This window comes from Zeus faber, assembly GCF_960531495.2.
Source record: "Zeus faber genome assembly, chromosome: 2".
Taxonomy (NCBI): domain Eukaryota; kingdom Metazoa; phylum Chordata; class Actinopteri; order Zeiformes; family Zeidae; genus Zeus; species Zeus faber.
In genome coordinates this window covers 5,350,930-5,411,877 of record NC_137189.1, presented here as the reverse complement: position 1 = coordinate 5,411,877, position 60,948 = coordinate 5,350,930, and the positions used below count along the sequence as shown (strand labels likewise).

The 60,948-nt window shown below is 42.4% G+C and overlaps 3 protein-coding genes across 3 annotated transcripts; 1 reads left to right on the top strand and 2 right to left on the bottom strand.

The window, feature by feature from the left end:
- Positions 1-1,631: 1,631 nt before the first annotated feature.
- Positions 1,632-19,202, bottom strand: LOC307248199 (breast cancer metastasis-suppressor 1-like protein-A). The gene is given in 11 exon segments (XM_080024484.1): positions 1,632-2,719; positions 9,337-9,472; positions 10,011-10,050; positions 10,395-10,458; positions 10,460-10,464; positions 10,585-10,667; positions 11,008-11,104; positions 12,402-12,481; positions 13,174-13,301; positions 13,430-13,520; positions 18,966-19,202. Coding segments are annotated over 11 exon segments (978 nt in total). The 5' UTR covers positions 19,102-19,202; the 3' UTR covers positions 1,632-2,601.
- A 9,273-nt stretch (positions 19,203-28,475) lies between these two features.
- Positions 28,476-31,019, top strand: nfkbiaa (nuclear factor of kappa light polypeptide gene enhancer in B-cells inhibitor, alpha a). The gene is made up of 6 exons (XM_079996962.1): positions 28,476-28,752; positions 29,492-29,597; positions 29,703-29,910; positions 30,011-30,099; positions 30,225-30,485; positions 30,612-31,019. Exons 1-6 carry the CDS (start codon positions 28,502-28,504, stop codon positions 30,639-30,641), a joined length of 945 nt encoding a protein of 314 aa, XP_079853088.1. The 5' UTR covers positions 28,476-28,501; the 3' UTR covers positions 30,642-31,019.
- A 1,379-nt stretch (positions 31,020-32,398) lies between these two features.
- Positions 32,399-36,532, bottom strand: LOC307227570 (proteasome subunit alpha type-6). Its single transcript, XM_079996934.1, has 7 exons — positions 36,370-36,532; positions 35,537-35,631; positions 35,059-35,140; positions 34,696-34,851; positions 34,395-34,573; positions 34,191-34,285; positions 32,399-32,587 (listed from the first exon to the last, which is right to left on the bottom strand). Exons 1-7 carry the CDS (start codon positions 36,443-36,445, stop codon positions 32,530-32,532), a joined length of 741 nt encoding a protein of 246 aa, XP_079853060.1. The 5' UTR covers positions 36,446-36,532; the 3' UTR covers positions 32,399-32,529.
- Positions 36,533-60,948: the final 24,416 nt, after the last annotated feature.

The window sequence follows — 60,948 nt, the reverse complement described above, 5'->3', positions numbered from 1 at the left end:
GATGAAAATGGTTTTGAATGGTCTGTCGTGACACTTGGGTGCCTCTCACCTCCCTTAAATGTGCCTGGAGTTGAGTGGCATTCATCATCCGGTTCCACAGGGCACTGTTCACAATGAAGCGCTCATCAGCCTGGGATGTGGTCAAAGGACGTCCACTTCTATGTCTTTCTGTGACTCTTCCAGTGTCTCTGTATCTCTGTTGCAACCTGCTGATGACACTCTGTGACACTCTAAGCTCAGTGGCCACTTCCCTCTGAGAACATCCAGTTTGAAGCCTCTCAATGGCGAGGTACTGTTGATCAGTTGTTAGGTGTCGTCTTGGTCTCATGATGTCAAAATGTGAACAGCATGATGAAGAGGACTGTTTAATTGAACAGCTGTACATGTGCATTCAAAAGTTTAGAGAAGGTCAAATTAAGTTCATCTGTAAAGGTTATAGTGCATTTTATCTTCATCCTGAAATTTCACCTGAAAACCGAATATCCCTAACTTTTTGTGAGTTGCGTAATATATATATATATATATATATATATATATATATATATATATATATATATTCAAGGGAAAGGATAGAGTGTGGCTAAAAGGATAACACAGGAAGGAAGTTTAAAAAAAAGGTATATACTGTAAATAAAAAAAGAAAAAGAAATTCCCCACCGGAATAGATTTAATACTTTCCCACCATAGAAGTTAGTTTCCAGTATTTTATGTTATTTGAAGATTTGACCCCAAAAATGACTGTCCAAACAGACACAAACCCCAAGAGATGAATTGTTACTGACCTGAAAAACGTTGCAACTTGTTCGTGACTTCCTTCCAAAATTTAAAACTATATTCAACACTTAAGCATCGGTCCAAAACAACCAAGACCAAATAAATGAGAAACAGAAGATATAAAAAAACAAAGTTGAGCTCCAGCTTGAGGCACTATCAGACACATGGTAACGGAGGGAGACAGTGGAACAAACCCAAAAACACATCATCACGACCACAACCACCCACAGAGTAATACCGTTCAAATAACATACTACTCTAAGCTCGTTGGAAGTAGTACTGTTTGGCAATTTGAAATATTCATTTGTTTTTCTTTCTTGGAGTGCTCTTGTCTCTTCAGTTTCCATTTTTAAAAAGGACCAGACCAGTGTTAAATTTTGTTTTAGGCTGTTTCCTATTCTGCAGATTTTACATTTTAGAAGTGGGAGCCCAGTTGACAACCAGGCATCAACATTTAGTTGCCAAATTGTCATTGTTTTATGATTGAGCAAGATCTTTTCAAGCTGGTTGCCCAGTTGAAAACCTCACATCAGATTTTGGTTCCAAGACTGACAAAATGGTTGCCGAATTAAATGTTATTTTTATGAATGAGTAAAATCAACAGATGATTTCTAAACAGGTTTACTACGAGGAAACCGGGTTGCACAAGATGGTGGACCGTGGCCCAAATTAGGCTGCCAGATTTGCAACTGGGCAAGACTGTCGAGCTCAAGCTGAGCTTTTGCTACCTATTATTCGATTTTTCGATTTTTAACCACATTTACTTTCTTTCAAAGGTACTTCATTTTGCCGTATTTTGTATTTCTGGATTCCAATTTAAAAAGGCAGAGGCATCTTTACTTGAACAAATACGGCAAAATAAACAAAATAAAATACGGCAAAATTAAGTAACTGACAATTATGGTCATACATTTCTGTTAAAATGTTATATTTTGTATTTGTTAATAAATAAACTATGGCAAAATATAGAATAATAGTAGAATTACAATATGTAGACTAAATATTAGAATAACACATTTCCAACCATATCATTTAAATTGTACTAAATCTGAAAATAGAGATAATATATAAAAATTAAAAAATGTGAGCTATGAGCATGGAAATGGTCAGATAATGTAAAATGTCTGAGCTGAATAGTTATTGGGATAAAACCTAATTTAACACGTAACTGGTCCTGTTGCTGTATGTAATGATAATCTATCATTTCATTTTCGTCATGGCGACAGGGTACGTAATTATTTTTCAAAGTTGAAACTCACTTCAACCAACTCCTTCGTTTCTGAGGAGTGATCTATCGAGTGCGTTTCCTTGGGTGGAGCCGGAATAAAAACAAAATAAACGTTCAGGTATTCCACCTGGTGCTGTGTGGTATCATCGACTTGGACGACGCCCTGTATGTTAATCCTCCTTCCACAACAACACATCATTCGGTACAGTCAGGCTTCAGGGTTTTGTTTTTTTTTGTTCTATTTTTCAAGCATCATCTTGTTCCGTCTTGTCTTTGGGGGAAGGCGCATGCACCATTCAGCTCCAGTTCACAGTTCAAAGCTCTTGCAGTTCTCGGTCTCTTTTTAATTTTTCTGTCCATCAAACTTCCCTTAGTTTATTTTGTTTTGTCTTGTATTTTGTGTGTGTGTTATTTTAGCAGCATATTCGTGGGATCTCCGTTCCAGAGAGCATGTACGACACTTTGAGACCAGGAGGAGAATATCAACATAAGTACATATTTACACAGCAGAGGTCAGGAAGGGGAGGATTGGGGAAGTGTCAATGTATGGACAGTCACATTAGGGGGAAGGTGATAGAGCGTGGCGCGTGTGTGTGTGTCTAGGAGTGCTTGATGGTGTATTTGCCTTTCTGCAGCTGGGAGACGTAGAGCTTGGACTTGGTGCCGTCCAGACGCTTGAACCAAATCTCGTCGTGGTTGATGGTGGTGATGATGGCACTGTGAAGCGCGCACACACACACACACACACACACACACACACACACACACACACACACACACACACACACACACACACACACACACACACACACACACACACACACACACACACACACACACACACACACACACACAAATAAATATAAAGCTGAACAGTGGAGCAACACAACACACAGGGTCCAGTTTAGTCGTCTTAGATACGTATTATATATTGTTATATAGTTCCCCGGATTATGTCCAATGTAGCACGAGATACAATTTCTTCACTTTTACGACCACTCAAAGAGACGAAACGTGGATTTATATAGCGTTGGTTTATGATGTCACAAAGTGACTGTTTTTCAATGTAACGCCAATGTTCTTTAATTTTCGGTGAGTTTGTAAAGTTTTACGTGTTCATAAACATTGCATCTTATTCAATATTATCAATATGTTCATCTTCTGAATTTAATTCATTATTGTTGGTTGTGGTTTTTGGATCTTCAATTTTGGAAAGAGGATCACTACACTTTAACATTAATTTGGCATTAGAATTATTATGGAAGAACTTGTCAATACTCAACACTTGTCTTTTCATTTAAATCTGCTACATCTAGCTGTAGGAAACTGTTTATACATGACGTTTCTTTAAAGCAAATAGTTTTTACCTTAAACCAAATCTTGTCATTGTTATAACCCCCGTTTATGTAAGTACATGTGCAGTGTCAGTGACGGCAGGTGACGTTGTGTCTCGTATGTGTCAATGATGATAGTAATCTAATTTACGTAATTTTAGTGGTGACTTTTTTCCTTGGATTAAATTTTCTTAATCTAGTTTCTACTTTTTTAAAGTAACGTTTCAATGAATGGTTTCCATGGTATTTCTGTGAGTAATTACCATATCATGGCTCTATTTTCCAACGCATCGCTGGATCTTGAACGCATCACTCAACATGGTCACAAGTTTTTGTGGACTACTGTTTTTCATATTTTTCATGAATCCGGCAAAGTTATAGAGACCAAAGAGATAAAATATCAATCGAACAGATCTACTGACATCTACCAGGTAAGAAAGTACATAAATATACACGTAAACGCTTAGTTTGTAATGTCAAACCACTATGAAACCACATTCTGATGAATCAGAACCTGCACATTTATTGTAAATAATATGATGACGTCATAAAGCGTCTTACTGTAAATCTCATGCGGTTCATTTTGTTTTCTGATAGTCAGTCAAGCACAACCAGCTGAATATTTGGGGTCAAATTTGTTTGGTTTTTCACTAATTTCTGACTTGTATGTGGATCGATTTTGATGAAACTTAAACCACGGGATGCTTGTGACATATCAGTTTAAACGACACCTTAAGTATTCGTAGCTTATGTCATTATTCTGTTCCAGATACCTTTAGCCGGGTTGGACATATTTTGGTGTTAAATGCATTGGACCGTGTCTGTGATATCGATCAAATTTGGTCGGTTTTTCACTCATTTCTGGTCCTTATATAGATCGATTTGGATGAAACTTCAACCACGAGGTGTTTGTGAAGTACCAGTTCAAACGAGTTCGTAGCTTCTGCCATTCTTCTGTTTCAAATAGTTTTAGGTTTCAAAATTCTAAGAATTTTCCCAGAACAAAATTCTGCGGGCTGGACCCCTAATAATAAATATAGCCACAGGAAGCTATACACGGGGTCGAGGTTGGTTGCATTAGTCACAAATTTGTTTTCCGAGTTCCTATGAACACAGCATCACTTCTTATCGAACTGAAGGTGTAGTAGCAGAGCCTGCAGGATCATGAAGGATCCTCATCACCCCAACAACGGACTGTTTCAGCTGCTGCGGTCAGGCAAGCGCCTCCGCAGTCACACAGCGAGAACAGAGAGACTGAGACCGAGTTTCTTCCCTCAAGCCATCAGAACTGTCAACGCTGACCTCACCAGGGGTCCTAACTGAGCCACACACTAGGCTCCACTACCTACTGTACTGTATGTAGCATACTGTACCGCATACTGTATCACTGTTCAGGGTTGTTCGTGATGCCGTATTGCTGCGCTGTACTGTTGTATACTGTGCTGTATTATCCCAAACACTACCTCACACTATTGACATTCACATGCCACTTTAATTCACATGCCACTTTAAATGCACATATCTGTATATACATAGGCATATTCCTTCTATCTATTCCATTTTATTTCAATTTATTTTTATTGTATTTTATTCTATATATTTTTTATCTTATTCTATAAGTATTCCACTTACTGTATTACGTTTTAGGAGTCAGTTAGTCGGTCTATTAGAAAGGAATTTTCTACTTTTTATTTTATTTTTGTACTTTTTCCCAGGACTTATTGTGTGCTATCACCGGGTGCGTTGCATTACATTTCACTGCATATATGTATGGAAGTATGTATATGTATGTGACAAATAAAAATCTTGAATCTTGAATCTTGAATTACAATTTTCGAGATGGAGGTACGCATGGATTTATGGAAAAAATGGATCAGCTATGAAACCACCGGAAAAACATACAACCCGCTACTATCGACAGTGCTGACAGAGAAGCTGTGTAGCCTTGGGCTACTGTGCAGACAAGGCCCCACAACCGTGGCGCCGCCTGACACAGCTGCTCAGGAGAGGAGTTACCGCAAGCGGTACAAGAGAAGACAGAAACAAGACAAGCCAACATCCCTGACACAGCCATCCAGCTACATGGGCTAACATTGATTCAAGATTCAAGATTCAAGATTTTTATTTGTCACATACATATAAAAATCCATGCGGATAGGAATCCCATGTCCTGTCGGTGGTGGGCTGTGTGTTTATATAAACAATGACTGTTGTGTGTAAATGCTACGGTAGTCATGACACTCTGTTCACCGCAGCTAGACTTTAGTGGTGAAGTGCAGGCCGTTTTATTTGCCGAGGGAATTCACCGCCATTACCGTGGTGGCAGTGTACATTCCCCCGAGCGTTAATTCTAATGAGGTGCTGCGCAAGCTCTACGGCGTCATTAGCAAGCGGCACGAGGCCCGTCCCAATGTTTTTTTTCCCCCATTGTAGCTGTGGACTTCAACCATGCTAACCTTAAGACTGTAGTACCCAAATTCTACCAACACGTGAACATTGCCACAAGGGGGGATAGTACGCTGGACTTAGTGTACACCAACATCTGCGGGGCATAAAAGGCCATCCCCCCTACTAAAACCACCTACCACAGCTGAAACGCTCCAAGCCGGCACACAGGACCAACAGAATCTGGCCAGAAGGAGCTAACTTTGCCCTGCAGGACGACTTTGAGAACTCAACCTTAAACAGAAGATTAAAACCACTTCTGTGATATCAAGGATTCTAGGTGCATGTGGCAGGGCATCAAGGCCTTAAGAGTGTCATGATCTCCGCTTTCATCTACCTTCCCCTCCCTCTCCTGACCTGCCTCATTAGCCCAACTCTATTCACCTGCGCACACGTCTGTTCCCGATCAGCAATCAAGCCACTATATATGCCTCTCTCACCAGTCACCCATTGCCAGATTGTCTTCGATGCTTGCACCAGACTCTCCAGCGTTCTCCAGACTGATTCCCCGCTACTGACCTTGCCTCGCCCCGACCACGTATCCTGCCTGCCCCCCGCCTGTCTTCCGTCTGCCCTCCCCATTATCGAACCTGCCTGTCCCCGACGACGTATCCTGCCTGTCCTCCTGCCTATCTTCCGTCCGCTCTACAAATAAAAGACATTACCAAATATCCCTGCCTGTCTTTGTGCTGCAATTGGGTCCTAACCACTCCCGTTCCAAAGAGACTAAAAGACAACATTACAGGTCAGCAACAGTGACGCCCACCTCCCTGACACACTTAATGACTTCTATGCACGGTTTCGAAGTTGGAAATGACACGCCGGCGTATAAGAACACCCCCTCGAGGAGCAGGTACTCTATCTGGACTCTGTCTGACTGACATGAGGAAAACCCTATCCAGGGTCAACCTATGCAAAGCTGCAGGCCCTGACAACTTACCTGGGGGCGTGCTCAGGGACTGTGCTAACCAGCTGGCAGAGATCATCACAGACATCTTTAACATTCCCAACTCCCTGAGCCAGGTTGTTGTCCGTACAGGCTCCAAAAAGACCACCATCCTCCCAGTGTCAAAGAAGATAATAGTGACACGTCTCAATGACTAGCGCCTTGTGGCACTGACTACCATTATGATGAAGTGCTTTGAGTGGCTAGTCTTGAGACACATCAAATCCGCCCTCCCCACCTCAATGGACCCTCTCCAGTTTGCATACCGCCCCAACAGCTCCACCGATGATGCCATTTCCTACACCCTGCACTCAGCCATATCTCACCTGGACATTAAGGGCACCTATGTCAGAATGCTGTTCATAGACTTCAGTTCAGCATTCAATACAATCATCCCCCAGAAGATGGCAGGGAAACTTTCTCTGCTAAGCCTCAACACCCCCATCTGTAAATGGATTCTGGACTTTGTGACAGAGAGATTGCAGACAGTATGTCTCGGCAGCAGAACATCAGGTACCATCACGCTAAGCACAGGTGCCCCCAAGGCTGTGGCTCAGCCCACTGGTATTCACGCTGCTCACCTACAACTTCATTAAGTTTGCTGATGACACCGCAGTGGTGGGCCTAATCAGTAACAATGACGAAACATCAAACAGAGAGGAAGTGGAGCAACTGGTGGGCTGGTGCAATGACAACAAATTATCTCTCAACGTAGACAAAACTAAAGAGGTGGTTGTTGATTTCAGGAGGACGCTGGTTGACCACTCTCCACTGTTCATCAGCGGCTCCGCAGCGGAGAGGGTCAGGAGCACCAAGTTTCTTGGTGTGAAAATTGCTGACGACCTCATCTGGTCTCTCAACACAAACTATGCAGTAAAGAAGGCACAGCAACGCCTCCACTTCCTGCTGGTATTGAAGAGAGCCAGTCTGCCACTGTCCATCCATACCACCTTCTACAGAGGCACTGTGGAGAGTGTCCTGGCCGGCTGCATTACTGTGTGGTTTGGGAATTGCAGAGCATTGGAATGCAAGACCCTGCAACAACAGCCCCTTAACTCAGTTGTGTTTAAAAAAATGTTTCATACAAGTAGGAAACAAACTAAAATAAATTTAAGTATAATAAAATAACACAGGAAAACTGCAGTCTGGAGGAGAAAAAAACCCATAAAATCCACTCCAATTCTCTGATACATCTTTTCCACTGAGGACAACGCATAGTTGGCGCATAAATAGACAGGAGGATCTCACAAAAACCTGCGGTACAATCAAAGAGATGAAAGATCCCATGGATCGCAATGAAAGATCTCCCCACCTTGGCCGGGCGCATTGGATGCACAACTGCCTCGGCCTGGTCCATCGGGCATTTATTTACATATACTCATATATATTTACATGAATTTATTGCCTTGTTTATTTATTTCAGGATTTATTTCATTGGCATATTATTTTTATTTGCATGCTACATCCACATCTACCCTCGCGCAAGTGAATGAGCTTTGTCCGTGTGTCGCTCTGGGTGCTGCTGCTGCATCTATTGCTGTCCGGTGCGGGGGGTGTGGACCGGGTGACTTCTGCTGGACTGTCCCTTGCCCCATCTATTCCAGCATTATCATGGCATGTGTGAAAAGGCACAAGATGGAAATGTTCCATAATGTAGCTGCATGTGTGAATAGATAATTAATAAATTACCAGGAACTATGTGTGGAAAGGGGCTCAAAACAGCTCTGAGCAGAGAGGGAGAGAGTGGCTCTCTCCCTCTGCGATCAGTTTCAGAACACGGTGAACTGCACTTACACAGTACACTGTTTCAATGCTCTTATTTTTACTGGAGGATAAACAAATATTAATATTCTGTCATTAATGTCAATTGGCGATCAATGGAGTCATTGATGATTTAATTGTTATTCTGCCCAAACCCCTCCCTTATAGAACCTGCCTCTCTAATATTATTTTGGATGGTGTTCCTCCACAATTTAGTGGCATAGTAAAAAAAAAAAAAAAAAAAAAAAAAAGGCTGCTTGTCTAAACTTCATTTAAGTGGGGTGAAAGTGAAAATCCGGCAAAATGTGTGATACAAGATATTTATGGTAAATATGGATTTCATTAACACTGAAGATGAAGACGATGATTTTTGGAAAGATTGCCGCTAGAAGTAAAGTTGCTATCTACGTATCTATGTAGCGTGCAGAGACATACTGAGGAATGATCGCGCTAAATTGAAGACCCAAAAACTAAACTATAATACTGACATACTTTTATAAAATGCATTTTGCTTGTTTTTATTATTATTATCATTTATCATTTATTATTATTTGATTGTCTCATATTAATTATTCATATTAATCACTTTCATTTGCATGTTGTGTATGAAAAGTGCTATAAAGGTTATTATTATTAACATTATTATTAGTAGTATTGCTATTTTTTTTTACTACAAGTATTATAACTAGTTCACTAGCATTGATCATCTTGCAGTGTTCGTTCTTTTCAACTCAGTAAGGACTATCGTAGTAACACACACACACACACACACACACACACACACACACACACACACACACACACACACACACACACACACACACACACCTACCTACCTACCTACCTACCTAGTGGGGAACTCGTCCTTTCTGTGGATGCAGATGGACTGTCCTCTGCAGTACCACTGGCTGTCGTAGAAGAGGCGTCCGTCCTCAGAGCGTGCCACGTGGTGGTGCCGCTCCGTCTTGGCTGCCGGGGCGGAGCCTGGGAAACAGAGGGATGAAGACGAGGAATAAGAGAAGAGGGATGGGGGCAAGAATGGGGAGGGAGGGAAGAAGGAGCAACTTTTGTAAAAATAGGCTGAAGATAAAATAAAGATAAATTCCCCACGCTGGCTTTTCACGTCTTGCCGGAAGTGGCGGACCCCGCCACCAACAATGGGAACATCATATAGAAAAGCACATGCACAACTCAAAATATATTGAATGGCTGTTTATTTTTAAGTGCCTGCAAAATAAAGTCGACTATTTATACTGAACTGTACTGATGTCTAGAGCTTTAGTTTGTGGTCCTTAGGACATAATTATATCAAAAATGCCTGTGTGCCAAAAATTGTGGAGAGAAAAAAAAATGCATTAGATCTCTTATCTGACATCTTGAATATGGCTTGTATTTTTCAGTGCATCCCTAATGAATTTTTGGGAGCTTTAAATCAAGTCCTCTCTGCCTGACCGGCTGGGGATCAATACCTGCAGCGATTCAGATATCGGCTGTAACGGAGGAAGAGAAGGAAGCTTCTTACCATCGACCTTCGCCCGGTGCGGCCCAAGAGACGCCATCGCCTGCAAGCAATACAGACACAAGCTTAAAAAAGTCTAGATCACAACGAGGAGACAACAAATTAGTCAACAAACAAACTTCAACTCTTAACTTTTAATATATTTTAATATTTGCACCCTCTATACATATATTTTTTTTGCATATATAGATGTTTGTATATTTTGTACAATATATGTATTTTCAGCTTGTAGATCTTTATTTTTTTAATTTATTTTATTATTTGATATGATTATTTAACATTATTTTTTATTTTATATTCATATTTTATATTTATATTTCTTTACCCTGTGTACAGTATACTGTAGAATACCTATTCCATTTCTTTGATCATGTTCTGCTCAGATACCTTTCTAATTGCGGTCCAGTCTTCAAGGATGTCAAGGTCTTGCAGCATGTAAACAATGTATGGCCGTGATCTAGTTGTTAAGGAAAACAAATTATGGCAGGATGCCCACGAGCAAGCAAGCAAACACAGAGAAAATAAAGAAAACAAACCGGAAGAATCATGTGAAAAAAAAGAAAAGGATATCTGAAACCACCACAGGTTTCTTCTTCTTCACGGGGCAGAAGGGATCTTTCTTCTTGTTCTTGCGCGAGTGCAAGCCGTCGTTCCACAATTCTGTCAGGAGAGAGAGTGAGAGAGTGAGAGTAAGAGGAGAGTGAGAGCGAGACCTCAAGATACACAGACATTAGTAGCGGCTTGATACATACGAACAAATTTTCAAATTCAGCTGCAGGCCACTAGGGGGTGTGGGACAAATAAGAAAAAATACTGCAATATATTGCGATTCTTCCTCCGATACTTTGTACATTTTGCATATTTTACCATCTTCAACTACACAGATCCTGATTAATCGTCAAGGATTTTCTCGCAATATATTGTGTAAAAAACAAAAAAAAACAAAGTGAGCTGGGAGGATGAGATAGAAGAAGGCAGATGGTTCTTGAGGTGCTGGTACCCGAGGTGATGTCGATGCTGTGTCTGTCCTCCTCCAGGCGTCTGATCTTCTCCTCCAGTTCACTCTGTACCGTGTCCAGCAGCAGCAGCTTCTCACTCTGGGGAAGAGACAGGAAACAGGACAATAATAAATAATAATAATTATAATAATAATGATGGGTGGGCCATTTGACATTTGATCATTTAGAGTTTATATCCAGATCGGAGAATAAAAATGTTCTTATCATTTGGTCTCACTGAGTATATCTTCCGTCTGTCAATGACAAATACGTTGCGTGATCTGATCATGCTCACGTGATAGGACAGCTGCACATACGGTCCCTCCCACTCCTAGTGCTTCCCCTATGCTTCGTGGAAGATGGTACAATGCGAGGCTCAGCGTCTCTCCAAATTCTGCAAATTAGTCGTTATCTGCCTATTTGTTTCAAGTTTGTTCACTGAGAACTGTCTTGCATAGACATCGTACAGCCAACAGGAACATTTGGACATCGGTCCTTGCAACATTGACAACTTTTTTGGCGATCTCAAGCTGATTCCAGAGAGATTTTCCTCACCAATGTTCGGTCTCTGGCAAATAAAATGGATGAGCTGCCGCTGCCGATCACCACTGATAAAAGAATGATGGATTCCAACATCATGATTTTCAGGGAATCATGGCACAACAGCGGCGTTCCCAATGGTGCCATCGAGCTAACGGGACGCTATGTCGGGGCTGATGACTTGGTAAGACTTGAGGTGGGGGTCTGTGCCTATATGTAAACAAAGCTTAGTGCATGGACACTACTATCATCGAGATGAATTGCTCTGTTAACGTTGTTTTTCCTTCACAATAAAAGCGAGGAGCTCCTTTTACTACCTTTTTTAGGCAACTTCTGCTTTTCCTGATTACCACCAATTTCATCACGACGATTGGGGTAGATTTTATGGATAGGATTCTGATTACAACTACGACTATCATGTGATTGGCCCACCCCTATTAATAAAAACAAAAATCATTATAATAATGGCTGAATAATAGCCAATTTTCAAATATTGTTTCTGTCCGTCCCTTGTTTCACATTTCCGTCCAAATATCAGGGAACTCTCAAACCGCTGTTAAAACTGTTTCAATAAATAAAAAGCACAATGGGGGGGGGGGGTTGAATTTGCTTCAGTAGGATTGAAGCAAATTCAACATCTACCCATTTATTATATTCCAATGTTCATTATCAATAAATAACCAAGCACCAGAAGGCCTTTTATCTTTCCAATTAACAGATTCATATTAATCAAATCAGGTCAATTCATGAGAATTATGTACATCAAATGTATACTACATGTGCAAATTCCTCCATAATCTGAACAGAGTAGGGTTTTTTATTTTTATATTTCGATTTAACACCATCCCCCTCTCACCTCCCAGTGTTGGCAGGCCGCCTGGATCTCACACTCGTACTTGTTCTTCACAGATTCCAAACACAGCTCCCTGTAGATCCCTGTAGAAACATACACACGGTGAGACAACCAGCTTCAGGCCGCAGATGTAATGCAAACCTGTTTGAGGATGTACAAATTGCAGGGGAAGTGTGGGCCAAAAAGGAAGCTGGGCCAAATCTGTGAATCTGGTATTTTGTTACTGATTGCTAAAAGCTTAATTCTGATTGGATGAAAAAGGTAGGATCCAAGTAGAACAAACCAAGTTTAAAGAAATAGGTAGTAGCTCTGAATTAGTTTTTGTTTATTGATATTTTCTCCTGTCATGTGATGGTACTGATAGATTACTAAATACGATATACATGGTAATCCAACCATCATCTCTATGTGATAGATTGTTCCGTGACAATTCTGCATTTATAATGGCAGCGTTCCGAATCAAAACGATAGAAATACTGTCATTGGTCCTAAAACAGGCTTAAATAGGGTATTGGAGAATTTCCTTAATACAGAAATCCAGAAAACCACAGACTTGATCATGTCCGTCATCAAAGAGCAACTCCATTTTCTGTTTTTTTTGACAGATAGAAGACGACTATCTAAATAAATGATAATGAGACCATTATGGTCTAATGATTCCAAACGAATGTTCTGAGACAACTCTTTAAGTGCTCAAAACAACTAATGGATCAGATCAGTAGTTGGCATCAGCTCAAATTCAAGTCAAATTGGGGGTTCCAGAAGCGGTGCCCACCAGCCACTTTGGTCCTGATCTGCATGTTCTCCTGGAGGTTGGCCAGAGGCTCCAGATACTCCTGGGCGCAGCCGGCCATCACTTCCTGCAGCTTGACATCCACCTGGCTCAGACGCTCCTTATACAACCTGGACAAAAGCCATGGTATTTCAACAACACAAAACCTGGAGAATCACCATTACTATTGTTATTGTTAGGCTACAGCCTAGAAAACAGAGGTACAATCCCTAAAAGACAACACATAAAGGCAATTTACTGTTCTTTCAGGTCTGTAAACTGTTTCTCCAGGGTGGTCATCTCGTCCAGGCACTCCATCCTTCTCCTCTCGCAGTCCTCATCATCCATCTCTGTTAAACACAAACCAAAAACAAACAGAAGACAGACGTGTAAGGTTTCATTTCACATCTGTAATATCTACATTCTGCAACGGCAATCGGCAAGCTTTCATTGTGGGTCCCATGTTCCCTCAATTAGATGCTCCATTAGCCCTGTTACCTTTATTGCGTTCCCATAGAGATGCTTAAATCGGTGGCAGCAGTATACACAAAGAGAAACATAGGGATAAGGGAACACAGGACCTAAATTTGTGTTTGTGGGAACAGAAGGCTGAGCAGTGGTGTAGTCTACATGATACACAGGTCAGCGTTTCCATTATCCGGTAATTGCCGGTTTTTGACTGGGAAAATCAGTTGAAATCCGACATATTTAAATCTCCCTCTCCATAATGTCCTCCAAACAAAATTTGAATAAGTGCTGGGTGGTATAACGATAATTATCGCCATATTATTTTCCTCAATGTCAAAATAAAACAGAAACCCCTACTACTAATAGTAATAATAATAATAATAATAATAATATAGCAATATAGTAACAAAAGGGTATTTAATCGATCATTTAGATTAAAAAAAATCTGCAGATCTGCTAATTTCCGCGCTTGGCTAGTTGCAACGGGAAGACAATCAGTTTGGACGATCTGAAGCTGTTCTCAAAGCTTCAGCTCTGACCAATCACGTTTGTTGAGATAGAACTAAGTCCACCCCCTCCGTTGTGGACAGGTTGCGCTTGAAACACAGTACACCCGGAGCCACAGCGTCTAGAACTCTGGGGAGAACTAGAAAGACGGTGTGTGGTTTGGTCACATAGTTTGCAGTTTTTTTTGGATATTTAAGTTACGACCAGCAAACGGTAAATATTCATTGTGTAAAATATTTCGATGGGACGTTCCGACGAAGACGAACAACATCACAACCTTTATTATTTATTTAGACCTACGTGCAATAATTACTTTGTTTTTCATTTGATCAAAATGTTATTTTAGTAAAAATGTTAATTAAAGTGAAGAAAGAAGAAGAAGAAACAGTCTTTATTCATCACACAACACACCACACTATAACACATGCTTGCACACACACACCCACACACACACACACACACATGCATATGCTTTTGATGGTGGCCGGTGAAATGGATTCTCTGCTTTTGACCCATCCTGGCTTGTCCTTCCTCCGGGGGCACAGCCAGGACCAGTGGGCAGCATAAGTGGATGCGCCCGGGGACCAGGTGATGAGTGTCCATTGCTGGTCAGACGATGATGGGTGCATGTTTTTGGTGGGGGTCCTTACTGACGTGAGGTGGAGGAAACCCCATGTGAGCACGGGGAGAACATGCAAACTCCACACAGAAAGGCTCCTATTTGGGAGATAACCCGCCGGAGCACGGTGCCAACAGCGCCCCAGGCGGGAATCGAACCCAGGACCTTCTTGCTGTGAGGTGCAAGAAGTGCAATGCACTGCGCCACCGTGCCACAACCGCCACAACCACCGTGGCTGCACTTGTTACTAATTGTTCACGAACAGAAAGGAGGATAGGTAGGATACGTAACAATTTAGTTGTGTGACAGACCTTTCACTTTTGTGATCTTGTTCCCGATAGGGAACCTTCTTCTTTCGGCTGCTCACGTTAGGGGTCACCACAGCGGATCATCTGCCTCTGATACCTTCTGTTCTGCGCATCCTCCTCCCTTACACCAACCGCCTGCATGTCCTCCCTCACCACATCCATAAACCTTCTCTTTGGCCTTCCTCTTTTCCTCTTGCCTGGCAGCTCCATCCTCAGCATCCTTCTCCCAATGTAACTCTCATCTCTCCTACACACGTGTCCAAACCATCTGATAGCTGATTTCACTACCGTCCTGTAGACCTTCCCCTTCACTCTTGCTGTAAACCTTCTGTCACAGATCATGCCAGACACTCTTCTCCACCCACTCCACACTGTCTGTACTCTCTTCCTGACCTCTCTCCCGCACTCTCTGCTGCTTTGGATGGTGGACCCCAAATACTTGAACTCATCTGCCTTCTCCACCTCCACTCCTTGCATTCTCAGCTTTTCGCCGCCTTCCCTCCCATTCAGGCACATGTATTCGGTCTTACTCCTGCTGACTTTCATTCCTCTTCTCTCTAATGCATGCCTCCACTTCTCCAGGCTCTCCTCAACCTGCTCCACACTCCCTCTCTCGGGACCCTATCATATGCTTTCTCTAAATCCACAAAGACGCAGTACAACTCCATATGACCTTCCCTGTACTTTTCCATCAGCGTTCCTAAAGCAAACATTGCATCTGTAGTACTCTTTCTTGGCATGAACCTATACTGCTGCTCGCTGATCCCCACCTCTCCTCTTAACCTAGCCTCCACTACCCTTTTCCATAGCTTCATGCTGTGGCTGATCAACTTTATTCCCCTGTAGTTACTACAGCTCTGTACCTCTCCCTTATTCTTGAAGATGGGTACCAGTACACTTCTTCTCCACTCCTCCGGCATCCTCTCCCTTTCCCAGATGGTGTTAAACAGTCTCGTTAGGAACACCACTGCCATCTCACCTAAACATTTCCATGCTTCCCCAGGTATGTCACCTTGGCCAACCTTTCCACTCTTCAATGCTGTTCTCACCTCATCCTTGCTAATTTGCTGCACTTCTTGATCCACTATCCCCACATCATCCACTCTTCTCTCCCTCTCATTTTCTTCATTCATCAACTCCTCAAAGTACTCCTTCCACCTTCTCAACACACTCTCCTCACTAGTCAGCACATTCCCATCATTATCCTTCATCACCCTAACCTGCTGTATATCCTTCCCAGCTTGGTCCCTTTGTCTTGCCAATCGGTAGAAGTCCCTTTCTCCTTCCTGAATGTCCAACCTCTCATACAACTCGTCGTTTGCCTTTTCCTTTGCCACTTCTCTCTTCGCCTTGTGCCGCATCAGCTTGTACTCCTGTCTACTTTCTTCATGTCTCTGACTCTCATTTCTTCTTCACCGACCTCTTCTGCTCTATGCTCTCCTGTTCTTTCTCATTCCACCACCAAGAGTCCTTGTCTTCCTTCCTCCATGATACACCGAGTACCTTCTTGGCCATTTGGTAACCGTTCAATCCCAACTATTGCCTGTTTTACCTCTTCCCTAAATTGCATGCAACACTCCTTTTTCAACTTCCACCATTTTATCTTTGGCCCTACTTTCACTCTCTTCCTCTTCTTGGCCTCCAGAGTCATCCTACAGACCACCATCCGATGTTACCTAGCCACACACTCCCCTACCACCACTTTGCAGTCACTAATCTCTTTCAGGTTGCACCTCCTGCAAAAGACGTAGTCCACCTGTGTGCACCTTCCTCTCTTGTATGTCACCCTGTGTTCCTCCCAATTCCATCCTTTTGGTGAAATCCACTACCATCTGTCCTTCCACATTCCTCTCCTTGACACCATACCTACCCATCATCTTCTCGTCACCTATGTCTCTGATCCCTTCGCCAACATGCCCATTGAGATCTGCTCCAACGACCACTCTCTCTCCCTTGGGGACGCTCTCCACCACTACATCCAACTCACTAAAGAATTCTTCTTTCTCGTCCATCTCACACCCAACTTGGGGAGCATATGCGCTGACTACATTCATTATCACCTCATCAGTTTCCAGCTTCATGCTCATCACTCTGTCCGACACTCTCGTCTCCTCCAAAACAGTCTTGACATATTCTTCGTTCAAGACTATCCCTACCCCATTTCTCTTGCCATCCACTCTATGGTAGAACAGTTTGTACCCGACTCCGATACTCCTGGCCTTCCTCCCCTTCCACCTGGTCTCTTGTACACATAGTACATCTACCTTCCTTCTCTCCATCATGTCAGCCAGCTCTCTCTTGACCCTTCATAGTGCCAACGTACAAAGTTCCTACTCTCAACTCTCTACTCTCCTACCCTTCTTCCTCTCCTGCTGTCTCCGGATATGCCTTCCTCCTCTTCTTCTTCTTCTTCTTTGGCCAACAGTCGCACAATTTCTGCTGGCACCCTGTTGGCTAACGGCACCAGTGGTGGTCGTTGTTAACCCGGGCCTCGACCGATCCGGTATGGAAATCAACTCTGTTGTCCGCAATGTTTGTTTGGCATGGTTTTTACGCTTGATGCCCTTCCTGACGCAACCATCTCTGTTTATCCGGGCTTGGGACCGGCACTGATGATACACTTGCTTGTGCACCCCCAGTGGCTAGATTTAGGGTATAACTTCAATAAATACCCCCCCCCCCCCCAGGATTTCCTTAGAATTGTACATATTAAACACTTTCAATCAAAATAACTACTGTTCAACAATTATTTTAAGTTTTAAATTTATTTAACAGTGATAATTTGTTAAACAGCCAAGTGTAGAACAGTGGCGTAAATGCGTAATGAGAGGGAGCCATCTCCACTCCGTTGAAGCCCTGTGCGTTAGCGCCGTAGAGCAAAGGTTTCCAACCACCAGGCCGCGGACAGGTGCAGGGCCGCGGGGGCCGGGCATTTGCCACTGGGCTGTGAGAAGGCGGGCGGAAGTGATCTCCTCGTGGCGGTATGTGTTTTTATTGTAATGTTTTAAAATTTACCCCATTCCTAATTGAATGAAACAAAAAGAGCTTTGTGCCAACGGGGAGACTTTCTCAGTCACCCATCCCACCCCGCCCGGATGAGGCAGCATAGGGGATGATGGAACGTAGGACCTAAATTTGGTTGAGGGGACATATGACCCAGATTTGGGATGAGGGGACACAGGACCTGAATTTAGGATGAGGGGACATAGGACCTGAATTTAGGATGAGGGGACATAGGACCTACATTTTGGATGAGGGGACATAGGACCTGCATTTTGGATGAGGGGACATAGGACCTCAAGTTGGGATGAAGGGACAATAGACCTAAATTTGGGATGAGGGGACATTGGACCTAAATTTGAGATGAGGGAACATTGGGATGAGGGAACGTAGGACATACATTTGGGATGAGGGAACATTGGACCTAGCTTTGTGTTTGAGGGAACATAGAACCTGTATTTAGAATGAGGGAACATAGGACCTACATTTGGGATGAGGGGACATAGGACCTACATTTGGGATGAGGGGACATAGGACCTACATATGGGATGAGGGGACATAGGACCTACATTTGGGATGAGGGGACATAGGACCTACATTTGGGATGAGGGGACATAGGACCTACATATGGGATGAGGGGACATAGGAACTATATTTGGGATGAGGGGACATAGGACCTACATTTGGGATGAGGGAACATCGGACCTACATTTGGGATGAGGGAACATCGGACCTACATTTGTGTTTGAGGGAACATAGGGGATGACTGGACATGGGACCGACATTAAACACATTTTGCTCTCGGTGACAACTTCTTGTTTCTACATCATGAAGCCATGGCTGTCTGGTTGTCTTTGGGGCCTGCGGTGTCTGTCTCTGTGTCGGCGTCTCACCCGAACTGTCTCCGTCTTCGGAGCCGGACGAGCTCACCGTGTCCTCCTCCTCCGTGGTGCTGGCGTCCTGCTCCGGGAAGTCCACCTCCATGTCGTCCTGGTGGCTCTCCTTCTTTTCCCGGGAGTGGACCGGCATGGTGGCGACGGTGGTGTGGGTATGTGGGTAGGTGGGTGGACCCCGGTGGATTCTTATTATTTAGTTGGAGGTAATTAGCATCGGGGAGCTAACCGGCTAGCTAGTTGCTCCACAGCTAGACAGCGCGTATTGTGTTCACTTCTGGTTTAGAAATGGCGGTTGTCGAGCTGCTGTGTCGGTGCATTACCGCCACCTAGAGAAGTGGTGTGTGCAGCGGCGACGATCAGTTAAAATAAAATAAAGTGAATTAGTGTTTAAATACAAATAATACGAATTATTATTATTATTATTATTATTATTATTATTATTATTTAATAATAAACAGAAATACATTATAAATACATTATGAATAATGAATGAAAAATACATAAAAATTAATCTATATTCTTTCTACCAAACCAATAAATAAATAAAAAAATTACACTATTACAATTATTACCAAATTTGTACACAAAAAACTTGACTTGTGTATGCAATAGTTAGCATGTGGGATTGTATTAGTAAACACAAGTATATATTACCACTTACTCTACATAAATACAATAAAATATTAATATTACCCTGTAGGTTGGTCAGCAATACCTGCAGTTTATATTTGAACCGATAGAGAGAATAAAGCCCTTTGGTGTGTGGTTAAATAACCCGGGTTAAACTCGGGTTAACCTTGAATACCACCTCACACTATAATAAATAACATTGTCAGGATGTGAAACACTGAACATTATAAACAATCACATTCAACAGTAAATGCATGACGATCATGGTGCCTGATCAAGTTAGCAATAGATGTCAAAAAACAGTGCGTCTGTGTGGCCGGGAAGAGAACGTTAAGATGTAATTGTGAAACTATTGATATGGAATAATTGCATTAAGTAAATAAATAAAGAAGATAAATGAAATAATGAATGGATGGATGGATAAATGAATGAATGGATGAATGAATGGATGAATGGATAGATCAATGAATGGGTGGATGAATTAACTAATTAATGAATGCATGAATAAATGAGTCAATGAATGAATGGTTGGATGGATGATGGATGGATGAATGAATTAATGAATGGATGGATGGATGGGTGGGTGGATGGATGGATGAATTAATTAATTAATGGACGAATGAACAAATGGCATTTTAGGCATCATTTGCTTTTCTAAACTGTACGATGGAGGACGAGCAGGTCGATAGAACGCAGCTTGAATACGTTAAAAATAGACAGGGGAGTGCAAAGTGAGTGAGAAGCCGAAGCGGAAAATGTCCTGTTCACATGGAGGCGGTTTGACGGAGCAGAGCATGGCATACTTTCCTATTCACCAAAAGCATTTGCATACTGCAGTAAGTGTGTCAGGAAACTCTGATTGTCTCTATGTAGGCCAGTGGAGTAGCACCTTCAGGTGAATTGAAGTGTGTGTTCCGCACATTTCATTTTCATTATATGGTTTTCTGCTGGAGTCATTTTGGAACGATGAATGAATGAACCCACAGGATGAAAATCATGGTGTAAAAAGTCATGGACTCACCAAAAGGAAATAGGCAGTGAAAGGGTATCATGTGATGCCATTCCACGCTACTGAAAAATTCACATTGACGGAGCGCTGTTTAGAATTTGCACTGAATTTTCCAGAATATGTCCATACAGCATGTTGAAATCTTTCTGTTTGTCCACATCACAAGTGTTGGAAATACCTCAGCTTTTAAGGTATTAGTTTAAGTGAGGTTGATACTGAAGGTTTTAAGTATACTGGAACGGCCGATACTGTGCTGTAACCATAGCCAAACCAAAATGTATCAATATACCATAGTACCATAGTACCATAGTACTATAGTACAATAATACCATAGTGCTAAAGTACTATAGTACTATAGTAGAATAATACCAAAGTTCCATAGTACCATAGTACCATAGTACTATTGTAGAATAATACCATAGTACCATAGTACTATAGCAGAATAATACCATAGTTCCATAGCACCATACTACCATAGTACTATAATTGAATAATACCATAGTACTATAGTACTCTAGTAGAATAATACCATAGTACCATAGTACTATAGTTGAATAATACCATAGTTCCATAGTACCATAGTACTATAGTAGAATGATACCATAGTACTATAGTACTCTAGTAGAATAATACCATAGTACCATAGTACTATAGTAGAATAACACCATACTACTAAAGTATCGATCAAATGTTATCTGCTTTTATTAGCTTATTCTTACCCTGTTTTTAATGTATTTCATCAAAAATAGACCAGCCCATGTACACTCGCGGTAATAAAAAAAAAAAACCCAAAAAATAAAAAACATTCAGAATAATATTTTGATTGTGGATGTATTTATTTCATTAATTTTATTTTGTTAATTGAGTGAAACAAAAAAAATCCTCGTGCAGTGATCTGATTGCTTTTTGAAAGTCAGAACTTTTAAATTACACCTTGATGATCTAATGAGTGAAGATTCAGCAACTGGATTGATTATTTTTCCCTCAATGCTGTTCAGAAACAGATTTTGGTGGATTGATAAGGTGAAACAAGTGAAAGTTTATTGACTAATTACAAAACGGAACTGGTGCTGATACCCCGTTGGATCACCTCAGAGTCACTTCAGCCTTCCTACTGGCAGTGTGAATGCAACCAGAAAAAAAGCCCTTGGAGGTGTCTAGTTCTCAGGGGACCTCCCCAGTTCCTAGTTCCCCACAGGGAGTCCCCTGAACTGTTCGGTCTGAAAATGCCTGTAGTCGAAAGTACCATAGTACCAAAGTACCACCGTACCATACCATAATACCATAGTACCTTAGTACCATAATACCATAGTATCATAGTACCATAGTATCATAGTATCATGTCATAATACCATAGTACAATGGTACCATAGTACCAGAGAACCATAGTACCTTGCCATAATACCATAATACAATAATACCATAGTATCAGAGTATCATGGTACCATGCCATAATACCAAAGTACCAGAGTACCATCGTACCATAGTACCAAAGTATCATAATACCATGATACCATAATACAATAATACCATAGTATCAGAGTACCATGGTATCACGGCACAATACCACAGTACCGTAATACCATCGTACCATGGTACCATAGTAACGTAATATCGTAGTACCATAGTACCATAGTACCATAGCACCATAGTACCATAGTACCATAGCACCATACCATAATACCTAATGTTAGTACGTGGACAAACTGTTTCAAGCCACCCAGTGCTTCTGGAAATAGATATATGGTATTTTAGTTTATTTAGGTTTTGTTGACTTAACGTTGCATCATAACATCACAAATCAAAATAAACTTATTTTGAAATAGATTTGCATTCATATAACCATGTGTAAGATAAAATAACAGTATTGCTTAATCACCGGGTGTCATGACATTTCACTGAATATACGTATGACCGTATGTATATGTATGTGACAAATAATCTCTTGAACTTGAAATTCAGGACCCTAACCACTAACTCCAGATAGATATTTAGACAGACAGACAGACAGACAGACAGACAGACAGACAGAAAGGCAGGCAGTAAGATAGACAGACAGGCAAACAAGCAGGCAGGCAGTAAGACAGACAGGCAGACAGACAGACAGACAGACAGGCAGGCAGACAGACAGACAGGCAGGCAGGCAGTAAGACAGACAGACAGACAGACAGACAGACAGGCAGGCAGGCAGTTAGACAGACAGACAGGCAGACAGACAGGAATGGATTTATGTTCCATGTTGAAGCAGCTTAGCCTGACATCACCAGACCAATTCGTAAATCTTAGTCTGGAATCGCTCAGTTAATTTTCGATTACCCGGAGGCATCACCAACGGGCACAGACCAAACTGTCTCTGCACGCAATTGGATAGACCTACAACCAATCAGAGCATTGGATAGACCTACAACCAATCAGAGCATTGGATAGACCTACAACCAATCAGAGCATTGGATAGACCTACAACTAATCAGAGCAACCAAACACAGTGACACAGTGCTGAGCGACGGAAAAATGGCAACCAGTTGGTAAATGTAACTTTTACCAAAGCCTGTTGAAAGTATGGCAACACATCTTTCTTATCGGCTTTTTAGAGAAAACAAACCATCCAGTTCTGTTGTGATAGCGGATTTAACAGACTGTTCCACATCAGCGGCAGCCATCTTAGTGAGGTGCCTTAACGGAGACGGCGGATTCAACAGACCGCTCCACATCAACAGCAGCCATCTTGGTAAAGTGCCTCAACGGAGACCGTTCCACATGGGATGGTGGGTGGGCGGGTGGCTAGATGTATTCTGCAGATGAAACATGAGTTACAGATTCGTCTGGTTCCCAAGCTAGGAACAGCTGCTACTTTCTTTGTTTTGTTCGGATCACTCCTGTTACGATCTCATGTATTTTTACAAGTGAGTCATTCCTAAAAAGTCACACCGACCAAGACCCTTTTTACGTACTAGTAACCACACACCCAAAAAATGACTTCAAGCCTGTGACCCCCTCAGGATACAAGGTGATACAGAGATCCATCACAGCAGGTGTTATCCTTTTTTTTATGGAGTGCATCCGGGAAAAGTGACAATTCAATGACTAACAGATCAGTCATTGGCAGCATTGCCGCATGCTTATACAGGCCGTGGAAACAATGTAATTCCAGGGATTGTGACATACTTAAACATTTTATTTTATGTTTAAATGTTTTTATTTATTTCATTTTTTAATATGTAAGGTATATGTGTGTTTATGTGTATATATGCATATGTGTATACGTGTATGTGCGTATATGTATATGTGCATGTATGTATGTGTGTGTGTGTGTGTGTGTGTGTGTGTCTGTGTCTGTGTCTGTGTCTGTGTCTGTGTCTGTGTCTGTGTCTGTGTGTGTGTGTGTGTGTATATATATATATATTTATATATATATATACACACACATATAAATACATTGAGATCAAGCAGATTATAATATATTACATTATAATATAATATAATAAATTATAATACAATATAATGTAATATATATCATACAATACAATACAATACAATACAATACAATACAATACAATACAGTATAATATAATATAACATAATATAATATAATATAATATAATATAATATAATATAATATAATATAATATAATATAATATGAGTGTAAATGAGCCTGGCATGAGGCATCAGGGTTAACTGATTGATTGAAGCCAAGGAGGAATCAGTGACAAATCAGAACAGTGAACAGATGTGCTCTGTTCGCAGAAGCACAAGGGCAGTATTATGGGATGCTGTATTACTCCTTAAGTAAACATCACCCCATGGCTGTTGCAAAATACCAAGATGGGGAGATATGAATAGGAATGACATTTTTATGTGGAATTATCTGGAATCTGGAACGAGTGAATTAAAATCGACATTTTCTTAAGTTGGACCTATAAAAAAATAGTTTATTTTTAAATCAATTCATCACACATTTTCTAAATAGGAGGTTGAAAACTCAAAGGCCGGTCACCCAAACTATGACATAATCTTTATTAAATAATAGACTCTCATCAAAGTCAAAGTGTTTAATTTGTCAAATGCACAGTAAATCGGGGTAATTCTGAGCATTGAAATGATTGAGACATGGCAAACAGCCATGCAACTATGGACTCCCAACTACAATGTATGCATAGGATATGAAATTTAAAAAATAGAAATACAAAAGTATAGAATTGTAGAATTATTCAAAGTCACAAATAAGAACATATATAAACAGGTCATATACATAACAGTACAACACTAGCAGCAGTTTCAGAGACTGTAAAGAAGGGGAATATGGACAATAACACAGTATTATAATATTGTAAATATAAAGTGTCGGAGTGCCAGTAAAAATGTATATTCAATTATGGTGATGTACTTTGAATGTACATAGGCAGTGTTTCGAGCATACGTACGGGTGATCATGTCATCAGTATGTTCACTGAGATTAATTAATTATGAAACCCATTAGATTATCACGTGTTGTGTGTTATTATTATTTTTTTTTTTTATAATAATAATAATAATAATAATTATTATTATTATTAGTAGTAGTAGTAGTAGTCGATCTATGTATTATCACGCGTATTCTTTTTTCACGGAAAGGGGGCGACATCCAACATAATCGCTTGGCTCAGACAGTGCTTTCCCAGTGGTCGGTTCCCATAGCAACGGCAGTAAACAGCAGGCATGTGACGACAAGAGGATACATTTCTCAAAGACGTAAAGTGGAAGTTCCAGTATTTCCAGTCTGCGTTAATATCTCACTTTACGTACGAAAAGAAAAAAATTCAAGCTATGAAAACAGAGAACTCTGTCTCTACAAGTTAAGAGATTAGATATAAGTGGTAGTCAGGGGCAACCAATAGACGTACAATAATATACGTACATACGTACATACGTACAATACTACTACTACTACTACTACTACTACTACTATATTTGTATAGCCCCTTTCATACACAACATGCAATACAAAGTGCTTTATTCTAACAGAAGACAACCAAAATAATAACAATAACAACAACAAATAAATAAATAAATAAAAATGGCAAACAAACAAAGTGCATTAAATTAACAATATATACTATACTCAATTTCAGTTTTGGGCCATCAATTTACACCGAGATATTGGAGGATTTGAATTGGCAGAAACAAATGCATTAGAAGTTGACATTACATTGGCTGCTGGGAGGTTTGCAGTTCAATTCAGTTCAGTGGCAGGTGCATATCTCTATATGATGTTTCCATGCCATTCCATTCCATGTGTCACAACACCTGGTTTTTTTTTTTATCTCACAGCTTTTAATTCAAACTGCGCCGCTCTATCCTGAACCAGTCGGCAACCGGTTTGACGCTGTTTTCCTCGACATACTTTTGTAATCATCATATCTCATTGTCTCTCTCTCTCTCCCCCTCTCTCTCTCTCTCTCTCTCCCTTTCCCTCTCGGCGTTGACCTGGATACAGTTGCTATGTAAACACAGGGCGGACCTGGGGAGTTCAGTGCAGATGACAGGGCGGGACGCACAGGTAGACACATAGTATGTGTCTACCTGTGCGTCAGAGTGCAAATGTGTATGTGTCACATACACATTTGCACTCTGAGCTTTAAGTAGAAACTGATGACCTTGTGCAATTGCTGAGGGCGAGACAGGTGCATGGAAAAAGGACAAAAAAAGGGAAAAAAATAATATCCGGTCCTATTCCTTTTCATAATTATCTAAACTCGTGTTCTCTTCGGACAAACCTATGTGTATTATTAGAACAATTCTGTGCTGCAGCAGCAGAACAAGGTCTGACCAGGGAGTCTCCACCAGGAAACCCAGTGTTCTGCAAGTCATGCACACTGTGCACATACAGTACTGTATATACATCCAGGAAATAATACCTCTTTATTATTAATATTCTTCTTCTTCTTCTTCTTCTCCTTATTCTTGTTCTTCTTGTTATTATTATTATTTTTATTTGTTTTATTTTTTATTATTATTATTATTATTATTATTATTATTTTTATTATTATTATTATTATTAGTAGTAGTAGTAGTAGTAGTAGTAGTAGTCATAGTAGTATTAGTATTAGTATTATTAGTATTGTTTTTTATTATTATTATTATTATTATTATTATTATTATTATTGTTGTTGTTGTTGTGGTTGTTGTTATTGTTGTTATTATTAATATACTATAGTTATTGTTGTTGTTGTTGTTTTTATTATTATTATTGTTATTATTATGCATCTTTTCAATTATTGTGTAAATGTTTTTGCTTTCAATTCGTTCTGTGCACTATTTGTACATTTTCCAATTCAAAATCACGTCTGAAATCAGAGTTTGTAGCTAACTATTGATTTATAAAAGTATTATTATTATTTTTGTATATGTTTAGATTATTATTATATATATATATATATATATATATATATATATATATATTATATAATAATATTCATATCAATATTAATATTAATATTTTATTTTTTATTTTATTTTTTAAGGGAGGGATTGACCAATACCAACACTGTCTAGAATACAGTATCAGTATTAGAATCAGAACATCTGAAATATCATATATAATGTATAATTTTAGAATATAATATATAATACAAAATATTTATACATATTTGATCATTTATTATTTTATTCGTTTTTAACACGTAAAAGATGAAAAGTGAATTGGCTGCTGCGGTATACTTTTACTGCATTTTCAACTGCACAGTGAAACTTGTGGTTGCAAGATCAAATTCTCCTGGAAGGAAGAAGAAAAGAGCACAACACGTCAATATTGGCTTTGGATTTTTTTTATGTTTTTAACATTGAATCAGAATCTGCATCTTTTAATTGGGCTAAGTACATTTTCATATAGGAGGAAATAGTCTTGGCAATTTGTAGTGCAGAATATATATGAATATACTGAATGTGCTTTATGCACCAAAAAAAGGCTATGGGAGGTGTTGGGTTGAAGAAGAACAACAATCTTTATTTGTCACACAGCACGCCACATGCACGCACACATGCTTTGGATGGTGGCCAGTGAAATGAGGCCTCTGCTTTTGACCCATCCTGGCTTGTCCTTCCTCCGGGGCCACAGCCAGGAGCAGTGGGCAGCGTACGTGGACGCGCCCGGGGACCAGGTGATAAGTGTCCATCGCTGGTCAGAGCACGGTGCCAACAGCTCCCCAGGCGGGAATCGAACGCAGGACCTTCTTGCTGTGAGGCAGCAGTGCAGTGCACTGTGCGTTGAGTGAGGATGCTAGTATTGGCTTCGTATGGATATAAATATGAATATACATTTTAATGAGTTGAAAAAATGAGAATGCAGTACCGTAGGAAAGTAAAACAAAAAAGAGAGAAACTGCAAAGGGACCAAGGGGAACGAGGGGAGGGGAATGGCCCGTGCACGTTTAGATCCAACCTTGAAGTGACCTTCCCGGGGACCACCTGGCCTCATCTTAACGCGTCTTGTGAATGGGAAACACCACACAGTGTCTGCACAGTCAAGCTGAAACGAATAATCACGAGAAGGGAAACCTCCAGGTATAACTCCGGGTCCCGTGGTGATCGTTCATTCAGAAAACGACGCACCCACTCCCGGCCTACACGGGCCACACGCATCACACACCGTGCATTAGGAAACTACCATACTAATAAATTTTTTTTTTTTTAAGTTATGTTCTGTGTCTCTCTTTTGGGGAGGGAGGGAGGGAGGGGGGATTTTTCACAAAAGCACAGCTTGTTGTGCTTTCCCTGAATACTCCCAAAGATAAAGTCACATGGAAATCCCCCTTCGGTCGCCCAGGCTCCTCCTCCCGGGGAGCGCACAAATACCCAGCGCGATCCCCTCCGCTCCACACAGCCGAGCTCCGACAGCACCAGAGAGGAAGCCCGAACATGGAGGTCTGCAGAGAGTCCAAGCACCACCACCAGCACCACCACCAGCACCACCCGATGGATTATACCTTCGATGGCACGGAGCCCAGGAAGACGCTCCCGGGCCAGGAGGAGCGTCTGGACAGCGGCTTGGACTCCCTGAAGGAGGACGAGCTGGCCAACGAGCTGGAGGGGCTGTGCGTGGGCCCCCAGGAGCCCCTCGCTGAGGATAATGACCCCTGGAGAGCCGCAGTGACCGAGGACGGTGACACGTAAGTGCAAGTTAATATCATATAATATAATATAATAAAATATGATATCATGTAATATAAGAAAATAGAATTTTGCATGAGGAATATCACATTTGAAAAATGCACCTTTTTGTTCCACAGCTTAAAAAGTTGTGCACGCTTTATCTGCCTTTTAATAAACTGCCACATGGTTCAGCATTTAACCCAACCCCACCCCCCTTCAAAAAAAAAGATCTAGGCCTGTAGACTTATGTCATAAAATGTGTATATATATTTTTTTTTAATATTTTTTTATTTTTTTATTTTTTTATTTTTTTTAATAAAAATATACAAAGTTTGCCTCAACCACACCCTAAGGGGTCACGGACCCATTTGGGAACCAGTGCCTTCACGTTCCGTGCACGCTTTGCAGATTTATTTTTTCGGTGGATTTGGAGTTAAACCTTGGCATGCAACATTGCGGCTATGCAGAGGAGTGCACTGTGTACTCAGAAGTGTGTACTTTGGCAGAGGAGCCACTGTGGGGGTGGGGCCTGTGTGAGGAAAGTCCCTGGCACTCTGCCAGTAACTGATAAAGCATCAGATGGTTCAAGCCACAACTGGTGGAAATAACCCGACAAAACTCCGCTCTTGCGAAACGGCTCTTGTTGGCCGGGCTTTGTTCTGGAACCACTTCCTGCATGTGTATTTTTGAAGTGCACTATTTTAACAACCCTCTCTCTCCCCCTCCCTCCCTCCCCCCTCCCTCCCACTTGTATAGGTTTCTGCACTTGGCCATTATTCACGAAGCTGCAGAACAAGCCCAGCAGATGATCAAGCTGTCGTGGAATCACCCCTTCCTCAACGCGCAGAACCACCAAAGACAGGTAAATATGCAAACAAGGCTGTTCCACTCAAGAGGATCCCGCTCATTTAAAATCCAATCTTGAGTCTAACCAACCACCCCCCCCCCCCCCCCCCTTCCCCACCAGACCGCCCTCCATCTAGCGGTTATCACGGAGCAGCCCCAGCTGGTGGAGAAGCTCCTGAAGGCGGGCTGCGACCCCAGGCTGGCCGACCATAGCGGCAACACAGCCCTGCACATCGCCTGCAAGAGGGGATCCCTCGCGTGCTTCAGCGTCCTCACCCAGAACTGCCTGCGACAGCTCCCCCACATCCTCTCCTTCCCCAACTACGGAGGTAAGGGTCTGGGTTGGACGCTCTAGGGGGAAAGGACACATTTTGTGCGCCGAAATAAAGACCGTCGACTGACCTCTCCTTTCCCTTCCTCCTCTTCCAGGACACAACTGCCTCCACTTGGCGTCCATCAACAGCTACCTGTCGTTGGTAGAGAGTCTCATCCAGCTCGGGGCGGACATCAATGCACAGGTAGGTGTCATGGAACCTCTTTCATGTAACCTTGACGCGCCACATGCAACCTTGACCCGGGATCCAAGTCCCCAGCGAGACTGCAGGGACGGCCTGAACTAACCCCCCCCTGCCGTTTCCCATAGGAGCAGTGCAGCGGTCGCACGGCCCTCCACCTAGCTGTGGACCTCCAGAACCCCACGCTGGTCTGCCGCCTGCTAGCCCTGGGCGCCGACGTCAACAGCCTCACCTACGGCGGCTTCACGCCGTACCACCTCACCTACGGCCGGCACAACGAGGAGATCCGCCGCCGGCTCCACGAGAGGACGGCGCAGGAGCTCAGGCAGCTGCCGCAGAGCGAGTCGGACGAGAGCGACCTGGAGGGAATGGACCTGTACGACGAGGAGGTCAGTGGATTATTTCATTTCTACACTGAATGCATTGTTTTTTTTGGTTGTATTTTTTAGTTGCGTCAACGAGGTCTCCCGAAATGTTTTATCGGCTTCTAACGGAGGTCTCTTTTCTTCACACAGCTGTACGATGACATCAAGTTTGGCAAATAAAGCGACGTCACGCAGGGTGTGTTAGACATTGAAGCTGCTACTACTGGGTTTCATACCCAATATCCAGAGGGACCGGCCAGCCTCCCCAGGTCCCCAGGTCCTACGAAGGGGTCCAGAGCTGGCCCTGGGACCGAAAACAAGGATGAAGATGGCGTCAAAGTCTGGTGGAGTGTGGTCGGGATCGCAGAATAATAAACGAAGATCCAAGGCACCAAGAAACTCAGACAGTCCACTATATATAAATGTATATTCTTGTGTATATACCAGGCAATACATTATTTGTTATATATTGTAAATATAGAGATATTTTTTTATACTTGTGAATATTCTTTTCGTTTTGAATCTCGACACTATTGTGGTGAATAAAAAAATGATTATTTCAAATAAGATGAACTTTGACTGTCATTCCTTTTCCACAAGCTACACCCTCTGGTTTCAGTTCATGAGGGTTTCTCTGGTGGGTGCTTTTTAAAACCCTAAAAGACAATATTCACATCCTGTATGTGTACCTACGCAAATTAATACATCGGCACGGAGGAAAAGAGTCAGAGAAGCCTTTTGACCATAATTGTGTAAAAAGGAAAAGAAAAAAAGATCCAGCTCACTCAGCTCTGGGATTTCCTCGTTGGACTGAGGTCTGTGAGTCATGGCGCTGAAAGTCCCAGGGCGGCACAAGAGGAACACAACCCTAACCCTGAGTAATCGTCTCGTAAATCACTAAATACTGACAAATAGTGCCAGGAGGAAATGTTCTTTTGCAGAGATGGGAATTTTGAAATGAGTGATAAGATTGGTGTCGACTGAATCATCTGACTTGGGAACTATGATTACGACCCTGCCAGGGCTTACTTGACCAATAAGCCAGAACCGGTCAAAAAGTGACCATTTCCAGGTCAAACAAACATGTTTAGTCCCCGTTCCCCCATCTAATGTCAACATGTAGACGAGCACCAGACCAGAGAAAAATTCCCAGTGTGACTGGCTTTAATAGCGATGTAAATCGACTCCTTTATTGTCGTTCACGGCCATAAACACAAGCCAGGCTCTAGATGCGCACATACTCAGGAGTCCCAGGGGGAATTTCCAAGGAATGTGACACATCCATGTCCAAGGACAAAAAGCTGCCGGCACCACCACCCCCCCTCAGGTGACCTGCTGGTTTTGCCAGAGGAAGAGCAGCACATCATTTGTTCTGCTGTTTATGAAAGGGAGCAGTGGAATTCACCTTAAAGGCTCTAGAAGACTGACTTCATCAGTTGTGGTTGTAAAGTGGCAACTATACAGTCAAATGAGGGGGCAACACACCCACAGTATGAGTGCATTATACATTCACCAAGTGGGGATTTCTACTCCCTTAAGCACTTTGACCCCCCAACTCAAGACAGAAACAAAAATAGAAGACGGGTTGGTGGAAATGAACTGATAAAAGTCCTAAATTACTCAACCAGTAAAAATAAATAAATAAAAAATTCTGAATGAGACACCAAACTGGATAGTCATTAACGGAACTGCTTGGACGCGATTTAAATTCACATTTACTGACGTGCATTTTTGGAGCTTATCTTGATATAAACTGTAGGGACCGCAGGCCATGTGATCTGACACATTAAGAACAGGAAGCTCACTGTGGTAATGCTCTGTGCTGCACAGACACCTACATTTTAACTGATAACCTGACTGTATTTGACAGTTGTTAAGAGAGTATGTAGGTAAAAAAATACACCAAAAATAAAACACAGGCATTGACATAATTTTCTCCAAAAACTTTTCTTTTTTATTGTTCAATGAAACAGTGTGGTTAATGTACAGCAAACAAAGATAACACCAGCCGTCCTCTGGGAACTACATATCCCATCATGCTCTAACTTTATCCAGGAGGTTCAACATCTCAGTCCCGCTCTGCCAGGGCGACCAGGTGGGTGTCCACTTCACCCTCAGTCAGAATTCTGAAACATAATAAAAATAAGTCATTTTTTTAATTATTTCCTGACTAGATTTGTGCTGTGACAGACACCTGTGACCTGCCATTCCTTAAATATTTCATTATGTTCTTTCTGATTTGAAAAGGAAGATGTTTATCTCAACCCGGGTCTTATTAAAATGTTGGTTTCCATCCTCCATAACTGTTCATAGTAAAAACCTCACTGGTACCGCTCTGCTGCAGCTTCTCACTGTGGGGGCAAACGTTTAAGCGTTTAAAAAAATAAAAATAAAATGAACGCCTTTTCGAAAAACAGGAAACTCAAATTATGGTGTGCATAATTCTTAGGGCGCTTCTCCACCACATGGAACCGGCTCAGCACGACTAAACTCGACTCTACTCGCCTTTTTGGTTTTCCATCGGGTAAAAGTTGTGGATAGTACCGGACAGTTATTTTGGTAATGCCTCAGTCAAGGTTTCAAGCGAGGCCGTACTAAAACGTCACGTGATAAAACTGCAGAGTGACTGAGAATGTCTCCCCACAGGGGGCTTTTCATTCAATCAGGAAAATAAATATATCTACGATACAAAAAAACCCCCAAAAACCTTATTATTGGTTTTGTTTGGAGAAACTGGGAAAAGGTTAAAGATTTCACTTGAAAGTTTATTCTGTCTTAGTTAAGTCCAAGGTTTTTGGTTTCCAAACATTTTCCATTTCCTGTCTCAGGGTTTCCATCACACTATGGAGCATTTCAAGCTCTTGGAGACTGTATCTGTGATGAGGGGGCTATGCAAATAAACTTGACTGTGAAATGTTTCTCACAATGCATTCAGAGAATGTGAAATCACAGATAACAAAAAACAACTGCATTTTGGAAAAATCAGCTCTCAGCCTTCAGGTTATTTAGATTCTACTTTGAGTTTAAACAAAGCAGCAATATTCAAATAAGTGATTTTGGTTACAGCTATTTTCCATATTATTGGAGTTAATTCAACAAGGGGGTAGGGCTGCAGGATTATGGTTAAAATGATTATCACGATTATTTTACTCCATATTGTGATCATGATTATTCGTCCATTTTGGGGAAAATGATTAATTTACTGCACTTTGTAAATCAACAGAAAACTGCCTTCACAATAATAATGTATTTTATTAACCTATAAATAAACTCAAATGCTAAATCTTTGAATCAAAATAGGACTTTCTTCACATGAATTCAGTATTCTTAACGCTACACATAAATTACATTTTACTAAACAAAAAAAGATTACATAAAAATATATACTGACCTTGTTTGGGATAGTCTTTTCATCTAATAAAAGAACTATTCCAAACAAGGTCAGTAAATTAACTACCATTTCCCAAATGATCTAGCCTGGAATTGTTAAAAAAAAAGAAAAGAAAAAAGTCTGACAAACACCAACTTGGACTGGGCGATATGAGGGAATGATCTTTCCAATAATCATGGTGGATTTCACATGAGATCGATATAGCACAGTAGTTAACACAACAAATGTCAGTCAGGATCTCAGGATGTTTTATAACAATGGGATGGCAGCGGAAAAACAAACATGCAAAAAAATCACCCGGCTCTATGACCTACAATACTTCCACAACAGTCTCTCACCTGAACTTTGCATCCTGAGTTGTGACAACCGCCACTTCTAGTTCAGAGGGTTTGAAGTCAATGGAAAGAACTGTCGACAGGCAGGAGATCGCCGTCTGATGAAGAAAGGAGGAGGAGAAAGGTTACTAGGTTACTCAAGTTCCACACGCCCCTCGCTTTCTCAACCTCCTGTCTCCTAGGAATCCGCTTCAGCAGTGTCTGTACCTCGATGGTTTGCTCGAAGGTCCAGTCCAGTTTCTTTTTGACCTTCTTCTCCAGGAAGCTGGTGGCTTCTGTCTGCTTGACCCCGGCGGCCGTGGCCTTGAAGCCGCAGTAGTAACCTGCCGGGTCACACTTGTAGACCTGGGGGCCGTTCTCCTCGTCGATGCCAATCACGATCATGCCTGGACAGCAAGGGAAGAGAGAGAGTGGGAACCTGGACATTTTAATTCAACAGGCCAGATATCATCACAAGGAATTTACAGTAGCATAGGTTTACACAATGAATTAAATGCGATATCCTTACAGCATCCCAGCGGCCTCATCTCGGCGTTCTGCGTGTAGACCTGCGAGATGTCGGCCATTCTCTTGCACAGCATGTCCACAGGGATCTCATAACCGTACTTGTACTGCCAGTTGGCTGCCTCGTAGCGAGCTCGCTGGACCTGGGACCTGCTGTCAGCTGAGGTGGGAGGAGAAAAAGGTGGCTCATTTTGATCGTAGTATTTAGTGTTAATGTCACACAGTCATCTTGTTTTCGAACAAAGTCACAGTTAGACAATGCATTAGGAATGTGCATCACGGGGAAAAACATAAATAATAATATAAATAAATCAATCACAGGACAGCCACATTAAATATTGATGGAAATAGTGAAGTGATTTTGTACCTGTCATGCCAGACATCACACACCCAATGTTGTCTGTTATTCTGAAAAGATGGGTGACTGTGGAGGCATCCAACAGCTTGTCCTGTAGCATGGGTGGAAAAATACATTTATTTCAAAGGGAAATTAAAACATGATACATAAGTTATTTACCTCTTCAGTGTGAGAGGAAAAATGTATTTAAAATTAAGCAAGTGTAAATGTAACGTAATTTTGTTTATGTTATCCGGGATTAAATGAACGTCATACTATCTTTTTTTTATATTAACCCAGTCATTGTAGTAGACCAGTATCCAATCCATCCAAGCTAGATCATATCTGTTCAAAATAATTCTAACAAGAAAATGAATGACACAAGATGTATTCAAAAGGACACAGTAGCCCACGTCAAGGAAAGTATTGTACATTTCCCTGTGGTTTATTCCCAGAATCTCAGTACCACAGAACCAATACTGAGGCCATGGCGGAAGATGTGACTTACTGGGACTTTCTTCTGTGTTACGACCACTGCACAGTCCTTCCCTCTGACCGCTACCGATGTGAGTCCACCTTGGTTAATGGCCTTGAAAGCATATTCTGTGAGGGAAACAAAACACATTTTGACTTGATGTTCCAGAACATTCACACCTGCTGTCACTGTAATCGCTCATATCAACACAAAATGATCCAACTCTACGAATGGGTGTTGATCCTAAAGAATGTTTAAGCTGGGACTGTGTGTACTGTACATATGTATTGTAAATGACATGAAATGACATAATGTAAAGTTATATCATAATGTGCTTGTTGGGTCAATGATTTGATGCAATATCTTTGCGCCTGCAATTATCATATATAGACAACTATATATATGGACACATCTACGATAGAAACAAGTCTGCTCTATCTGAAAGCACTTTCAAAGTTAAAAACTGCCATTTCCATTTGTCAATTATTGTCGGATTCTATATAAGTAATGAAACATGCTAAAGGAGCCTTTTACTCCTGTAATAGCAGGAGTGGTGGCAACGGTCATTGTTTACAGGGTAGCCGTCATTATCAGGAAATAACTGACCGCGGATTGCCGCTATTGGCCAATCAGAATGGCGCATCCCACAGAGGCGGACAATAATAAGATAAATACAATATCATGTGTAATACACACAGGAGCACCACGTTGTGTACGCTGTAAACAAGTTGAGCAGGGGCTGACTGTTGTGCGTTAGCGAGTAGCACCAAGCTAAGCGAACCATGACAGAGCATTTAGCTAGCTAGCAGGCTAGCGGCGAGCTGGCCCCCGAGCCGGCTTTCCGTCCCGTTCTGCGGAATACTGACCGACTTGGTACAGCCTTCCCTCGGGGGAGAAGATCGTGATGTGCCGATCGAACCCTGCGCTGGAGCCCCGAGACATTTTACTGGGTGCGGTCGGTCCAAGAAGTTCCCCTGAATTGATTCACACAGGCAGGCTCTGTTCATGCAGACTGGTTGCACCCGGAAGTTGACCTGCTCAGAAGCGTAACTACTTCCGGTGGCACAGGAATCACATTTTGCACAGTAACGGTACCGATGTTTCATAATAATAATAATAGTAATAATAATAATAATAATAGTAATAATAATAATAATAATAATAATAAATAAATAAAATAATATTAATAAATAATTTCCCTCTTATTTGCATTTTTTTTAATCTTGTTTTAAAATTGTAGAAAGTTGTTATAGCTTTTGTAAGCTTCAATAAGCCTGGAATTGTTTTCCCTGACTCACTTTGATTAAAATTTTTAATCAACATCGGTGTAATTTTGAAAAAAAGAAACTATAAAATAAAAAAATAGGAATATACATACATACATACATACATACATACATACATACATACATACATACATACATACATACATACATACATACATACATACATACATACATACATATATATATATATATATATGGTTGACCGAGACTGAGACTGCTCTCCTTGTCATTCATCCCTCTCCGTCTGTCCTGATTATCATCCTTCTCGCCACCCTCTCTGAACTTGGGATTATAGGATCTGCGGATGACATCTTATTTGGCCAGACGCTCATACCAGGTGTCATAGAGAAGATCCCTATCCAAACCTTGCACCCTAAACACCAGAGTCCATCAGGGTTCGGTCCTGGGGCCTCTACTGTTCTCCTTGTACAAAATGCCTTCATGACGTAATCCCATCAGATTGCTTCTCCTACCACTGCTCTGCCGACGACACTCAACTGTACCTCTCCTTTCCCTCTTTGGAATATGGGGATATCTCCGCATGTCTTCAAGACATTAATGCATGGACGTCTGCTCACCGCCTGAAGCCCCACCTCGACAAGACCGAGCTCCTCCTCCATCCTGGGAAACACTGTCCTCACACAGACTTATCAGTATCTCTGATCACAGTATCACAGTATCTCCATCTCAGACAGCCAAGAGCCTTCGAGTTATTTTGGACAATATCCGAAGAACACGGACATACCGCACCAGCATCACCCCCCTAGTGGCGGAACGGCTGAGTCGCTGATCGATGCTCTGATCCAGCGGAGACGAGATCGAATAGACCTGCCCCAAATGCCTCCATGAGCCCCTTTAGCGGCTGGGCCCCAGAAAGCTTTCCCCCTTTACCCCCTTATGGGCGACACTGATTGTAAGGTCCTGTTAGTGGGTGAGGAAAAAAATCTGATGAAGAGAAAAAAATAAAAATGAAAATCAATTGTGAAGGGTATATGGCACCCTTTCTATACTGGCTTTTCTGCTTGTCGGTAACAAACTTCATAATGCCAGATTGAATGCAGAAAATAAGGTCATTCATATTCAGATCGGAATTTCTACAAACATTTCTGCAACATATCAAAATCCTGTGGATTTTTGAGACAGCTTTTCCACGGAACTGTGCAGCAGCAGCAACTGAAAACTGGTTCTGAGGTTGATTACACAATACAATTTGTGAAGAAACAATGGTTCAGCTCTGAGGAAACCACACTGATACTATCAGCTGTTTGCTTCTGCTCCATACATTGTGTTCCTCATTATATACATTGTAAATTAGGCAGCCCAGAGAAGAGTCATCAGAGTTTGTAAAACAAGTTTCATGTCCATCTGGAAATATAAAAAGACAAATGCCACATAATACTATATCATATACTGGAAAAGGTCGAGGCCAAATATTTACATACACCTCAGCTAAAGACATTCAAACTAAATGTTTCACAAGTCCACACATTTCATGTGACCATACATTTGCTGTGTTAAGTCAATTAAGCTATCTACTTTATTTCCATAAGAGGTCCATTCAAAATAATATCTCCGCCGTCCACAAGCTTCTCACGATACTTTTTACCATGCAGAATTTTTGCCCGCTCCTCTTGACAGAGCTGGTGTAACTCAGTCAGGTTTGTGGGCCTCGTCGCTCGGACATGCTTTTTCAGTTCGGTCCACAAGTCTTCTATGGGATTCAGGTCAGGGCTTCGTGATGGCTGCTCCAACACTTTCCCTTTGTTGTCTTTAAGCTTTTCTGTTGCGACTTTGGAGGTACGCTTAGGATCATTTTCCTGCTCGGTTGCGACCAAGTTTTAACTTTCTAGCGGATTTGAGGTGTTGCGTCAGTATTTCTCGATAATTGTCCTTCCTCATGTTGCTATTGTTTTTTCTCATTGCACCGGCCCCTTTTCCACTGATGCTGCCACCCACGTGCTTCAAAGCTGGGATGGTGTTCTTCAGATTAAAAACTTTGTGTCATGATCTCCGCTTTCATCCCCCCCCCCCCTCACCTTACCTGTCTCATTAGCCCAACTCCATCCACCTGCGCACATGGCTGTTCCCGATCAGCAATCAAGCCACGATATATAGCCTCTCTCACCAGTCACTCATTGCCAGATTGTTTTTGATGCTTGCACCAGACTCTCCAGTGTTCTCCGGATTGATTCCCTGCTACCGACACACACCATTCTGCTCCTCCTTCCACGCCTTCGCCGCCGAGCTCCGCAAGGTGTTCGGGGTGACATCACGAGGTCCCGACGCTGTTGGTGGTCTCCTGGGTCTCAGTCAAGGGTCCCGCTCCGTGGTTGATTACGCGATCGACTTCCGCACCCAGGCTCGACTGAGCGAGTGGAACCCGGCAGCCCAGATTGATGTGTTCCTGATGGGATTAGCAGAGTACGTGAAGGATGAGCTAGTTTCCCAAGACCTGCCCACCTCTCTCAATGGCATTGTTGAGCTTGCTTCCCATATTGACCGACGCATCCAGGCCCGGCAGCGAGAGAGGCGTCAGAGGCAAGTGGAGCGCCGCCCAGCACCCCGTCTTCCAGGTTCCTCCGGGCCCCCAGCTCTTCCGGCCAGTCATCCCACGAGTGAGGCCTCTCCCATGCAAGTTGGCCGGGCCAGCCTCACCCCGGAGGAGAAGAAGAGACGCCGGGTGGGGAACCTTAGCCTCTACTGCAGTCTAGCTGGACACTAAATCTCCGGGTGTCCGGTAAAAGGGCCGGGCTCGCCAGTGAGGGAGGAGGTCCTGGTGAGCCACACCTCAAAACCCTCCCCCAACCTACGCCCCCTGTGCCAGGCTCGGCTGCTGCTGCCCCAATGCTCACATTCCCTCGCCATACTTATTGACTCTGGTTACGATGTTAACATCATCGACAATAACCTAGCACGGCAGCTGTGTGTTGGTCGAGTTCTCCTGCCTTTTCCGGTTCTTGCCACTGCCCTGTATGGCCGCCTCCTGGGGACAGTCACCCATCAGACGGTGCCCATCCGCATGCTCCTGTCCGGCAACCACTGCGAGACGATCCAGTTCTGCATCCTGCACTCACCTCGTCACCCTCTCCTCCCGGGGTTCCCCTGGCTCCGGCGTCACAACCCACACCTTGACTGGACCACAGGGGCTATTCTGGGATGGAGTTCTACGTGCCATCGGGTCTGCCTGAAGCAAGCCGCCACACCTCAGCCATCCACCAGCTCCAGCTCCGCATCCGACATGTTGGGGGTCCCCGCCGAGTACCTCGACTTCAGGGAGGTCTTCAGCAAGGCCAAGGCGACATCCCTTCCCCCGCACAGGCCATACGATATTGCCATCGACCTCCAGCCCGGCTCCACCGCCCCCATGGACACCTATATTAACGACGCTCTGGCGGTGGGCATCATCCGTCCCTCCTCGTCCCCGGCGGGGGCTGGCTTCTTCTTCGTGGAGAAGAAGGACAAGTCGTTTCGCCCCTGTATTGACTATCGTGGTCTCAACGACATGATGGTCAAGAACAGCTATCCCCTGCCCCTCATCTCATCAGCCTTCGAACTCCTGGAGGGGGCCACGGTGTTCACCAAGCTCGACCTACGCAACACCTACCATCTGGTCCGGGTTCGAGAGGGGGACGAATGGAAGACGGCGTTCAACTCTCCCTCCGGTCACTATGAATATCTGGTGATGCCCTTCGGTCTCACCAACGCCCCTGCCGTCTTCCAGGCCCTGGTCAATGACGTGCTCCAGGACATGCTCAACAAATTCGTCTTTGTGTACCTCGACGACATCCTGATCTTCTCCCGATCCCAAGCTGCACCTATGGCTTCCAACCGCCTCTGTTCCCAGCCCTTGAGAGGGAGGCTTCCTGCCCGTCCGTCCAGGCCTTCATTCGCCGCTGTCGCAGGACCTGGACCCGGGCCTGGGCCGCCCTCCTCCGAGCCGCTGGCCGCAACGCCTCTGCCACCAACCGTCGCCGCTCCCAGGCCCCGGAGTACCAGCCGGGCCAGAAGGTCTGGCTCTCCACCCAGGACCTCCCCCTGAAGGTGGAATCTAAGAAGCTGGCCCCTCGGTTCATCGGCCCGTTCAAGATCGAGAAGGTCATCAACCCGGTGGCAGTGCGGCTCAAGCTCCCCAGGTCCATGTGCGTCCATCCCACCTTCCATGTGTCCAAAGTCAAGCCAGTCCGGGAGAGTGTCCTGGTCCCCTTGGTGCCTCCCCCGCCTCCTCCGCGCTTCATTGACGGGGGTCCTGCCTTTTCTGTCCGCCGTCTCCTATGTTCCCAACGGCGTGGGAGGGGCCTGCAGTACCTGGTGGATTGGGAGGGTTACGGTCCGGAGGAGAGGTCCTGGGTCCCTGCGAGGCAGATTCTGGACCACACCCTCATCAGGAGGTTCCATCAGCGCCATCCTGACCAGCCCTCCAGACCGGGTCAACCCTCCCGACCGCAGACTCCACCACCTCTCTCGTCTGTACCCTCCAGCAATGGTTCACAGGTGGATGATGTCGACCCTGGGGGTCCCCATACTTTTTTCTGCATACACTGGTAGCCCTGACCTTCCTACCGTCATTGTAATATCTCAATATACAAGTAAAAACTTAAGCTGAAATGTTTTCTTTTAGGAAACTCCTTCTAGAAAGGAGTTCATAAATCAAAGTTATTATGTATTATTATGTATAAATTTTTTTCATTATTATAACTACTACATGTATTGTATTTATTATTATCATCATATTCAGACGTAAAAAAATTAAACATAGATTTTTTTTTTTAATATTACTTTTTTAAACTCATCCAAAGTATCTTATTCTGCTACCAATAAGTTAATAACTGTCAAACATGGACATAATTCCAAAAAGCCATTCAGCACTACAGTCAGAAATGTGAGGGTTTTTTTGTTTCCTTTGATCGAGCTCCAAAAGCACCGTGTTGAGCTATAAATGGATCACACAGACAGACTTAGAAAACCTAAATCCCCTCTCACAAAAAAACTAGAAACCGGTGTGGAACATCTCTCAGGTCTTTTTGGGGGCTGAGGCTGGCGCTGTGCCACATTACAGAACACGTCCTGTCTGTGGGATGTGTGGTCAGAGGAGGTATCGACATAAAACCAGGGACTTTACACAGCATGACAGCAACACTAGACAGAAAGTGTCCCTTTTAAAAAAAGACAAGTTAAGACTTTATCAATCTGTTTTTAACTCCCATGCAAAACAGATCTAATAGTGCATTTATTATTATTATTAGTAGTAGTAGTATTAGTATTATTATTGCTAACCTTATTAATAGTTCACAATCCATAGGGGAGATGCAATTTAAAGTGCTTCATAGAAAGCACAATTAAAAATACAAAAATAAGATGAACATTTTTTAATGAATAAAGTGCACAAAGTTGGAAAGCTAATAAAAATATAAAACATATACTTGCTTAATAAATACTCAAGTAAAAAGCATTGTCACCTCAATCATCTCATAAAAGCACAATTTCCTACAAGAATTATTTAAGAAAATATACATTCATCCAGTTATTGAATGATTTTTTTCCTGATCATTTTTACTGTATTGTAAAAATGAAAAATGTTCACATAAAACTTAAAAAAGATTAAGCCTTTCTTTTCGATAAAGGAATAGTCCTAAAACTCCCTTCAACAGTCAAAATATTACCTCGGAAAAGGAGTTAGTGGCCATTGAGTAAATGCCTTATGGGGACAAAAAATAAATAAAAAACATAAAAACTAATACTGAAAAAAATAGAAACAAACACACACAGCGCTTTTTTAAAATTTGTATTTCTTTTTACTTAAATAGCTGACTAAAACAGGTGCCTGCAGCCACATGGGGATCAGCGTAGAACAGGGGGATATCCAAGGTTTGAACCCACACATCCAAACCCAGAATGTCAAAAAATAAATATGGTTCACAGACACAACACAAGGAAGTCACATTATGAGTCACATCACAGCCGCATTGCGTGTGTGTTCATAATTAGAATGTTTAAAATGCACAGGATTCTTGGATCACAATCAAAAGAAAGTGGATATGAGCAACGTTTCCTCATTTCTTCCGAGACAGATCAGACTCCGGCTGATTTAAATACACAGCACAGGAGGAAATTCCTGAACACTGTGTCGAGAACATTCTGGGTTCTGAGTCTGAATAGTTGACTAGTAGCGCTGTGCCTGCTAGTCACACTGCGCTGTAGCACTGGGCCGACTAGGAGCACCATGCAGACTAGTAGCACCGTGCCGACTAGTAGGGCTGTGCCGACTAGTTGCACTGCGCCATAGCACTGTGCCGACTACAGAAGTTGTACTGTGCTGACTAGTTGCACCATGCTGATTAATAGCACTGCTCCAACTAGTTGCACTGTGCCGTAACACTGCGTTGAATAGTTGCAACGTGCCGACTAGTTGCACCGTGCAGACAAATTGTACCGTGCCGACTAGTTGCACCGTGCCGACTAGTAGGGCTGTGCCGACTAGTAGGGCTGTGCCGACTCGTTGCACTGCGCCGACTACAGTAGTTGTACCGTGTCGACTATGTCACGAGGTTATGCCGAGTGAGAGACTAGAGGGGGGGGCTGTCCGCAGGACCCCGGTCGCCTCGAGCTCGGGAGAGAAAGTTGGCCTCATCACGGTTCTCCCTACCCTGGACGAGAGTTGGCCTTTCCCGAGAGCTCAGGTCAGGACGAACGGAAATGACCTGGGATCCCACAGTACAAGCAGCAGCCCTCTCTCATCCGCCTGTCACGTTCAGACCGAGAGAGCCGTGTGCTGCCTACTTGCATAGGCTCCTCCATCGATGCTGGAGACGGGCTTGGGACAGCTCGGAGATGCTCGGGAGACGTCGTCCCCAGGACTGTTCTGCACGCTGGTATTGGTGAAGCGGAAGAATGGCGTTCCCTTTGTCTCTCCCGGAGGCGGTTGTCCACTCGAATAGCTGTTTCGATGAGCGTGTCCAGGTCCTCCTGCGCCTCCCGGGATGCCAGCTCGTCCTTGACACCATCATTGAGACCATCCTGGAAGGCCGCGATGAGTGCCTCGCTGTTCCATCCAGACGCCACTGCGAGGGTGCGGAACGTGATGGCATAATCCGCTATGCTCTGTTCCCCTTGGCGGAGCCGGAATAGCCGTGTTGACGCCTCCCTCCCACTGACTGAGTGGTCAAAAACTCGGCGCATCTCTTGGGCAAAAGCCTGGTAGCTGGAGCAGGCCGGGGTTTGCTGGTTCCAGATGGCTGTGGCCCAGGAGAGTGCTTTGCCTGGGAGTAGTGTGACAATGTATGCCACCCGTGAGCGCTGGGTGGGGAACTGTGATGGCTGGAGCTCGAAAGCCAGGGAGCATTGCGTCAAAAAGCCACGACAACCTTCTGGGTTACCGTCGTACCTCTCTGGTGACGGCAGTCGTGGTTCGCGGTGATATGGAGGACGCGTGTCCATGGGAGGCAGCGCTGGCGCAGGAGCCATAGGTGGAGCCTGTGCCTGGCTCTGCTGGACGGCCTGGGTGAGGGACTGCAGTTTGTCCAGGATCTGTTGGAGAGCCTGCTCATGACGGCCAATCGCAGTGCCCTGGTTCGTCAGGGCCACCCGCATGCGTTCCATCTCTGGAGGCTGACTCTCTGCTGGGTCCATGTTGTGGCTCAGTCTTGCTGTTACGAGGTTATGCCGAGTTAACCCAGGTGCAGAGAACGAGGCAGAGGCGAGGTGGCAAAAATAAAGGTTTACTTGAAAAAAGTACCAAAAACTGACAAAAAAACAAATAAGAATTTCGTGGGCCTGGAAACGAGAGCGTTTGTCAGGAGACTAGACAAACTCAAGACTGAGCCAGGAAGGACACAAAAGACAGGGTATGAATAGGAAAGACAAAACGAGACACAGGTGAAACACATGACATAATGAGCCTGGGTAATCTGAAACAGAAACAGGTGAAACAAAGCAACATTGATGAGGCAGTACTAGCGGCATCTAGTGGCCGATGCCGGAAGGACCCGGGTGAACCCTGACAGACTAGTTGCACCATGCTGACTAATAGCACTGCTCCAACTAGTTGCACTGTGCTGTAGCTCTGTGCTGAATAGTTGCACCGTGCCGACTAGTTGCACCGTGCAGACAAATTGCACCGTGCCGACTAGTTGAATGCCTGCTAGTCGCACTGTACCGTAGCACTGTGCCGACTAGTAGCACCGTGCCTGCAAGTCCCACTGTGCTGTATCACTGTGCCAACTAGCAGCACCATGCTGACTGGTTGCAATGCGCTGACTATTTGCACTGTGCCAACTAGTAGCGCTGTGCCTACTAGTAGCACAGTGCCTGCTAGACACACTGTTCCGTAGCGCTGTGTCGACTAGCAGGACCATGCCAACTAGTAGCATCATGCCAACTAGTAGCACTGGGCCAACTAGTCGCAGCACCGTGCCTGCTAGTTTCTCTGTGGCATAGCACTGTGGCAACTAGTAGCACTGTGGCTGCTAGTCGCACTGTGCAGACTAGTAGCACCATGCCAGCTAGTCTCACTGTGTTGTACCACTATGCCAAACCGGTAGCACCATGCCTGCTAGTCGCACTCTACCGTAACTCTGTGCCGACTAGGAGCACCATGACAACTAGTAGCACTGTGCTTACTAGAAGCACTAGGCCTGCTAGTCACACTGTGCTGTAGCACTATGCCGACTAGTTGTACCATGCAGACTAGTTGCACCGTGCCAACTAGTTGCACTGTGTTGACTAGTCGCATCACTGTGCCTGCTAGTCGCACTGTGATTTAGCACCATGCTGAATAGTTTTACCATACCAACTAGTAGCACTGTGCCGACTAGTCGCAGCACTGTGCCTGCTAGTTGCACTGTGACATAGCACTGTGGCAACTGGTAGCACTGTGGCAACTAGTAGCACTGTGCCTGCTAGTCGCACTGCGCCGACTAGTAGCACCATGCCAGCTAGTCTCACTGTGTCGTACCACTATGCCAACCAGTAGCACCTGCCTGCTAGTTGCACTGTGCCGTAGCACTGTGCTTACTAGAAGCACTCTGCCTGCTAGTCACACTGTGCTGTAGCACTATGCCGACTAGTTGTACCGTACAGACTAGTTGCACCGTGCCAACTAGTGGCCCTGTGCCGACTAGTCGCATCACTGTGATTTAGCACTGTGCTGACTAGTAGCACTGTGCCGACTAGTCGCAGCACCGTGCCTGCCACTGGGTCGGAACACTGTGCCGACTAGTAGCACCGTGCCCTCTAGTTGCAATATGCCTACGAGTAGCATGGTAACTAGTAGCACTATGCTAAATAATGCTATAGTGATAATAAGGCAGGTGTCTGCAGTCTACAGTAAGTTCAAGTTACAGTATTGCAGCATTACTAATAAAGGTGACTAGTGAACACTGGTAACACTCATCAAAGAAGTTGAATATTGTAATGGCAGTAGTGAAAAAGTGGCAAACAGTATTAACTGATGTTAAAAATTACAGGAACTTTTAGTTTGCTGTTTTTTCCAACACTCTGGGTTTTTAGGTGGCGTGGAAAGAGAAATGGAAATTCTTACTTAATTAGGAGTATCGCTACGACATCATTTACATCGTAATTTAGGGAAGTGAATCAAGAAGGAAGATATCATGATTAAAATACAATTCAAGTCATTCGTTTTTGAGTCATTTGCTGCACATGTGGGAGGGCAATCATCACCACTATAAGCGTGTTTCACCGCTATGGAGGCCTGTGAAACAAACTAAATCTACAGAAGATTGACAATAGGTTCATCTGACAGCTCATGACAACCTGTTTTAATTAGATGTATTTAATGCATTTTAACCATTTTTAATTGAATGCATAGCTTTTTTTGTCATTGTAACGACCAGTAGTGTCCTCTACACCAGTCATTCCTACACAATAGTGGATGGTGCACAGTTAACCAATAACCAAACTGCAGCTCGCACAGAAGCAGAGCCATAGGAATGTTTTGCTGTGATGGGTTCTCGAATTCAAATCTTTTAAAATGTCCTTTCTTGGCTTTTCTTCTAAATTAAGGTAAAGGTACTTTCAATGCTATCCAATATTGACAATTGCAAAGAAAAATAACTTGTTACAAAAGAACCCAAGTAAGAGTATCAGCCCAGAATATTCCATATACTCAATAAAGTGCCATGACAGCTGAAAAAATACTGGAGTTGAGTAACCAGAGCAGTTATCATGAAATAGTTAGTGTTTTCCAGCTCTGTTGTTTAGGAGGAGAATGTACCGCAGAGTGAGTGAAAAACAACCACAATGTGAAAACCTCACATTGAGACATGAGCTCTGAGCTGCTGGAGGAAGTTTGCACATCACCCCCTCCAGTACCGTGGGGCAACAGGAAACACAGCAAAAAAAAAACCCTCTCCCTCCCCCCTCTCTTAAGGAGCTGTCAGGATTTTTCGAAGGGGATTAAACATGAAGTAGTCTACAGTACCTGCGATAATTAAATATTTATCCCGCAGAAACCACACGCACGAACAGGGTTTTTAAGTTGTGAGTGCAACACAACACCCCCTCCCTCTCCCAGGCTCTGGTCAAAACTATGGAAATAGTTGTAAAATAATATGGTGGCTTTGTGTGCTTTTCTAATGTATGGGCCTTGCAGGGCCTCAACTTCAGTGTGAGAGGACTTTCTTCAAGTATTTCACTTTAACCAAAATATTTAGTTAAATAGCTATTTTCAGTTCCAGTGGTGGAAAGTAACAGATTACAAGTACTTTGTTACTATATAAGTAACTTAACTACAAGTTTTACAACTACTTGTTATTTTGCTACCTACTTTGTTGTTGGACTTTAAGTACATTAAGTATCCCTTTTGAAGACTTTACATTTTCTTTTACTTCAAAAATGGATTTTTATTTGTGTTTTTGTAAATTACTATGAAACCACTTTATTTTTTAACTTAAGTTTGAAAAAAAAAATCTGTATTTGTATTCATAAGCAAGCAAAAGCAAGCAAAAGCAAGAGGAGCGAATGCACTGAATCAATCAGATATGTAGAAGTCACACAATTCACAGAAGTCTTATAAGTCACATGAGTCAGAAGTTGCACAAGTAGCACAAGTTGTAGATGTCACAGAAGTCTCATGAGGAGCACAAGTCATAGAAGTTGCACAAGTTACAGAAGTCGCTGAAGTTGCACAAGTCACAGAAATCATAGAAGTCACAGAAGTCATTAGTCGCACAAGTCACAAAAGTCATAGAAGGTGCACACGTCACAGAAATTGCAGGCTAGTAAGAGTGGTTTCACACGCTGTACATCAAACAGACGTGTCAAAAATATGGAGAAGCTCATGTTGAACAATGTTTTGGGATGTTGGTAGGGGAATCAGTCAGGAAAGAAATGCCCCAGACACGTGTGGTGGACTGGAATGAAGGACTGAGGGGGAAGGACGGCTCTTCACATAGAGCGTGACTCACGGATCGTATTGTACGCCTCCAAAAGTCCAAAACCTTTCTTCATCAGACACAGTATGCATTCACTCGTTCATTAATGGAATGATTAAATCACCCACAAGTGGAGAGTGGAAAGTATTCCCTCATGCGTTAGATAAGCCAGGGAGGAATATTTACTTAAAGGCGTATCTTGAGTATGAGGCTTCATTGGGGCCGAGATCATGGCTGGGAATGCGAGGGGAATTTTGATGGGATTAAAAAAAAAAAAAAAAAAAAAAATTCCTGGCTAGAAGAACAACAGTTTAGAAGGCCCCCGGTGGCTGTGTTGCATAGTTTCATGCATAGTTTCACCGGTCTGGACCTGCTTGAAAACAAGACCCAGTTTACTGTCTCCGGAAGAGCAAAACCTACTAAATTGTAATCCTGGTTATTGAGCCTCTTTTCCGCTTTCCCCTCTGTTCTGCAAACCTCCCTCATATATCTACAGGGAGTTGCATGCATTAAGAACCAGGGGGGGGGCATATGCATCCAAGCAACATATTGACTTTCAGAGAAGGATTTATGACTTTCCTCGGGGCTATGCTGGGGTTTCAGGGCCGTAAATTCAACGTGCATTTGTTCAGTCAGATGTCATGAAAACGCAGGAATGTGCCTCGCAAAAGACCTCTGGAGTGGAATTTTTGCTGGGAATTTCCCACCACTCGCACATGCGCATGATAGGGCTAGCGCACGCGTGCGCGTATGTGTGTGTGTGTGTGTGTGTGTGTGTGTGTGTGTGTGCAGTAGAATCGTGTCTAAAAGAAAAGCGCATGTTAACACACATACGGGTCCAACTGGTTCAGGTCTTTTTGCAGTGGCCTAAATAATTTATTTTGTGCATTTCAAAAGTGGAAGTATAATTCCACTTCATTTATGTGGTTCAACGAATAAACGCATCTGTCCAATGGATTTAGATTCAAAGGAACGAGACCCAGACGCAGATGACTGAACGACAAACTGCCCTGCAACATTTCCACTTAATGCACTTATGGATGCTGTGCATCCCAACAATAATCCCCCATAATTCCCATTGCACGGCACAAATCAACACCTCATCAGTATCAGTATCTGTATGTTTCTAAGGTATCAGGCTGTGACAAACACGCTATGCCGCCGTGCGTAAGAGGCAGCGAGGCGTCAGGGGCTGATGACCTCCAGTAGCACTCCTACTTCCTACTTCCTCATTCAGAGGCTGCAGCTTTCCCTTCTGAAATCCCCCAAACTTCCCCCGAAAAGCCAGACCGGTCTCAGTCCCCTCCCAGTTGCTACTTAATGGGCTTTGCAGAACCTTGTATGGACCGTGAACCGCCTGTAACGTGGCTCTGCAGGAGCAGCCGGTGAACCGGTCGACTGGCTGGACGGCTTCTGAGCAATGCTTCACCCCTGGCCCCACGCGCTCATGTGGTCCGCCAAAATGGCTTTTCCAGGTCGGCGCAAGAGGACGGTTATTATCATGATTATTATGGGGTGCAGACGTGAAGAGAGACAGGAGTAAAAAACGAGGGGAGTGAACTGGGCTGGGGCGGGGGAGGGGGGGGGGGGGTGTCTTGGACTTCAGCTGTGCGTGGTAGTCGTAGCACATCTGCAACCGTTTGAACTGACTGGGGGAATTCCTCTCCCTCCCGCTCTGCGCCTCACTGGGTTTTGTCTCCGACGATTCCTAAAAATCTTGGGACAATGAGCTGCTTTTAACAGCCCCCCCCTCCCCTCCCTCCCCCCGCCAGCCCCGCCCCCCTGTCCTTCCTCTGATGTTTCCCTGCGTGTGTCAGACAGAGTTTCCTTATGTAGATACAGTACATACATAAAAGGAACAAAAAAGGCTGGTGTGGTTAGACTCCAGTAGGGGAGTGAGGGACAAGGCACAGGAGTTCGACACCTTGATGTCCGTCACAACAAAAACTACTCAGAGTGATGGGGGGAGGGTGGTACTCTAAGTACATTTGGAGAAAGAAGTTTAGAGGAATCGGAGGGATAGCGCTATAGAGGTGAAAGTTAAAAAGCCCTTTATATTAATGATAAATGAAGGCTGTGTTGGACCTGGAGGGGGATCCTGTCGCATTGGTTTGACGTCACAATTGAAACAGAGCAACTCATTTTCGTACCGAAACATTCAAATGATGTGACGGCATGATAATTGGTAACTTTTTATGCTTTGGTAACGCAAAAAAAAACCCCCAAAAAGTGCATATTTAGGTAAATGAGCGAGTGCTTTTGACATCTTGGGGAAATTGCTCTGACTGTGGAGCTTTGAATTCAGCTAAAATCTTAATCCTTTTATTATTGCAAACAAAACTGAAGACCTCTAACACATGTTTTGTTTTTCTTCTGGGTTAGCCCCCCCCCCAAAATCCTCATTGTACTTGCAAAAAAATATATATATAAATGCATCAAGCCCACCAGCCCTGCCACAACATGTAGACAGAGCAAAGAGCTTTATACTGTTGTGGTAAGTATGTTAAATGGACCAAAAATATATGATCTATTGTTCCTGCTGCGATGGGTACAAAGCAGCACAATACAAGACGGGAGTTTCCTCCGCTGCAGGATGTTTGGGTCCCTCTCATTACCTTTCGGACTCTGGACACCATGTTCCTGCCAAAACAGCTGAAAAAGGCAAAAAATAAAAAAGTATTTTTCTTCATACATGGTGCTGAGCTGCAGATCTTCCACATTCCCGCTTTTCCCGGGGGACTGATGTTATCGCTGGCATGTGTCATTTCTAGGGAGAGCAGACGGGCGTTTTGTATTTATTTGGGGATTTTCTTTGGAGTGAGCCGGTGTAATTAAGTGTTTTGGGATCATTACAAGGTCGACATTGTAACAGAGGGATAATCAGAGTTTACATTACATTGCATTGCATTGCATTGCATTGCATTGCATTGAGCAGACGCTTTTATCCAAAGCGACTTACAACTGATCAAACACTGACGGGCGCAGCCATCAGGAGCAATTAGGAGTTAAGTGTCTTGCTCAAGGACACTACAGCATGCTAGCAGGAGGAGCCTGGGATCAAACCAGCAGCCTTTAGATTACTAGACCACCAGCTCTACCTCCTGAGCTACCATCCCCCTGACAGTTTGACATTGAGATTGTGACATAAAGCTTTTAAAGTAAAGGGGAGTTTACATGTTTTCCATGTGAAATCGTAAAGACCCCCACTAAAAACCTGCACAAGATCATGGTCTGTCCAGTGATGGACGCAGAGGCTGTGAGCTGCCCACTGCTGCTGGCCTGCCCCCTGGAGGACGGACAAGCCTCCATGGGGGAAAAGCAGAGAACACATTTCACGGCCTCCATTTGAGTGTGCGTGTGTCGGCCACTGTAGCCGCACGCAATGCGTGTGTTGTGGTGTGTCAGTGACAGAATAAAGAGCCAGTTTAATGTTGATAATTCCATTTTAGTGCTGTTTTAAGTCGAAATGTGTGCTTGTGTGGGTGTGTGTGTGTGTGCGCAGTGTTATATTTGATTATTTACAAAGAAAAATACCCTGAGGACACATCTCATAATCCAAGTGTTCTATTACTGCTGTTTTTAAGCAATTTTTAGTAATTTGAAAACATTGTATACTCTATATACACACATTATTCCAACATTTTTAGAGTAAGAGTGTGTGTGTGTGTGTGTGTGTGTGTGTGTGTGTGTGTGTGTGTGTGTGTGTGTGTGTGTGTGTGTGTGTGTGTGTGTGTGTGTGTGTGTGCATTTACGGTTAAATTTATATTGCAAAATACCTGACATTTGGATTGTAAGGACACATTTTGTGTCTGATGTATTAATGCTGTCATCTTTAAATATTTTATACTCTACTAGTCAAAATCGAAATGTGTGTGTGTCTGTGTGTACATATGGATATATATTTGATATATAATCAAAATACCTGAATACCCGCCAGCTTTTATATGACATTTGGATCTGAATTCAGTTTTTAAGCATTTATACGTTATTTTAACATATTCTATACTGTATTTACTCTCATGATTCCTACTTTTTAGGTCAAGTCTGCATGTATGTGTGTTATTTGTGTGTGTGTGTTCTTGTGGTTATTATAATTGTGTAGAAGGGGTCTATATAGAATATATGTGTGTATTCAGGGTGTATATATACGTATATACTTTATATGTACTGTATATACAATAAGTATTGCATGTATATTGGCACCAGGTGAGGTCATCGTATTCGCAGTAATCCCCCAGAAGTCCTGGTAACCCAACACGGCTCCTCCCTGGAGGAGTTGTATCTATTTTGGTGCTACAGGCAAATTTCGGGCGACTCCACTTTATCTACGTGCAGGATGGAAACAGGAGATATTTTCTTCTCCATATGTCGTCATTTTTCCAAGCGAATGAATTTATCCCTTTTTTACATATCGAATCAGACTGTTTGGTGTAATGGTAGAACACTTCAAGCATTTTGGTGCTGGGTCATGTTTTATTTTGGTATTCAGGTGGATATCGCGGACATTTCCCAGGTCTGAAATCCTATTTTATCAGAATTTCCAGAGAACGTGTAGGATTTTTGGTATTATAATCATATTCTGGACAAAGTTCCTTTATTAATGTCTTATTTTAAGATAAGAATTTGACTTTTAGCGAAGTGTCCTAAAGGATGGCACTGAACTAGTCCAAAGGTCAAAAATAACCAAAATAAAAAAATAAAAAACTCATGAAACCTCAGGTTGATTCTTTCCTGACAATGCATTGATAACCCAGACTTTGAAAATCTGTTTTGTGCAACTCCATATACCGATATATATATATATAAATATATATATATATATAATTGTGTAAAAAAAACAAAAAACAAAAAAACAAAACAATATATATATATATTTTTTTTTGATATATATCATATAAAATACACAATATTATACTGTATATAAAATACAATATAATAAAAATGTATATATGTATGTAAATGTATATATATATGAACTATATAATAATAATAATAATAATAATAACAATAAAAATAATACACATAATAATAATAATAATAATAATAATAATAATAATAATAATAATAATGATAAATATTGTTATTATTACTAATAAATAATATAAATATATTATTCGATTTTTTACAACCTCTTTTTCCTCATATTTATGTATGAGATAAATGGACTGGTTGTTCAATTGGTCTGCTGCTTGGATAGGAAAGTACCAAACACTTGCTTGGGGCGTCCATGTCTTCCCTCCACACACACCCAGGCAATGTGCACCAGCCAACGTGCACTAGCGCTGAGGAGGAGATTTCATGACCAAATGGGACCAAACACTTACATAAGCCATTCTTTAAAAACAGGAGCAAAAAAAACAGGAGTCTCCACCCTGTGAATTAGCGCACACACCGGTTTAAAACAAAGTCAAAGCCGACGTGCTCTTTGGGCTCCTAGGAAAGCATATGTATGGGAGGTGGAATACTCACAGTGACTCATCCAGAGACTTTGGATTTGTGTGTTTGCATTGAGCTAGGGTTTTACTTTACAGTCGCAGGCATCATGCATCAGTCGATACTGTGTTGGAAACTTGGGAATGCAAAAAGAACGAAACCTCCTACTGTTATTATTGTTTGTGTTATTGTGCCTTTTCGATACAAAAAACTACATTTCCAATTACAAGAAAGACTGACCTGAAATGCTGCATACCTGGCAACCGCAGATCAGTCAAAATTACATAGTAATCGATCACAATAAGGTTTTATCAGCTTGTGTTCAGTATAATGACACTAACCTCTGTTTCTTCCAAACAAGCAGCAGCAGCAGCAGCAGCAGAGTGGAGCTGTGCACAGCTGCTTTGGGGTCAAAGGTGGCGTTGTCTTTGCCTATTGTTGTTTATCTGGCAACCCGGCAACCACCTGCACCGGCAACCTGCAGCGAAGGGTGCACTGTGCAGAGACGAGGAAGTGCAGCGCCAGGGACTTTCCAGGGCTGTGTGTGTGTGTGTGTGTGTGTGTGTGTGTGTGTGTGTGTGTGTGTGTGTGTGTGTGTGTGTGTGTGTGTGTGTGTGTGTGTGTGTGTGTGTGTGTGTGTGTGTGTAAAGGGCACTATGTGCAGAATTTGAAATCTAACTGTGGTCTGAGAAGAACCACAGCAGACATGGAAGATCACAATTTTAATTTTTTTTGCAGGAAATTCATTCATGTTTTATAACCAAAACGTTTCTTTGAGTCAAGTAAAAAGTGAAATGGTGAAGACATTTTAAAAAGTGTGGTATATTGTGGTATATTAGATATAGATATTGAAGATGTGTAGACACTGAGCAAGTATTACGTTTGCAAGGATCTGTATGTGCTACATGCAAGAACCAACTGTATGTCAGAAAATTGCATGCACCATACTCCAGTTTTGTACATTTTCTCAGCTTACTTCTCCTACTTTTTGTGAAATTTTCTGATTATTGTTCATATTTTCTTAAATTAATTTGACATATATATATATATATATATATATACAGATGAAAAATATAAACATAGACATATACAGTATATATAGATAATTTTATAATCTATAAAAAGGTCTATATATAAATATACAAATTATATTACCCTTTTAAATATTTAATATATATAATGAAACTGAAAAATGTGTATATATATATATATATATATATATATATATATTTATTTATTTATTTTATTTTATATATATATATATATATATATATACTGTACATAACATACACAAAATATACAAAATAGGAACATTTTACAAACATTTTTACAAAAATTTACAATATTTCCTCCTTCCCCTTTATCTCACCTCATCTTATCTCATATCATATCATCTCATCTCATGTTGTCTCCTCTCATCTAATATTGTCTCATCTCATCTCATGTCTTCTCTCTTCTTTTTACCTGTGTTGTCAGCATGCTGGGCATACAACACAGAGTATTTGTGCCGTTGCATTCAAAACACAGTAGTCTAGTTAGTCTGCAAGTGGAGTTCAAGTTCTCAACCTGCAATGCAACTCTTTATTCATTCTTTAATCATCAAGAACTGCTGCGATAACTCTGTCCTGTGGACGACCTGTGTGATGAAAGGAGCACAGCTTTCTGTTACACAGAACCGCTACCAATCCCCCTCTTTGGAGAACAATCTGAACATGTTTTGGTCCATAAACAACTTATCATCTTTACTACTCCAAGAGAGGGGAATACTGCGGGTGAGACAAATAAACACAGAACCTGAACATGTACATGGAAAAAATGTAAACATGGAAACATCAGACCACAGCATGTATCGACATAACAGTTAATTAAGTTGAGGAAAATGAAAAGGAGAGGGATGTAACCAGGAGAATGTTGGGGGTCGATCAAAGCAGGTGCTGGTGGTGTGTGTGTGCCTGTGATGAGTCCACCTGTATGTGTGTGTGTGTGTGTGTGTGTGTGCATGTGTGTGTGTCCACTGATCCTATTATTTCTAGTGTAGTGCCTCCACGCAGTGGAAAAAGCCATGCAGTCGCCCCTGTGTCCCACAGCTGAATAGGCACTCCATGACTGCAGGAAAGGCCCGAGCAACCACAGAAACCCCCCCAGCCCACAGAGAAGCTGGGAGCCCACGGAGCAACACCTCTGCACGACCCTGAGGAGCATAAACCATTCCCAGAGAGTGCAAGGAGAACCTGCCCCCCCGTAACGCACACATACAACCCACCTCCGTGTGCTGCCATTAGACACACCTGCAGGCCAAAAACGGGCCACGGGTGCCAGGCGCAGACAACAGACCTGGAGCCATGCCCTGGCGGGACAATCCAACCCGCCAGGACCGCCCGCCCCACAGGCGAGGCGGCAGGACCCCAATGCCCATCAATGATCTGCACAAAGGCGAGGCCCGCTATACCTGGCCACGGATGACGCCCCCGCCCTCCGACACCTGCAGACAGCATATGTTGGCTCTCCCCCCACCCCAGCACCCGGGGCGCCTTCTGCAGAGAAGCCACGCAGCGGGAGCAAGGCCTACACCCGCCTCCCGCAACCCATCCCACACCCCTGGCAGCGCTCTCCACAGCCCTGCCGGGTTGTAGCAGGCCAGAAACCACCCGGCAATAGATGCACCTGGGCCCAGCCAGCGGGCCCACCCGGTGGGCCCCCTGACCAGCCACACCCCCATACCTTATCACCATATCTCTCGATTAGGGGCCTTTCTGTGTGGAGTTTGCATTTTCTCCCCGTGCTCACATGGGGTTTCCTCCTCGTAACACCAGTAAGGACCCCATCAGAAACATGCAGAACATCCTCATCTGACCAGGGATGGACATTTGCAAATTGTCGTCGCTGTACGCTGCCCACTGCTCGTGGCTGCCCCCCCGGAGGAAGGACAAGCCAGGATTGGTTAAAAGCAGAGGACTCCTTTCACCGGCCACCATTTGAAGCATTTTGTGTGTTGGTTGCCATCACCGCATGAGTGCATGTGTTGTGGTGTGTGTGCCGGGTGACAAATAAAGATTCTTCTTCTTCATTCTTCTTCTTTACCAACCCACCAGTGCCCTGCCACCCAGGAAACCCCAGCAGTCAATGTGTGCTGTTGATACAGTAATTGCAGTTAAAATTGCGGGATGTGGTTGTGCAAGTCCTCTAAGCAAGTAAAACCCAAATCACTCACACCCTTCCTGCCCCCCAGACCCTGGTCTCGTGGAGTGTCATTTCGTCTCATCTCATGTCATGTCTTCTCATGTCGCCTCGTCTCATCTCATCTCATCCCGTCTTCTATTGTCTCGTCTAACCTCACCTCATCTTGTCTCATCTTATGCTGTCGTGTCTCATCTTGCCTTGTCCCATCTTGTCTCATGGCGTCTCATCTCACGCATCTTGTCTCATCTCATGTAATCTCATGTTGTCTCATCTCGTCTCGTCTCACCTCATGTCTTCTTGTCTCATCTTGCCTCATCTCATCTAGATTCATCTTATGTCTCCTCATGTCTTCTCATGTCCCCTCGTCTCGTCTCACCTTGTCTCATCTCGTCTTCTGTCGTCTCACCTTATCCCATGTCGTCTTGTCTCGCCTGGTCTCATGTTGTCTCATCTCGTCTCAGCTCATGTCATCTTGTCTCATCTCATCTCATCTCATCTCATCTCATCTCATCAGAACAGAAACATGTCTCAACTGCTCTATAGTTGCAGATGTGTTGTTCATGGCAGCAGCACATCAGCGCACCGCAAAAAACTGCTCCACAGAAATTCCAGCTCTGATGGAGTCATGCAGGAGCAGCATGGAGGCACATTGATTGCTAAGTATTGTTTTTCCCCTTTAATCATCACACCCAGATGGCTGGATGTCCAGATGACTGGATGTGTGACTTTACATCCCATAATTAACACTGTTGACCACAGCCAGAATATTCTGGGAGTCACAAAGTGAACTTCCCTGATGTGTCTATATTTCTTGTTACAGTAAAAATAGTACTACTCTAAATCTAACAAATTATATTCATCACCAAAACAGTCACCATCATAAAAACTCTATCTCTCCATTTGGAATGAATTGGTAAAATAACTGTTTATACCAGCACATTTCCCATGTTAGGCTTTATTTTACATGCTACTTATATATATTTTCTCTGTGTGGAGGACATTTCAAATGTACTATTTTGAAATGTATTGATGAACCTTCTACTGCTTTCTTCGGTCCACACTGGTGATTTTTTACTCAGTTTCCTGCATCACCCGTTAGTCACCCCTTCTGCTAGAAGCAACACTGTCACCTAGTGGCTGGTAGTCATTTTGACGTTCAACAATAAACGATCTACACTTATTATACTATATAGTTACTACAACAATAGTTTGCTATGTACTATAGTATACAAATGATTTACTATATAACTGATTTACTATACAACTGATTTACTATATAACTAATTTACTATATAACTGATTTACTATATAACTGATTCACTATACAATTGATTCACTATACATTAGAACCTATTTACTATACAACTGATTTACTATATAAATAATTTACTATATAACTGATTAACTATATAACTGATTTACAATATAACTAATTTACTATATAACTAATTTACTTTATAACTAATTAACTATATAACTGATTTACTATATAACTAATTTACTTTATAACTAATTAACTATATAACTAATTTACTATATAACCAATTTACTTTATAACTAATTAACTATATAACTGATTTACTATATAACTAATTTACTGATTTACTATATAACTGATTTACTATACAACTGATTTACTATACAACTGATTTAGCATATAACTGATTCACTTTATAACTGATTTACTATAGAACTGATTAGAAGCAAACCTGCACAAATATTAACAAATTCTAACAAAACAATGTTGCAGAAAATGAAGCATGAGCATCAGAATAAATTCAGTGTTTAAGTCATTGAGTCATTAATTTTAAACAAAATATCAGACAATAGAGAGACATTTATAGCGATAGAGACATCTATAGATAGAGACATCTATAGATAGAGACATCTATAGATAAAGACATCTTTTAATATGGTCTCATGACTTTCAGAGGTCAGTGTATTCATGGGATTTACCAGGAAAATAGTTATCACCCAAGTTTCGATGATATCAATTCATTTATTATTATTTTTAACCATTTAATTACCTGTGTTCATAAATTTACAACTGATCCATTTAGAGATTAAATGTAAAGATCAAAGACAATGATAGATTTACCCCTTGTGGACAAAAAAGCCTATACACAATACAAAATATTAAGCTTTATAAATAATTTATTTCATACATAAATGCAATAGCATATCGAACAATTTTGTTCAGAAAAATATATTTACAAAATAATATTAGCATATTTAGGAATATAATAAGGCAGAACTTAATTTCACCTTATTTTGAAACCTACAAGCCAAAGTCAACCCCTGAACCCCAAGAAACATCAAAGGTCTGAAATAACATCTCCATTTTGGGGGGTATTTCTCAATTTCAATTTGTTTAAAAGGGCAGATTAATTCATGATCAAGATTTAAAGAAAAACAGCCAGAAGCTGTTTTTGAAGGATTTTGCTCTTAATGAGGGTTGTATCTTCACCCTCAGGCTCCTTCCATCCCAGGTCAAACAACAACATCTATCTGTAATATTCATCATGTGCAGACAGAAAACATACTATAACCACTGGGAATCTCTGGTTTAATTGATTTTATTGTATTTTATATACAGTAATTACATTTTGCTTTGTTTAATTTTAATGTTATATTCTTGGTTATATTTATTTTATTTGGGGCTTATGTGTATATTGTCATATTCTATTCTGTAGTTCACTGTAAGGTTTTATTGCACATTTCCACATTCTGTCTGTCTATTGTAAGTAGTGTGTGTGTTCACTGTGTGTGGGCAGAGTATTGTCTGTGAATCTCAATGCATTCAGTGTAAAACCATCGTCGTGGCGACTGAATGTCCTCTTTATTCACCTCATCAACACAGCTCAGTGTTAGAAATTAGAATGTTCTGACCACAGCACTATACCGCCACCATGGAACTGTAGGGAATAAATTAAGGTGTTGGTTCCCATAATTTAGAACTGTTTACAACGTTTTACTGTTGAGAAACTTACCACTACTCTGCAGACCCTCGGCTTCAATGCAGTCCAGTGAGGCAAATGTTTAAGCCTCAATTACAAAAGTTGAATCTCCCTTTCAAAAAACAGTGAAAGTGCATTATAGTTCCATGTGTCGTGGTGTTGTTTTGACCATGTTTTGAATGACAAAATATGAAATTTTTTTGAAAACGACTTTGTAGGAGGCGGCCCAACTACCCTGTTTCTAGTCTCTTTCGGTAGCACAAATGTCCTGAAAAGTGTTTGTGGCATTGTGAATCGACCTTTGGTTTTTTTTGTTTAACATATAAAGAATGTAAATTGAGGCATTTGAATGTTAATGACGTTTTGTGAGCTTCCCATTTTCAAAAAGAAGATTCAGGTTTTATTTATTTTTCTTTCTTTTTTAAATGTTTTCTTTCTTTTTTGTTGCAATTAAGGCCTGGGTTGAAAATGGCAGAGCTATCCTTTAAGTAGAGCATCATGTGAAAATGCTGACATGGACAACACATGGATGGATGCTTTTTGACAGTATATTCATATAAAAATTCTTAAGTTTTCAAACTTTCTGGTGGTAGAGGGTTGTTTGAAAACCAATTTGGTGCGTGACTATACCATGTTAATAATTCACACCAAAAATCAAAAAAACGTCCTGTATCACCCCACTATTGTGTTTCTGGAACATATCATATTCTGGAACGTATCATATTTCAGTATTAAAGTGTAACCATGGTGGTGGGACCGTTTTGAGGGGGGTCATGTTGGACCAGGGGAAGCCCAATCTGCCCCCCAGAAAGGCTGCTCTGTGGAGCCGGTCCACAGGGTGCTGACCTCACTGCCGACCCACAGTGGGAGCTTTGTTTCACATACAAAGATCATCTCCACGCCAGACTTTCCACAGATGAAGAAGCATAAATCAGCAGAAACTAGTGAATATCAGGGAGATTTTAGCACTGTTTTCCTGCCATTGACGATATACCGTTTCCAGGAAAACATTATAAATAAAGATTGACAGCCCACGAACACCAGGGAAGCCATCTGGATAATAAATCAAATAAATCAGATAAAAAAAATTATTCTGCATTTAAGGGATATTCAAATACATTGTTTTAATTATTTAAACAATTTTTTGATGAGTGGATAACTAGATTCCAACATAATTGTCCTGCAAAATATACTGTATATAT

Bases quoted from the DNA above. Each gene is read 5' to 3' on its own strand.
- nfkbiaa (XM_079996962.1), top strand. From the start codon at position 28,502: ATGGAGGTCTGCAGAGAGTCCAAGCACCACCACCAGCACCACCACCAG. The intron at 28,753-29,491 runs GTAAGTGCAAGT...CCACTTGTATAG, and splicing joins GTGACCGAGGACGGTGACAC to GTTTCTGCACTTGGCCATTA. The intron at 30,100-30,224 runs GTAGGTGTCATG...CGTTTCCCATAG, and splicing joins GGGCGGACATCAATGCACAG to GAGCAGTGCAGCGGTCGCAC.
- LOC307227570 (XM_079996934.1), bottom strand. From the start codon at position 36,445: ATGTCTCGGGGCTCCAGCGCAGGGTTCGATCGGCACATCACGATCTTC. The intron at 34,852-35,058 runs GTACAAAATCAC...CTCCCACCTCAG, and splicing joins TGTGATGTCTGGCATGACAG to CTGACAGCAGGTCCCAGGTC. The intron at 34,286-34,394 runs GTACAGACACTG...TTTCTTCATCAG, and splicing joins CCTTCGAGCAAACCATCGAG to ACGGCGATCTCCTGCCTGTC.